Here is a 66,700-nt window from a genome sequence, read left to right as displayed (position 1 = left end):
ACTTTTAACCTTTCTAACATTCTAACAAAATAAAGTGACATTTGAAAAATGATGCAGATGTAAAGTAGACATATGGGAAATTTTATTTATTAATTATTTTTTACGGCAGAACTAACTGGTTTAAGGATATAAAAATTGAAAGTTTGAAAACTTTCCCCAAACTTCTGATATCTTCACAAATAAATGCAAAAATATATGGACCCAAATTTACCATTAACATAAAGTAAAATGTGTCACGGAAAGCCGTCTCAGAATCACTGGGATCCGTTGAAGCGTTCCAGAGTTATCACATAAAGTGACACTGGTCAGATTTAAAAAATTTGACCTGGTTAGGAAGGTGAAATTTGGCTCGGTCACTAAGGGGATAAATGCTTTTACATTTATGTGAATATTCACAAGTTTTCTGTATGGTGCGAAATATATTCCACTAACTTGTTTAACAGTAAGATTAATATCAAGAAAATTAAGAGTTTTTTTAATGAGAAAAATGAGTGAACCTTGAATTGAAAGGCTTGTTATTAATGTAGTGACCCAAGTTCTCTATTTCCTCTCGTGTACCCTAGCAGAATATCAAAATGTCGTCAATAAAACAGACGTACCATATGATACTTGATTGAAAATTACAGTCTCCATATAAAAATTATAAAAATTGTTCATCCCATTTGGACATGACTATATTAGCCAGGGAAGGTGAAAATTTGACTCCGATGCCAACTGCTTGTGTCTGTAAAAAATCCCTAATGTTCATGGATAGATGACTGGGGTCATTGTCATCCCAGTCATCTATATATACTATTTTTGGGTATATATTTCTTGTGTTTTTAATTTTAGGTACCAGCTGACAATTAACCTCCAATTGGCCCATGACATGGGTCACATCCAGAGAGTGCATAGACATATCATATATATAGGGAGCTAGAAGTATCATGTTCAGACCATGAATAAGGCTTATTGCTGAAAAGTGAAGGTCCGTCCCAATACCTATTTTATCTTTCTGACCAGCCAGTTACTGCTTCTGGATGTTTTTAATGATGAAATACAAGTAAAGCTTTATATACTTACCTGGAATGATGTCTCACTGCTGGATTCCTCCTCTCTTGTACATATGTATCTTCAATATGTTTTGGTAAACAGATAAAATGCCAAAACTTGTGTCACTGTCCAAATATTTAGCAGACCTAACTATCTAAAAGTGCTATTGACATGACATTCTCAGCAGATGATGATAACAACCAATGCAATTAAAACAGGCAAAGAAATCAAACCATAGATGTCCGTAAATTAAGTTATGAGAAATGACACAGGGAAAAGGTATTGAACTCGCTGTCTGCAATTTTTTTAATACTACATACAAAAGCCTTTGTTGGTGATGACAGCTTCAATACACCTTCTGTATGGAGAAACTAGTCGCATGCATTGCTCAGATGTGATTTTGGCCCATTCTTCCACACAAACACTATTCAAATCCTGAAGGTCCCGTGGGCTATTTCTATGAACTCTGAGTTTTAGTTCCTTCCATATATTTTCTATTGGATTCAGGTCAGGTGATTGGCTGGGTCATTCTAGCAGCTTTATTTTTATCTGAAACCAATTGAAAGTTTCCTTGGCTGTGTGTTTGGAATCATTGTATTGCTGAAATGTAAACCCTTAGGCTATGTTCACACACGTTGTGTTTTTTTCTGCTGTTATCTTTTCTTTGGCAGGAAAACAGCTGTTTAAAAAACGCAGGTTTTGTTGCGTTTTTGCTGCATTTTTTTGACCACCCATTACTTCCTATGGGTGAAAAAACGCAGCAAAAACGCTGGTGCGTTTTCTGCTGCAAAAACACTGAATGAGGTGACATGCTCTATTTTCCAAAAAACACAACCAAGTCACAAAATACACAGCAAAAAAAATAAAAATGTGTGAGCAGAGAATTCTGGTTTCTCATAGAATTTGCTGGTATTGCAAACCGCAGCTGAAAATTTGCATAAAAATCAGTAGCAAAATACGTTGCAAAAGCCAGCGTGTGTGAATATAGCCTTATTTCAGCTTCATCATCCTGGTAGATGGCAGCAGACTTTTATTAAGAATGTCTCAGTACATTTGTCCATTCATCCTTTTGTGACGACACAGCTTTTTTTCTTAATTATGCCAGACATACTTTCTGATGGCCAAGAGCAATATACCTTTATTTTTATGCTGACTTTTTTTAAACTGTGTTCTTCTTTGGTTGCTCAACACAGACTATTGTTCAACAAGTAACAATACGGAGAAAAACAAGAGAACACTCACCGGTCTAAAAAATCCTCCTTTATTTCATCCATTAAAAATCCATAGCAGGGGAGTCGGTGGTACACGTTGTACTTTAATGTATACTGTATATACAGTACAGACCAAAAGTTTGGACACGCCTTCTCATTTAAAGATTTTTCTGTATTTTCATGACTTTGAAAATTGTACATTCACACTGAAGGCATCAAAACTATGAATTAACACATGTGGAATTATATACTTAACAAAAGAGTGTGAAACAACTGAAAATATGTCTTATATTCTAGGTTCTTCAAAGTAGCCACCTTTTGCTTTGATGACTGCTTTGCACACTCCTGGCATTCTCTTGATGAGCTTCAAGAGGTAGTATGAGACCTGTCAGTGAGTCATGTCTGACTCACTGACTGTACCTGTGAGAGCCAGCTTATTGCTGGATCCCATAGGCCACCGTACCATGGGATCATCACATGATCTCAAGGTACCATGGTAACCATCGGGACCCACGATTCTCATCGCGGGGGTCCGATGGTTATTAAGGGGGGTATTTTATCATAAAGGGCCCTCAAAGTCACTTCAAATGTGAGGTGGTCATTAAATAAATGGTTTTCTAAATCTTGTTGGAAAAAGGGGAAATCGCTGGTCAACTTTAAACCCTTATAACTTCCTAACAAAAAAAATTTGGGTTCCAAAATTGTGCTAATGTAAATTAGACATGTGGGAAATGTTATTTATTAACTATTGATTTAAGGGCATGAAAATTCAAAGTTTGAAAATTGCAAAATTTTCAACATTTTTGCCAAATTTCCGATTTTTTTCACAAATATACGCAAGTCATATCGAAGAAATTTTACAATTATCATGAAGTACAATATGTCATGAAAAAAACAATCTCAGAATCAGTGGGATCGTTGAAGCGTTCCAGAGTAATTACCTCATGAAGTGACAGTGGTCAGAATTGTAAAAATTGGCCCGGTCATTAATGTGCAAACTATCTTCGGGGGTAAAGGAGTTAAGGGAAAGTTGAGTGCAAGGAAAAAGTGTGGTAGGAAAAGGTGCACAAGCAACCGGGATAACCGCAGCCTTGAAAGGATTGTTAAGAAAAGGCCATTCAAAAATTTGGGGGAGATTCACAAGGAGTGGACTGCTGCTGGAGTAATTGCTTCAAGAACCACCACACACAGACGTATCCAGGATATGGGCTACAAGTGTCGCATTCCTTGTGTCAAGCCACTCATGACCAATAGACAATGCCAGAAGCGTCTTACCTGGGCCAAGTAGAAAAAGACCCAGACTGTTACTCAGTGGTCCAAGGTGTTGTTTTCAGATGAAAGTAAATTTTGCATTTAATTTGGAAATCAAGTTCCCAGAGTCTGGAGGAAGAGTGGAGAGGCCACAATCCAAGCTGCTGGAGGTCTAGTGTGAAGTTTCCACAATCAGTGATGGTTTGAGGAGCCATGCCATCTGCTGGTGTAGGTCCACTGTGTTTTATCAAGACTAGTGATGAGCGAGTATGTTCTGTTAATCATTTCGCCGAGCATGCTCAGGCAAACACCGAGTATCTTCAGAGTGCTCTGTGTTATGTTTGAATCACTACTGTGTGCATGTTTTGCAACTGTTTGACAGCTTTAATAAATGTGAGGAATGTATGTTTCTTAGGCATTCCTCACATGTATTAAAGCTGTCAAACAGTTGCAAATAAGGCACACGAGAGTGATTCAAACATAACACAGAGCACTCTGAAAATACTCTGTGTTCGCCTGAGCATGCTTGTAAATCTCGAATAACGAGCATGCTCGCTCATCAATAATCAAGACCAAAGTCAGCACAGCCGTCTATCAGGAAATTTTAGAGCACTTCATGATTCCCTCTGCCGACAAGCTTTTTGGAGATGGAATTTTCATTCTCCGGGAGGACTTGGCACCTGTCCACACTGCCAAAAGTACCAATACCTGGTTTAACACAACAGTATCACTGTGCTTGCTTGGCCAGCAAACTCGCCTGATCTTAACCCCATAGAAAATCAATGGGGTATTGTCAAGAAGAAGATGAGAGACACCAGACCCAACAATGCAGACGAGCTGAAGGCTGCTATCAAAGCCACCTGGGCTTCCATAACACCTCAGCAGTGCCACAGGCTGATCGCCTCCATGCCACGCCGCATTGATGCAGTAATTGATGCAAAAGGAGCCCGACCAAGTATTGAGTGCATTTACTGAACATACATTTCAGTAGGACAACATTTCGGATTTTAAAATCATTTTTTCAAGCTGTTGTTATAACGTATTTTAATTCAGTGAGATAATGACTTTAGTGTTTTCATTGGCTGTAAGCCATAATCATCAACATTAATAGAAATAAACACTTGAAATAGATCACTCTGTGTGTAATGACTCTATACAATATATGTTTCACTTTTTGTATTGAATAACTGAAATAAATTAACTTTTTGATGAGATTCTAATTTTGTGAGAAGCACCTGTATATATACAGGAAAGTCCAAGGTCACTGGAGGACACTTCTGCTGTAATTTACACCACTTTTGTGTTGTCAATGCTGATGATTTTGTTTTCTGCTCCATCATTGTCACGACCCTCCTGGCAAATTTATACCCAAACTCTTAATTTGGAGTTGATTTTTCAGGACCTCACTCTAGCAACTCCATTTTAGTCTCCTCACTAGTGAGCAGTCTACAGTGGAGGCTAAAATGATAAAAAGTCCTCACGTATCTGAAGCTGAACCCATGCAAGTTAACCGCCTATTAAAACGTGAAAGTGCTTAGAGAAAAGAACGGAGACTTTGGGAAAATCTGTGTTTTTATTGTGGCAACACTGACCACTTTCTCGTCAATTGTCCTTCTCGACTACATAAAGCAGTGGCAGTGGATCTCAACTTTTCCGAAGAAGAATCAGTCTTGTCTGAACCAGCGCCTCCAGTGAATGTGGTCATCCATTCAATTTCTTCTATTGCACCCAACAGTAAAAAAGAAAACAAGGACTCTCATTGCTTTATTTTTATCAAGTTTCAAGTTGATTCTCAAATGATTTCCACATCTGCCATGGATGATTCAGGAGCAAAAGGCAATTTTATGGACATCTTTCGCAAATGAACATGGGGTAAAAATTCAAAACAGACTTTCATCTATTATCATGGAAACTGTTGACAGATCTACACAAAATTCGGAACCAGTGAATCAAGAGACTGAACCCTTAGAGATGTTATGGAACCTAATCACCATGAGGTTTTATCCTTCCTACTAATCTCATCTCCACATTTTCCAATAATCCTGGGGTTTCCATGGCTACAGACTCAAAATCCCACTATCAATTTGGAAACCAAAGAAATGTCTTTTCCATCTACTGTACCCTTCCCACAGGCTTCACCAAATGAAGAGTTTGTAGAGGATTCTTGTGCCGATACAGTGTAATACTTTAATTAGCCAGATGATTAGATGTGGTAATCCAAAAGAAATACATTATTGGGTTTTATTAGAGATTGCTGGCTGTTTTATTAATGTTCTGCTTGCTCTTCAGTTTATGTACACTAATTTAGCTTGTAAAGTGTTCAGCATTCCACTAATTTCATTACTATCTAAGCAGCCTCTAACCATTTTTCAAAAGTCGTCTAGGCCTATTGTGTAAGTGTTGAAAGAAGATCCGGCAGAGCCTTCACCACAGGGAATCTCACATGTAGACCCAGGTGATGCGGTCGACCTGAGAAAGATACCTCCACTAATGCACACTTAGCTTTGGAGGGGGTGGGTGAAAGGAGTTCTGCCCATTCAAGAGACTTGAGCCCAGAGAAGCAGAAGGGAGCATGTGTTTCTGTAGCTGTGGGACTTGGGACAGAGAATCAAGGAACATCAGAAAGATGAAAGGAGAATGAGAGACATCCTTCAGGACAGCAGATGGATTGCACGGCATCCAAAGAGACACCGATTTGTATTTCACATGATTCTAGTCAGATATGGATTTGCTCCATTTAACCATCAGAGATACCATAGATACTTTTGGGGAGACCAGGAGAGTACAAAGAAGTCACCTGGTCCCATGGATGTTGTTTGGGCGTTGCTAGGGTGAACCCACCAGTCACCTAGAACCCATGGAGACATTTAGAGTTGCCAGGAGGGACCCACCGGTCGCCTGGCCCCATGGAAACACTCGGAGAGGCCAGGTTGGGACCCTCAGGTCTCCTGGCCTTGTACCTTGATGGACTGCTAGCTTCCTAAGCTTACTGCTACCTCCTCTCTGTGGGGGCCCACCAGAAGCGGGGGGCCACTGGTTGAGGTAGTCGGCCCTGGAAGTCTCCAAAGGTGCAGTTGTTCTATCCTAGGCAGTCGAAGAAGGAAGGGTGAGACTGTGTAATGTTCCATCTTGGGTATATGATGGGATTGTTCTGTGTGTTTGTCAGTTTGTGGGTCAATAAAGTATTGCCACGCTGTTTTACCCTCACCCTGTGCTGTCTGAGTAGCGTTACGCCCACGGAAGACCCCGGGTCTTCACAATCCTGTTTAATCTTCTAAACTACCATCTGTGTATAAAGAATTTGATGATGTATGTGACAAGTAGTATTGTGTCTAGGTGTTAGCTTAGTTTCCAGTCTCCAAGCTCCTGAACATTCTTTCCTAGATTGTTCTCACCCATCTACGGATTGTTCCTACAACTCCTTTTGCTAACTACAAGAACTTCTGCTACTGCTTGCTCTTCTGCTCGTGCTCCTTTGGCCACTGGTTTCCAGCAGTACTGTGCCGATATCGTAACACACCGTCCAATCAACCTTACTGCATTTGGTGGTATCTGAGCAGAAAATATCGGCCATTGGAAACCAAGCATGCCTGAAACTTCACACAGCCTCCACCATGTGTTACAGAAGATGTGCTGTGTTTGGATCATGAGCCGTTTCAAGCCTTCTCCAAACTTTATTCTTCCCATCTTTTTTATACAGGTTGATATTAGTTTCATCTCTCCAAAGAATGCTTTGCACCTTGTGGTGAACCCTCTGTATTTGCTCTTATGAAGTCTGCTCTTTTATGGTGGGCCTAAACACTGAAACACCTTTTTCCTGGAAAGTTTTCTTCACGTAGGTTCATATTGTGAAGGGGCTTTTCTTCACCATTTAAAGGATTCTGCAATCATCCTCCACGGTTGCCTTCAGTGGGCGTGCACACCTTTTTGAGTCCCCAAGCTCAGAAGTGAACTTTTTTTTTGCAAAATATGCCATGCTGTTGATTTAGCAACTCCTAATATTTCTGATCATTTGTAGATTTGATCTTTTCTCTTCCATTGAGAGCTCATTTCTGTGTTATGAGTTCACAGCAACAGCTTCCAAATACGAAGCCACACCTGGAATCAGCACAAGACCTTTTACCTTTAATTGATGATGGATTAATGGGGGAAGAGCCCATACAGCCAGTGAAAGAGCTTTTGAAATAATTGTCTAATTACCTTTGGTCCCTTGAAAAAGATGCAGCCCCATATTAAAGAGCTGTAATTCCTAAACCCTATATCCAATTATGATGTGAACACCCTCAAATTAAAGCGGAGATTTGGAACTTTAAGGCCAGACTGATTATATAATTGTATCCTAAATATGTTTTGGAAAACAACTAAAATGCCCAAACTTGTATCACTGTCCAAATATTTTCTGGACCCAACTATTTAAAGAAATCAAACCAAAGATGGCCAAAAATTAAGCTATTTGTAATAATGAGAAATGACACAGGGAATAAGTATTTAACTCACTTACTTAAGTTTATTTAATACTTCACACAAAAGCCTTTGTTGGCGATGACAGCTTCAAGATACCTCCTGTATGGAGAAACTAGTCACATGCATTGCCCAGGTGTGATTTTGGCCCATTATTCCACACTAACACTCTTAAAATTCTGAAGGTCCCTTGGGGAATCTTCATCATCCTGGTAGTTGGCCCTAAATGCCCCAAAGTTTCTGAGGTTCTAATCCCCAGTGAGCCAATGGGATTGTATATGCTGTTAACTGTTGTTGATCCAATAAAGTCTTATCTGAGTGTGGTCCCCTACCCTGCATGGTCTGAGAAGTGTTATACCAACGGGAAAGGAGTACGGCAATCAATAGGATGAACTCTGGCCCATGTGGTCTTTGTAACACTGCTGCATGGACAGTGCATGCACACTCAGCTCAGCTACATACGCACATTTACATACACACAGCTCTGCTACATATGCATATTTATATACACAGAGCTCTGATTCACATTTACATACACACAATAAGTACATACAATATGTTAAAAACATATATAGTTTCTAACCGTCTGAGTTATTTTTGATGGTCAACAAAATACGATTTTCCAGAAATTCATTTCTCACACTCTAGGTATGATAATGTCTTCTCTCTGTATCGGATTTTTGATCTTTAAATGGGGCTGTCCACTACTTAGACAACCCCTTCTCATTTCTCATGTTTGGTCCTGTTAATATAAAAACAATTATACAAACCTCCCATGCCTGTGGCGTTCTAGCGGTGTCAGCACTTGCGTTTCCAGGGATTATATGACGTTGTTACGTCATGTAAGCCCTGTGCCCAATCAGCCATGGCATGACTGTCTCCACCTTTTAACACATCGAACAATAAGAGAAACTCAGAAAGAAGCTGTAGCCCTGGCTTCCTGTTGATGTTCAATCTGTCCGAAGGCGGGGACAGTGAAGCTGGCGCTGACTGGGCGCAGGGCTCGTGTGATGTAACAACCTCACAATAGCCCCGGGTACACAAGTGCAGACACGGCTGGAACAGCGACAACATAGAGGGTGAGTATGAGTGTTTTTATTTTAATGAGGCCAAACATGAGGAATGACAAGTGGTTGCCCTAGTATTGGACAACCTTATTAGGAAGATACAATTTTCAGTTAAAACTTTTCAAACATTCTGAACATGAAAACCGCTTATCCCCTGTATGAATTCTCTGGGGCTTATTCAAATCTGATTTCTGGTTAAAACATTTCCCACATTCTCAACAGGAAAAAGGCCTCACTTCTGTGTGGGTTCTCTGGTGCTTAATCAAAGCTGATTTCTGGTTAAAACATTTCCCACATTCTGAACATGAAAAAGGCTTCTCCCCTGTGTGGGTTCTCTGGTGGTAATCAAGATTGTGTTTCCGGTTAAAACATTTCCCACATTCTGAACATGAAAAAGGCTTCTCCCCTGTGTGGGTTCTCTGGTGGTTATCAAGATTCTGTTTCCGGATAAAACATTTCCCACATTCTGAACATGAAAAAGGCTTCTCCCCTGTGTGGGTTCTCTGGTGGTTATCAAGATTCTGTTTCCGGATAAAACATTTCCCACATTCTGAACATGAAAAAGGCTTCTCCCCTGTGTGGGTTTTCTGGTGGCTACGAAGATGTGATTTCCAGCTAAAACATTTCCCACATTCTGAACATGAAAAAGGCTTCTCCCCTGTGTGGGTTCTTTGGTGTATAACAACATCTGATTTCCATTTAAAACATTTCCCACATTCTGAACATGAAAAAGGCTTCTCCCCTGTGTGGGTTCTCTGGTGGTTATCAAGATTCTGTTTCCGGTTAAAACATTTCCCACATTCTGAACATGAAAAAGGCTTCTCCCCTGTGTGAGTTCTCTGGTGGTTATCAAGATGCTGTTTCCAGCTGAAACATTTCCCACATTCTGAACATGAAAAAGGCTTCTCCCCTGTGTGGGTTCTCTGATGGCTATCAAGATACGCTTTTAGGTTAAAACATTTCCCACATTCTGAACATGAAAAAGACTTCTTCCCTGTGTGCGTTACTTGGTGCAAAACAAGACTACATTTATGTCTAAAATATTTCCCACATTCTGAACAGGAAAAAGACTTCTCCCCTGTGTGTGTTCTCTGGTGACTAAGAAGAGATGATTTCTTCATAAAACATTTCCCACATTCTGAACATGAAAATGGCTTCTCCCCTGTGTGAGTTCTCTGGTGACGAACAAGCTTCGATTTCTGGTTAAAACATTTCCCACACTTGGAACAATAAAATATATTCTCTGCTGTGTGAATGTCTTGATTCTTAAGAAAAAACTTTTGGAGAGGAAAACTATTCCCATAATCTGAACGTGAAAATGGATTATTTGCTTTAGGAGCAGTTTGATTTTTAATGCTTATTTTGTGACTTTGATTTTCCTTAGTATTCGGTAATGAATCAGAAGACAGGATCTGTTTCAAAGGATCAGATGACAGATCTTTGCTGTGAAGGGTTGATGGTATATCTGGAGTAATGGCATTCACTTCAATTGTATCCTGTGGGATCTCAAGATCATCGGATTTAAAAATTGAAGATATCAGCTGTCCCTCTGATCTCCTGGTACAGTCATCTGCCAAGAAAAAAACAATTATTATGTTTGAATAAAATATCCCTGAATGTAATATTTTTGAACATTTCTACTTAAACTGTCGGTAACAATGGAAAGTTACGTAGAAAAATTTTATTATTCACCAAGACAATGACAGTTCACAGTCTAATAGAAAACCTCATAGCATGAACCAGTGGAGCGTGGTGTTCAACTGTTTGTTCATTCTGCCTCTCAAATATGGAATAAAAAGCCACCAAACAATGTTATGTAGGCGAAAATAATACCAATAAAAACTTCTACTCATCCTGCAAAAAAACAAGTCCCCACTCAGGTCCATTATCTGTCAGTGGAAAAACAGAGGTTTCCACATTATTAGTGGCTCAAAGGCTCTTAAAAAGAAACATGGCTTCCATAAACCAATCCAGCAATATCCGCTCTCCCAAAAACAAATGCCCCCCTTGCTTCTGACCCTTGCAGTGCGCCGAAACCACATTTAGCATCCATGAATTTGGCATTACTATAGTGAGAAGAACCCAGTAAATTTATGGTGTGTGCCTCTTGGAGCACAATATGGGCACTATGTGTTGGGTAATAAAATGGCCAATGTGCAATTTTCACTCTCCAAAATTCAGTGCGTGCTAATTTCCGGAAAGTGTCTGTGGAGTCACTAGTCCTATATATTAATTCATTGAGGGTTATAATTTCCAAAATGGAGTCACTTTATGGGGATTTCTAATGTTCTGGTTTTCTGCCATTTTGTCATATTAGGGCTTCTGCAAATGGTGTATCCCGTCTCCTCTGGGATCTTCTCCTGCGATGTCTGCTTCTGTCACCAGGAACTGCCTCATTCATTCTGCGGGTTGCGCTGGTGATGGAGATGTCGGAACCAGAAGCTCTGGGCGGTGCAGGCTCTGTCCAGCCATTAAGATTAGGGTGCCCGGGAACTGTAGTACCATCCAGTCTGGCAGTATGAGTGTGTGCAATCTAGCTGAAGTCACACTACTAAAGCTTGGAGCATATTGCCAGAAGCTGCCTGATACAGCCTTGTTCTCCTCTGGTTCAGTCCTCTGTACTCAGCGCCTGGCTTGTGTGTTTGTTTCCGGATGTGGCCTTGGCCCATTTACTGACTATTAGTGATGAGCGAGCATGCTTGTCACTACTCGTTACTTACCTGAGCATCACAATGCTCGAAATGCTCAGTACTCAGCGAGTATTTTTTTTTCTTAAATTTTCGGGAGCGAGCTCGAGTCCCGGCCTCACATGTTTGGCACTTTTTAGGCAGCCAATTAACATGTAGGGATTGCCTGCCAGTCACTGTAATGCCGTAGCCATGTTGGTAGTGACATTATAGTGAATGGCTGGCCACATAGCATCATCAGGTCTATATAAGACCAGGGACCCTGCCCTCATCACAGTCTACCCCGGAAAAAGGCAGAGTAGGGAGAGCTGCGGCTGAGCGATGCAGAGAATTCTAGCTTTTAGACAGGAATTCCACACCAGTTGTATTTATTTCATCTGAACCAACAGCCCTTGTAATGGCTCATTCTGATGTATATTAATACTGCTGTTAGCAGGTTAGGCAGAGTTTGTGGAAAGATAGTGCACTACAGGTTAGGCTTCATTGCATGTTCTTTCTGGTGCTGTAACTCATATCAATAGCCCTAGTTCTCAGGGATAATAATATTCCTTTTTGCTCTTAATCCTGCTAATTTTTGTGAAAAGCAATATACTACACTATTTTTACTGCTCCATTTGTTTGTTAACAGTATACAGCCACACTTAGTTGATTTGACTAGCATTGCTATGTAGTGCAAGCATAGAAAAAGTCCATCTGTGGTGGTCAGATTTTACTGCGTAATGATTCTGAAATTTTTTGGAATCTGCAAAATATTATACTCCATTTAAAATGTGCCAGTTGTGTGTTGAAAACATACATCCTGACTTGGCCGCTAACCAATAGCATATTGCTATTGCAGTAAAACTTGCTCATCTGAAGTGGTCAGATTTTTACTGCGTTAATAATCGTGAAATTTTGTTGAAGTTGCCAAATATTATACTGCATTTAAAATGAGCAAGGCGCGTAGTAAGGGACGGGGAAGTGGATGTGATGCGGATGGTGCACGCAGAGGCTAAGGCTGTGGGCAAGGTGAAACTGTGCCTGCTGCAGTAGCACAACAAACATCCACATCATGTCGACCTAGCGTCCTGTCCTACTTTGTAGGGGGTTGCAGAACAACACTCTTGAAGCCAGACCAGTGTGAAAAGGTTGTTGAGTTGATAGCAGACAATGCTTCCAGTCAGTTTCCAGCACCACCCTGTCTTCCACACGGTCCAGTCTCAGTAGTCTTGAGTCTGGACCACATAATCCCGCACCCGGCAACCCCGCCAATCAGCTGCTATTGGTGCCAGTGGCTTCCGTCGGCCGGAAGCGCTTACTTGCGGAGCTTGGCCGTCTAGCTTTAGTGGCCGCCGCAGGGTACTCAAACAATAGTAAGGGCCGCCTGATGGCGCTTTATAAATAGTGAGGCCTGAAAAAAAAATGGGACTTACAGAGTCTCTCTTTCATAAATGAAACAGATGTATCTGATCATGTCTTACACACCACATGGCCAGATAAGGTAGTAAAATGTTAAAATTACATTTACCGGTGAATGCATTTTCCACCGTTGAAGGCAATGTGAACGTGCAAAAACACTAAGTGTGAACATAGCCCAAGGTGTGGAGGAATATTTTTTCTGTTATTTATTTTGCATTATATAGAAGTCATTATCCTGGAAAGAATGTTTCTTAAAAATTGTTGTTTCCAGGAAAATCCATTTTATCTTCGCTTTTGTATTTTTTATTGTCAGCCCGTAAAAGTGGCATACTACTCTGGTAACATTGTTCACAGCAGCGACCTGGGATTCAGAGATGATTCCAGGGGTCTTCCCCATGCTGTTTCCATGCCATTTCAGCACTTTTTTCATAGATCTGAACGATTTTTAGACTCCCTCCAGCCCTACGGAGGATATGGGGGGGGGGGGTTGGGGAGGGAACCGCCTGAAAATTGCTCGAGTAACAAATAACCGAGCATCACTACTGACTACTCTTTTGTCTTCTGATTTTGTATTTTCTCTGCCCTCCTTGTTCTGACCCGGCTACCTGACTATTCTTCATATCTCACTCCACAGAACAACAGGTCACACCAAGGCCCAAGCCTAGGTGTCTCTGTGTAAGTCCAGATTCATGTAGATGGGTTAAAGAAGTTAAAGGTTGATGGGGAAAACTGTGACTATAGACAATAACACATCACATTTTCTACTGAAAAGATTATGCTGAACAGTCTTAGGCTCTGTGCCCACGATGCGTTTTTTCTGCAGTGGCAAAAACGCTGCAGAAACGCTTAAAAAACGCATGGTAGAAGACCTGCCATGTTGCCCAATGATAATCTGCATGTGCTGTGCACAAGCTGCGGAAATTTCCGCTGCGGGTTATCATTGCGGAAAAAAAAGCAGCACTACCAATTATTTTGCGGAAGCGCTTCGTTTTCGCCGCCATTGACTTGCATTGGAAAACATGGAATCCGCATCACTGCATCTGTACATGCGGAATCCAAGCGTTTCAATGTGCGGATGGTACCCGGGTGTGGAGGAGAGGAGACTCTCCTCCACACCCGGGTACCATAGAACCTGTGAAAAAAAGAATAGAATAAAAAATAAATATTATACTTACCTTCTGACGGCCCCCGGTCTCCTTGTCTTCGCTTGCTGGCAGGTCCTTCAGTGTAGTGTACCGCAAGCTGCCGGCATGCCAGGACAGAATGAAGCAAGACTCCAGGGGCCATCAGATGGTAAGTATAGATTTATTTTTCTATTTTTTGACATTCTTTGGGGTCGTTTGCATGGATTTATATAGTGTGACCAAGTTGTCAAGCACTTTCCAAGTGATGCTAAAATCGCTTGGAAAATGCTTGTCAACCCGCATGCGGAAATGCATGTGAAGAACACTTCACATCCGCTTGTCACTGGCAGGAAAAACGCATGTACAATCCGCATGCATTTTTTCTGCCAGGGAGATGCAGAAATGCTCAGGAAAAAACCCGGAGCATTTCTGCATCGTGGGCACCTAGCCTTAATCAGTAAAAAAAAATGAGAAGAGTAACTAGTGGAGAAACCTCCCTGGAGTAAATAGATTACCAGCAGCCACAAACTCTAAATTATCGTAAAATCCAATATTTTCTGTCAGATGAGCTTCAAGAAGAAATATTAGACATTTAAAGAGAACTTTTTATAATAGTGCAGAGATGAGGTGTCTTAAATTTGAATATCTGGCATTTGGAAAAGGCAATGGAGACCTCTTTTTAAAGAGACCAAGGAGTTACTGAGTAACATAAATGAGGCCGACCGATCCCACCACAAATCATACAAAATGAAAATCTGTAAACCAATAGACATAGAATAAAAAAATGTTACATCCCCAACAACAATATATGTATGAGGGGGGGAGCTCCAACACTAAACTGGAGTTGCACTCATTTATGGTGGACCATTGGAGCTACTGAGTCCTGACAAGGAGAGTAGAGAAAGTATTAGTGCCCCCATTTCAGGAGAGATTGTGCAGTAATCTGAATTCCTTAGGATTGAAAACATAATGGAATTTTTGACGTGGAGTGAATCCATGAAACCAGGGCTGGAGCCATGCCAACACATCTCCTGCAGGCGTGAATAAATGTATATTACAGCCATCAGCCACGCACAGCTTAGAGAGATATCATGGCACAGGTGTAATGTTTTCTGTATAGTTTATCACAATCCTGTTTGAAGTTAGTTGGTTTTAAAAGAAATTGAAAAGTCAGGATAAAGGGAAACTCTGCTGTTATTGTACAGAAATTCACACTTGGTCCTCACTGCACATTTAATGTTGTCGATCATAAAAGTGAAGTTTGGCCAGAAAGACGGGACGTGGTCATGTAGGGACCATATGAGCACATTCAGCAGCACAGAAGGGAGAGAAGGTAGATTCATCCAATAAGTTATCAGGGTTCTAGGAAGCCAACAGCATCATTACCCTCCGCTTTCCCTAAGAGGTCCATTATAATATTTTTCTTCAAGTGATTTTCGAACTTCTCAGCACATTCTACATAATGTGACAAAGTCACTGGTAAAGTACTGGAGGAGAGATGTGTAGCACTGAGATTGTTAGCTCCAGTAATTAAACATAGGAAAAAGGTTCCAGCACACGAGGGGGTAAATCAGCCATCTTTAGTGATAGAATGATTGAACACCTGTAGAGAGGGAGGAGGTCATAGGATAAAATTCGCAGCCTTTAGAGTATTTGTGGGGTGGGCCTGGAGGTAACAGCCGTACTTTAAATAGAAACTGTTCCTGTGTCTGCCTCTTTAAGAAGCTGAGTGAGTCGATCACAATACGCTGACATTTGGCTTTGTAGTTTACAGATCTGGGCAGGCAAGGGTCAACGTCTCCTAATCACAGTGGGTACGTGGATCCTCCAGGTTGTAAGTTCTATAGAAAAGGGCTTTTAATGCCCAAAGTCATTTGGACAGTTTTGGGTGTTAAAATATGTTGTGGTCTAGAGGGAAATGGTGATCACACGATTGTGATACGGCCGGTCTACATCACCCATAAAGCAGCCACAGCCGGTGACTGAGAAGAATCTGTGACTTATCAGCATTTAGTGGTTACTACTCACCTGGATAGTCATATGTAGGAATCTCCTCTTTACACCGCTCATCACCCTTCACATATGTCTCTGTAGTATCAATATGGGTCAGATATTCACCCTGAAACAAATATTGTAAAAGTCACAGACAGATGGAGAGGTCACATCTATGATCAGCTCTAATCCTGCCATCTCCACCGTTCTCATTACACAAGTATAAAACATATAATACTGGTGGATAAAACAAGACTGAGCACAAGACCTTCACATCCATCTACAAATCACAGGGGAGATCTCATGACACCTTCACTCCATCTACCTGATGATCCTGAGGAACATTGGGGTCTTCTTGTTTACAGTCTTGTGGAAGAAGAGGACGGGGACATCTCTCTGGTGTTGTCCTCTTACTGGATAGATCTGGAGGAAACACATACAGGGACTGAATTCATTCTTTACATACAGATAATTATAGGCCGTGTGTATTTAGTCCTGTCTATTACCTGGTGATGTGAGGGGCTGGGGAACCTCCATCATGACGTCCTTGTACAGATCTTTGTGTCCTTCTAAATACTCCCACTCCTCCATGGAGAAATAGACAGCGACATCCTGACACCTTATAGGAACCTGACACATACAATGATATCGTCATCCCCCCCAATCACTTCATAGCGTTACTGTATAATGTCCCAGCATTCCCAGCAGTGTCACCTCTCCAGTCAGCAGCTCAATCATCTTGTAGATGAGTTCTAGGATCTTCTGGTCATCGATGTCCTCATGTATCAGGGGGTGAGGTGGAGGCCTTGTGATTGGGCACAGAGGTCTTCCCCATCCCTCAGACACAGGGTCCTGACGGCACTCACTAGAGGTCTTCTTCACTACTGTGTAATCCTGGTTATGGAGAGACACATTAATAAATCTCCCTCCAGACATTTCCAGAGTCCTCACCTCTCCAGTCCTGTCCATCTGTTATTCCCATAGATAAGAATGATGTAATGTGACGTCATCAGAATCTCTCACCTCTCCAGTAAGCCGGAAGAGGATCTCTAGGGTGAGGTGTAATAACCTCTCAGCCATCTTGTCTCTGTCCATATCTATCTTTGATGGGTAATTCTGAAAAATTCTCTTATATAGAAGATCTTCACCGACAGCATCTGATATTGTAGAGACCCGAATGAGAAGAAGATGAGCCGATGTAACATCATAAAAATCCTGTGTAATAATACAATTACTGGAGACAATAAGGGGAAATATATCAGGAGATAGAAGGTGTAGGTGTTGTATTCTCTAGTCTTGTATGGACTGGAACACAGGTTGAATTGCTGACTCAGACATCTCCTCCATGCTCCCAATCACTAGCTGTTTTACTCACTGCGTCAGCAGCCGATTGGTTGCAATAATCACAAGTTCGTTGGGGCTGACCAGGAAATACAGAGATTGGCAGGGACCCTAACAGCAATGGTATTTTTATTATTTTACAACATTCAGTTATTTTCATTGACTTCTACTAATAAAACCTATATATTTTAGGCCACAGACAACAAGCAGTTTCTTCCTCTGAGTCTGCAGCTGAATACGTTTCTCATAGACTCATTTTCCATAAAGCTAATTCTCGTCTCATTTACCAACACTGGAATTATATTATACTGTGTGTGGGGGGGATGGCGGTACTGTGGGAACATTACACTGTGTGGGGGCATCATATATACTGCATAAGGGCAAACAAAAAACCGAAGAAAGATGATCTAGAGGCCGTATTGTAAAACTACAATAATCTTTATTAGTATCAATAATCAATTTTTTTTTTGGAAGTGCATTGAGGTGAAGGGTGCATTGCTGGAAAAGGAAAAAAAAACAACAAAAAAAACTCTCTAAATCTTATAGTTTGCGAGTGTGAACGAGCTGCGTGTGTCCGGAGCGTAAGTGCGAACGAAAGTAAGTGTGTGACTTGTTTTTCAGTGACTTTGGATTCAGGGAGTTTGGAAGGGAGGACTTAGGACTGAATTGCTGACTGTATTTCATTCTTTCTTTACTTTACTTTTTACTTAATTAATCCACCTGACCTACTTAGCTGATTCCCCCGTCCATACTTGATACTTAATTGATCCCCCGTCCATACTTAACTGATCCCCCGCCGATATCTAATTGATACACTTGCACATCCCTAATTGATCCCCGTCCATACACCTATATATAAATAATTGTGTTTTGTACTTGTATATATATACTGACTGTATCCCCATATTTAGAATGACGTCCATGTTGGCCGGAGCCGTGCAGTGTACATCTTGCGCAATGTATGCATTCCGTGAGCAACCGCTCGAGGATCCATACTGCTGCGAGAGATGTGAGCATATCGTGCACTTGGAAGCCCAAATTCTGGATCTAAGTGCTCAGATAGCGATACTGAGGAGCATCGACAACATGGAACGGAGTTTGCTGCTCACCGAGCAGACACTCAATGGGTCAATACTGGGGGTGGAGCATAGAGGGGAAGTGCAGGCTGAACAGGCAGGGAGCTGGATAACAGTTAGGAGGGATAGAGGGAAGAAGTATAGGAAGGCTGGTTCAGAACCGGCATTATTGGAGCACGACAGATCCTCTGACCGCCGGGGGAGTGTATGCTCCAGTAATGAGGGGGAGGGGGGAAGTGTAGGGCAGGCAAGACAGGTTCTGGTAGTGGGTGACTCTATTATTAGGGGGACAGACAGGGCAATCTGTCACAAAGACCGGGATCGCCGAACGGTGTGCTGCCTCCCTGGCGCTCGAGTCCGGCACATCGCGGATCGGGTTGACAGGTTACTGGGTGGGGCTGGAGAAGAAGTGAGTGGTAGATGGAGGGTCCTTAAAAATGATTTCAGTGACCTAGGTAGGAAGCTTAGGGCAAGGACCTCCAAGGTAGTTTTCTCAGAAATACTACCAATCCCGCGAGCCACACAGGAGCGCCAACGGGAAGTTAGGGAGGTGAATAAGTGGCTAAAGAGTTGGTGTAAGGCAGAAGGGTTTGGGTTCATGGAGAACTGGGTTGACTTCGCGGTCGGCTACAGGCTCTACCATAGGGACGGGCTGCACCTCAATGGGGAGGGTGCAGCAGTGCTGGGGAAGAAGATGGCTAATAGGTTGGAGGAGTTTTTAAACTAGAGACGGGGGGGGGGGAACCAAGGAAATAGGTGGGATGTGAGGCAAGCAAGGGGGAAGGGGAGAAGTGAATATAATGAGGGTGGAGAGGGGGGTGGGGATAGTAAAGTTAGATCGTTAGAGAAGAATAGGATGCTAAATAACCCCAAAGTTTTATCTTGCATGCTGACCAACGCAAGAAGCCTGACCAATAAGGCGGATGAGCTGCGGGCGCTTATATCGGAGGAGAGGTATGACATCGTAGGCATAACAGAGACTTGGCTAGACGATAGCTACGACTGGGCGGTAAATTTATTAGATTATAGTTTATTTAGAAGGGACCGGAAACAGGGGAAAGGCGGAGGAGTCTGCTTATATGTAAAGTCATGTCTAAAACCCAGACTAAGGGAAGATATAGGAGAGGGAGAAGAGGGGGTCGAGTCCATGTGGGTAGAGATAGAGGGGGCAAAAAATAATAATAAAATATTACTGGGGGTCTGCTATAAGCCACCAAATATAACAGAGGAGAATGAGAATCTGCTATTAGGACAAATAGACAAAGTAGCAAAACATAATGAAGTGATTGTAATGGGGGATTTCAACTACCCGGATATTGACTGGGAAACAGAAACCTGTAGATCTCAGAAAGGAAAAAGGTTCTTGACAAATATTAAGGATAATTATCTCTCCCAACTAGTGCAGGAACCAACGAGAGGGAAGGCCGTGTTGGACTTAATATTGACTAATAGGCCTGATAGAATAACTGAGGTACAGATAGGGGGGCACCTAGGTAATAGCGATCATAATATTATCGACTTCAAAATGCCCTTCAGTAGGGTTATCAATAAGGGAACAACAAAAACATTAAACTTTAGGAGGGCGAAGTTTGATCAGCTGATAGAAAACATTCAACTTATTGACTGGGACAAAGTACTTAATCAAAGGAATACGAATAGTAAATGGGAAACCTTCAAAAGAATTCTGAATACTCAGTGCGAGAGGTATATACCGTATGGGAATAAAAGGGCCAGAAATAAGAGGAAACCAATATGGTTGAACAAGAACGCAAAAGGGGCGTTAAATAGCAAAAAAGAGGCATTCAAGAGATTAAAACAGGAAAACAGTAAGGAGGCACTAATGTGTTACAAGGAAAAAACGAGAACCTGTAAAAAACAAATAAAAATAGCGAAGGAGGAAACAGAGAAACGTATTGCTAGGGAAAGTAGATCAAATCCCAAACTGTTCTTTACGTATATAAATAGTAAAAGGATTAAATCGGATAATATTGGACCGATAAAAAGTGAAGAAGGCAAAATCATAGAGAAAGATGAGGATAAAGCTAATCTATTAAATAATTTTTTTTCGACAACTTTCACAAAGGAAATAGAACAGGAGAAATGAGAAGTGACAAGCTTAATCCTCCACTAAGTATGACTAATCTAACCCAAGTTGAGGTACAGAAACTCCTCAGTAACATTAAAATAAACAAATCACCAGGACCTGATGGCATACACCCACGGGTACTAAGGGAACTAAGTAATGTGATAGACAGACCGTTATATCTTATATTTAAGGACTCTGTTGAGACTGGGTCTGTACCACTTGATTGGCGACAGGCGAATGTAGTGCCAATATTCAAAAAGGGAGCGAAAAGTGACGCCGGAAACTATCGCCCTGTGAGTCTGACGTCCGTTGTGGGCAAAATTTTTGAAAGCTTCATTAAAGAGGCAATTACGGAGCATCTTGATGCTAATAATCTTTTAATCCCGAACCAACATGGATTCATGAGGAATCGCTCCTGCCAAACAAACCTGATTGACTTCTACGAGGAGGTTAGCTCTCGATTAGATCAGGGGGAACCAGTGGATGTCGTGTATCTCGACTTCTCAAAAGCATTCGATAGCGTGCCACATAATAGGTTGGTATACAAAATGAGAATGATGGGGCTGGGGGAAAATGTCTGCAAGTGGGTAGCTAACTGGCTAAAGGATAGAAGGCAGAGGGTGGTTATAAATGGAATAAACTCAGATTGGGTAAGCGTCACTAGTGGGGTACCACAGGGGTCTGTACTAGGCCCAATGTTATTTAATATCTTTATTAACGACATAGTCAACGGGATAAATAGTAAAAATATCAATATTTGCAGATGACACAAAGTTATGTAAAACAATTAATACAAAAGAGGACAGTGCAGACCTACAGAGGGATTTGGATAAGCTGGGTAGGTGGAGCATTAAATGGCAAATGAGGTTTAACGAGGAGAAATGTAAGGTCATACATATGGGAAGGAAAAATGGAAGTCACCAGTACTCACTGAATGGGAAATCATTGGGGAATTCAGAGATGGAGAAGGACTTGGGCATCTTGATTGATAGCAAACTAAATTGGAGTGCCCAAAGTCAGGCCGCTGCTGTAAGGGCAAACAGGGTAATGGGGTGTATCAGAAGAGGTATAGCTGCAAAGGATGAGAACATTGTTCTTCCACTGTACAAAGCACTGGTCAGACCACACTTGGAATACTGTGCTCAGTTATGGGCCCCAATATATAGAAAGGATATAAATGAGCTTGAAAAGGTACAAAGGAGGGCAACAAAATTAATAAAGGGAATGGAGGGACTGCAATACCCAGAGAGGTTGGCAAAACTAGGACTATTCAGCCTGGAAAAGAGAAGGTTGAGGGGGGACATAATAAATGTGTACAAATATGTTAGGGGACAGTATAGAGATCTTGCCCAGGATTTGTTCAAAAGGAGGGATATTACGGTAACAAGAGGGCATTCACTAAGACTGGAAGAGAAAAGGTTTCAGCACCAGCATAGGAAGGGGTTCTGTAGCGCCGGCGTCCCTGCCCTCTGCTAGGCAGGGACGCTGTTCCCCTCACCCCTCTGCTCCGAGCCCGGCGTCCTCCTCCCGCTCTGCTGGCAGCGCGCGCTCCTTCCCGGCCACTGTGCTTAGGGCGCACGCGCGCGCGCTCCCTCCCTCTTAAAGGGGCCGCGCGCGCCGTCCTAAGGAGTCCCCGGCCAATGGCCGGAGGACTTCACCAAATATAAGGCACCTCCTCCAAAATGGAGGTGCCCGAGCAATGTTGTTGCACTGTTCACTACTCTGCTTCAGCCCTCAGGTCCCGTTGCCAGTTACCTGCCAGTTACCTGCCAGTTTGCTGTCTGTTTCCTGCCTGACATTCCTCCTACCTGCTTGCTAGCCTGAGGTCCGACGGTCTGCCTTCCTACTCCTGTCAGTCTGTCTATGGACCAGCTTGCCCGCTCACCTGGGAGCGCACATCTGCTACCTGCCTGCTAGCCTACCTGGAGGCTCCGCCGTCACGTGCTGTGACCACCTGCCATTCCAGAGACTCCTGCCCGCTCACCTGGGAGCGCACATCTGCTACCTGCCTGCTAGCCTACCTGGAGGCTCCGCCGTTACGTGCTGTGACCACCTGCCATTCCAGAGACTCCTGCCCGCTCACCTGGGAGCGCTCATCTGCTGCCTGTCTGTTGGCCTACCTGGAGGCTCCGCCGTCACGTGCTGTGACCACCTGCCATTCCAGAGACTCCTGAGCGCTCATCTGCTGCCTGTCTGTTGGCCTACCTGGAGGCTCCGCCGTCACATGCTGTGACCACCCGTTTATCCAGAGACTCTCGCTTGCTCACCTGGGAGCACACATCTACCATCTGCCTGCTAGCCTACCTGGAGGCTCAGCCATCACAGGTCGTACCTACCCTTTACCCAGAGACTGCCCCGGTCACTTGCCGTGACCTCCTGCCTGTTCATCCAGAGACTGCCCCGGTCACTTGCCGTGACCTCCTGCCCGTTCATCCAGAGACTACCCCGGTCACTTGTCGTGACCTCCAGCCCGTTCACCCAGAGACTGTCCCGGTCACCTGCTGTGACTGCCTGCCCGTCTTCCCTGGTCGCCACCCGCTCCCTTATAAGGACCGCCCCCTTGTATAGTAGCTCAGAGGTTCCGCCTCCCAGACCCGTTACAGGTTCTTTACGGTAAGAGCAGTGAGAATATGGAATTCACCGAGTGAGGAGACGGTAATGTCAGATTCACTACATCAGTTCAAGCGGGGACTGGATGCATTTCTAGATACCAGGCAGATTTCAGCGTATACTTAAAAATAAAATAAAATAGTAGGTTGATACAGGGATTTATTCTGACTGCTGGTTTCAGAGTCGGGAGGGAATTTTTCCTCAGGTGAAGATTGGCTAAATCACTTGAGGTTTTTGCCCTCCTCTGGATCAACTTTAGCAATTACAGAACTAACAGGTCGAACTTGATGGGCGCAAGTCTTTATTCGGCTTTACAAACTATGTTACTATGTTACTATGGAAGTGAACAGAGCACAGTGCAAATGGCTATGCACAAAGACGCCAGCAGGGAAGATAGAGAAAGAAGATTCATTGCTAGTCGGACTGAGAGCTGGGTGGTATCACCGGCTGCGGTCGTAATATCCATCATCCGAAGGAGCATATGCTGTGACTGCCGATATACCTGCGGGAGATACAAAAAGCTGTGGGCCAACCAAAAGTTGGGGGACAGTGGGTATCACCTGGTACGGGGCAGTGGAACTACTGATCCCAGGTTGGAAACTCGAGGACTAAGAGAATTGCCTGTTGGACATTTATCTGGAATTGCTGTTCACCGTGGCCGGAAGGAATAAAGCTAATTGCATCGATAACCTGCCTAGGTGATTATTAAAATCTACAACCGCACATCTTTACAGATACTAATAAAGAATATTGTAGTTTTACAATACGGCCTCTACATCGTCTTTCTTCGGTTTTTGTTTATGTTTATGGCGATTGGCCGTGATATTTAGTCCTAATAAATGGTAGGAGTTTATTATTGTGATTGATATATGATATATATTGCTCTCCCTGCTATTGTTCCTATGAATTTCATCTACTATACTGCATAAGGGGCATAATGGGGGCATTACACCGCGTGGGGACATCATACATACTGCATAAGGGGCATTACACTGTGTGGGGGCATCATACATCCTGCATAAGGGGCATAATGGGGGCATTACACTGTGTGGGGTCATCATACATCCTGCAAAAGGGGCATAATGGGGGCATTACACTGTGTGGGGGCATCATACATCCTGCATAAGGGGCATAATGGGGGCATTACACTGTGTAGGGGCATCACACATCCTGCATAAGGGGCATAATGGGGACATTACACTGTGTGGGGGATCATACATCCTGCATAAGGGGCATAATGGGGGCATTACACTGTGTGGGGGATCATACATCCTGCATAAGGGGCATAATGGAGGCATTACACTGTGTGGGGGCATCATACATACTGCATAAGGGGCATAATGGGGGCATTACACTGTGTGGGGGCATCATACATACTGCATAAGGGGCATAATGGGGGCATTACACTGTGTGGGGGCATCATACATCCTGCATAAGGGGCATAATGGGGGCATTACACTGTGTGGGGGCATCATACATCCTGCATAAGGGGCATAATGGGGGCATTACACTGTGTGGGGGATCATACATCCTGCATAAGGGGCATAATGGGGGCATTACATTGTGTGGGGGCATCATACATACTGCATAAGGGGCATAATGGGGGCATTACACTGTGTGGGGTCATCATACATCCTGCATAAGGGTCATAATGGGGGCATTACACTGTGTGGGGGATCATACATCCTGCATAAGGGGCATAATGGAGGCATTACACTGTGTGGGGGCATCATACATACTGCATAAGGGGCATAATGGGGGCATTACACTGTGTGGGGGCATCATACATCCTGCATAAGGGGCATAATGGGGGCATTACACTGTGGGGGGGCATCATACATACTGCATAAGGGGCATAATGGGGGCATTACACTGTGTGGGGGCATCATACATCCTGCATAAGGGGCATAATGGGGGCATTACACTGTGTGGGGGCATCATACATCCTGCATAAGGGGCATAATGGGGGCATTACACTGTGTGGGGGCATCATACATCCTGCATAAGGGGCATAATGGGGGCATTACACTGTGGGGGGCATCATACATCCTGTATAAGGGGTATAATGGGGGCATTACACTGTGGGGGGCATCATACATCCTGTATAAGGGGCATAATGGGGGCATTACACTGTGTGGGGGATCATACATCCTGCATAAGGGGCATAATGGGGGCATTACATTGTGTGGGGGCATCATACATACTGCATAAGGGGCATAATGGGGGCATTACACTGTGTGGGGTCATCATACATCCTGCATAAGGGTCATAATGGGGGCATTACACTGTGTGGGGGATCATACATCCTGCATAAGGGGCATAATGGAGGCATTACACTGTGTGGGGGCATCATACATACTGCATAAGGGGCATAATGGGGGCATTACACTGTGTGGGGGCATCATACATCCTGCATAAGGGGCATAATGGGGGCATTACACTGTGGGGGGGCATCATACATACTGCATAAGGGGCATAATGGGGGCATTACACTGTGTGGGGGCATCATACATCCTGCATAAGGGGCATAATGGGGGCATTACACTGTGTGGGGGCATCATACATCCTGCATAAGGGGCATAATGGGGGCATTACACTGTGTGGGGGCATCATACATCCTGCATAAGGGGCATAATGGGGGCATTACACTGTGGGGGGCATCATACATCCTGTATAAGGGGTATAATGGGGGCATTACACTGTGGGGGTCCTGTACTATGAGAACAATACGTTTCCTCCCTTCCTGTCTCCATAGTTGGGTCGTATGTATCTATTACAGGAAACAGAACAAAAACCTTATGATTCTTATAAAGGGGCAACACAAGACCCCAAAAGAGTCTCGGTGCTGAAGGGGTTAATGCCCCCTGCCCCAGTATTGGGGTCTCCACATACCTCCACCTGCAGAGCCGCCACCACATATATGACTGCTCTGTGCGCACAGGAGCTGTGATGAGGTCACAGGAGGGGAGGAGTCAGGGGTCACATGATCAGGGGCCTCAGTGGATGCAGGACTCTGCTGTGCTGGTTGTCATGGTGCTGGATGAGCTGAAGTTTATGTGTGGGGTCAGGAGGGGTTTACAGTGTGTATGTAGCAGAGCCGCGTGTACGAGGCGTACGGAGCGGAGGCGCGCGTGTACGAGGCGTACGGAGCGGAGGCGCGCGTGTACGAGGCGTACGGAGCGGAGGCGCGCGTGTACGAGGCGTACGGAGCGGAGGCGCGCGTGTTCGAGGCGTACGTAGCGGAGGCGCGCGTGTTCGAGGCGTACGGAGCGGAGGCGCGCGTGTACGAGGCGTACGGAGCGGAGGCGCGCGTGTACGAGGCGTACGGAGCGGAGGCGCGCGTGTACGAAGCGTACGGAGCGGAGGCGCGCGTGTACTAGGCGTACGGTGCGGAGGCGCGCGTGTACTAGGCGTACGGTGTGGAGGCGCGCGTGTACGATGCGTACGTAGCGGAGCCGCCACTGTACGAGGCGTACGTAGCGGAGCCGCGCGTGTACGAGGCGTACCTAGCGGAGCCGCGCGTGTACGAGGCGTACCGAGCGGAGCCGCGCGTGTACGAGGCGTACGGAGCGGAGCCGGGCGTGTACGAGGCGAGCGGAGCCGCGCGTGTACGAGGCGTACGGAGCGGAGCCGCGCGTGTACGAGGCGTACGGAGCGGAGCCGCGCGTGTACGAGGCGTACGGAGCGGAGCCATGCATGTACGAGGTGTACTGAGCAGAGCCGTGTGTCTACGGAGCCGTGTGTACGCTGTATACTCCCAGGTTCGGTCAGAGACACCGCGGCTCTTTATCAGACTGTAGAAGAACTGACACTGGACACTCGGTAAAACTGCGCTCGGACGTCTCTCGTTTCTCGCACAGATATTGATAACATAAGATGGAGTCAGACGAACCCTCCTACAAAACCTGATAACAAAGTCATTACTACAGGACTGGATGAGAAAGGGATTTATTCTACAAGAAACGCTGGGGCCACAAATGAGAGAATCCGGGCCCCGTGGCTGGATACTCCGGGCCCCCAGCGTGTTAGGACCAGACGGGGTCTTTGTCCCTGGAGCTTCTCTGCTCGGTATAATGAGACTCTGAGACTCTGATCTTGTTCTTATAAAGAGGGTTGGAGTAAAATAGAAGCTGCCTGAATATGAGGACCTTGTCTGATCTCTATGTCCTTGTGTACAGAGCTGTGGAGATAGCGCTATTCTCTGTATAATAGATGTGATGTCGCTGGAGCCCTAATACTCCTGTACAGGGGTCTCTGTAGAGATAATCTTACCCCAGCATTATAGATTGGGAGAAGGAAAAAATGGATTGGGGACATTTTACTGAAATTTCCCTTTAAAAAATGTAATAAAAAATGTTTGTAGGAGGTAAAGAGCCGAGGCTGAAGATGCTTTATCTCCAGAAGTCTACAAAAGAAGAAGGATTGGCAACGCCAAATGTCCTTGTCTATTTTCGGATTGGGAGTTAGGAAAAGGGGCAGGAGAACATTTTGGGATTTGTTTTGGGGGGTGGGGGCAAGAAATGCAATATTTGTCCATTAGTGTAAATATATGAATACAGGTAGATCCAGAAATATTTGGACAGTAAATCTTCGTGATTTCAGCTCTAAAGGCCACTAATCTGGATTTAAAATGAAACAGTGATGAGCGAGCACTAAAATGCTTGTTGCTCGGGTCGAGCAAATTGGAATGCTTTGGTGCTGGACCCGAGCAACGAGCCCAATGTAAGTCTATGGGAAACTTGAGCATTTTTCAGGCGGCTCCCCCCGGCGGTCTGCAGGTGGCCTAAAAATTGCCCAAATCGATGGAAACAGTGCTCAAATGACATGGGGAAGACCCCTGGAAGCATTTCTGACTCCCAGGTCACTGGTGTCAACAACGTTGTCAGAGTATTACGCCACTTTTACGGATTCACAATTAAACATACAAAAACAAAATGGAAATATATTAAGGAACATCCTTTCCAGGGTAATGACTTGTATATAAGGCAAAATAAATAACCAAAAACAAAAATACTTCTCCACATCTTGGGCTATGTTCACACATAGCGTTTTTGATGCGTTTTTGCACTTTTGCATTGCTTTCAACTGTGAAAAATACATTCACCGGTAAATGACATTTTAACATTTTACAACCTTATCTGGCCATGTGGTGTGTGAGACATGATCAGACACATCCATGCAGTGCTGAAAAGACATGGGAACAGCATGGGGAAGACCCCTCGAAGCATCTCTGAGTCCCAGGTCATTGCCTAATGATCCTATATTACTGTGGTAATAATACAGACATTTTTGGCAACATGACAAATATTAAACTCCATTTAAAATGGGCAAGGCGCGTAGCAAGGGAGGGGGAAGTGGACATGCACGCCGAGGCCGTGGGCAACATGAAACTGTGCCTGCTGAGGGAGCACAACAGGCACCCACATCATGTCAAACTACCTTCCTGTCCCAATTGCTATGGGTCGCGTAATACCACTCTTGAAGCCAGAGCAGTGTGAAAAGGTTGTTGGTTGGTGTTAGAAAAACTAACACTTCCTTACTTTAGGTAAGGGTACGGTGAGAATAGAGAGGAAAACAATCTTGAATTGTGTGGATAAAACAAAAGCTTATTTAATGTTCATTCAAAAGTTATTACAAAAATGAAGAAAAATATTTCATAGCACAAAAAAAGAAGTATTAGGTTAGAAGAGGGAAAGGAAACAATTATAGGTTCTTACGTATCCAGAATAGAAGCATGATCCGTGTTGGAGATACTCGAGGAATGAGTGATCTCCCCCATTCATGTCTGGCTCTGCTTAAATACCATCTCGCCTCATAGACATACATTGGAGAATATTTTTACAGTTTCATAACCCAATATGGCGACTTGCTGGTATATTAGTAGCTTCTACCATATTAGAACAAAACTAGTAACTTGTGACATATGCATTTTAGCTACGTGCACATCACCTCTTGTTGGTATATTTTAAACATATGGTTAATGACCTTTAAGGATCATTAGTTATCCCCAAATAACCCATATAGACAAGAGTCCTATAGGTTTGACGTACAGAACAGGTTTCTACCAAGGTCCCAGAATAACTGCACATTCTTTCTCTGTATTTGAATCTAAGCATGGTTAGAGCCTAAGCATGTTAAAGCTTATGTATATATATTTTTCTATCATAAGAAATTAATATTTTACAGTCCCCCCGATTATGATTTAAAAATTATCATAATCAATCCTAAACTCATTCTCTCACCATTCGTATCACATTCATTCTTTATTCTGAAAACCTTGTATCAACATCTGTATTGAATGTCATCTGAGTTCCCAAAAGCTTCTAAATTAAAAATTAAAATCAAAAAGTTATATTTTTTTATTTTAACATTTTCTCTTAAAATATCATTAATTTCTGTCTTTATCTTTTTTTGTATATTTTCTTAATTTTACACATAATAAAAATCTGATAAAAAATACACAGCAAGACCAAAATAAATATGATTATGATTGGGTTTGTTAATACATTTTCTGCTGCCATTTTTTCTGAAGACTGTGACCAACTAGTTACCGATCTTCCTAGATTTCTCCACCAAGATGAGCCTGACATACTTGTCCACTCATGTTCAACATAATTTAAGTTACCTTGTTCATGTCTGAATACAATTTCAGCTTCTTTTAGTTGTTTTGTTAACAAACCTTTGTCTTTCTTTATCTCATTTGTCCACATATCCCAAGGGAAATTATATATTTGAGACAAATTGAACTGTATTGGAAGGATTTTCAGATTTCTTGTCCCTATTGATGTAATATTAATACTTCCTTCCTTCTTGTAGATAGTTTTCACATTTCCCCCCATACAGTATAAACCTATTGTCAGATTTTCAGCATGTACACAAGATGAGAAGAATGCAGAAACAACTTATTTTTCGGACATAACTTGGAAACAAATTTTGTTCGAGCTTATTGGAGTCACCAAGTCATGTATCGTGTGCACATTCTCAACTCTGGCATGACATGAGGTATGATTATGGAAACACGAGTTATAAATGACTTTATCCTGTCCAGGTAGACACATTACCTTAGAAACAAAATGTAAGCATGAAGAAATGTCTAATTGTTCAGTGTTTGTACCATCAAATGCAAAATCTGTGTCCTGTAATAGATAATACAGCAATTATGTATTACTAACAGGAATTCCCAGTAATAGGAACCATGGGTTCTTCTCTTCCCGATATTGGGATTAGTGTTACTATACAAATGTTCTGTTCACATCCTAACCACTTATTTACCCACAAATCTGTGTGATTTATTGCAAAATTATATTCTGTATGAAAAATTCTCATTATTCCTAAAGGTGTAATTCTACTTTGCAATGCCTGTGCAATCATTTTCAGATTGGTGGAATATTCAATCTGAATTTCTAGACATGCTCCGGCCACTTGGGATTCCTGTTCACTTTCTATTAGAGCTAAAGTAGCATCTTGTAGATGTGACACTGAAGATCCCAGCACAGCAGCAGTGTTCAAAACCATCTTTTCAAGGAGTTGATTCAAACTTTTCTGAATTTTTACCCCTTTACCTCCGATATACCCAATATTTTCCAAATCTGATTTAAGTGTATGAATGTCCATAGTGTTAATTTAACTTCCCACTGTTCCTAATTCCCCCAAAATACCTTCTAATATCCCCCTCTTACTTCTAACCTGTGTTGAAGTTCTTCTCCCAAAACATAGTTGTATTCCCATTTCCATGTTGATGAGATGTGATTGACACTGGGGATATCTGGATGATATTTTCCAACTAGACATGCTAAAAGTCCAGACCATAGTCATCAACACTCCATCCCTTAATAGAGGTTTAGATTGGAATTGATTGATTTGGAAAGGAGTTGATGGTTGAAACCTTGTCTGTGTACATACATTATCTACTGCTGACCAAACATTTACATCTTTACATTGTTTGTAATTATTTTTAGTTAAAACACAAATTGATAAAGTTCAGAATCTTTAAGAGATGGATTATCTAGAGAAAAAAAAAAATTCTTATCCAACCATCTCACATTCCCGTATTGACTTCTGTTTATAACATTTGTTGGACCATTTGAAAAACTTCCCAAAAATAATTGGTTTCTGGTCCATGTTAACAAACACTCGGGACGTAACTCTAACCTTGTGTTGCATTTCAATTCAAGAGGAGACATATTTTCTTGACTATGTACTGCTTGTGGTGCAACCCTTACTTCTGGAGCGATAGTACTTGTTACTGTAAAAACTACAGATACCTGTACTTGTACTGGTTCTCTGGAAGTTCCATGTTTTTACCCAATCTTCATCTCCTTCTGTAATAGAAAGTAATGAAGGATCAAAAATTTTCCCAAAACGTTGTGTCTTTAACACAATCTCGGTTTCATATGTTCTAACTGTCCCTTTTGCGAGCATATCATTAGTAATATCACTCGACCACACAGCTTTCTCTTCACCTCTTATCTCTATATTCCAGTATAACACATCTGTAGGATTACATTCCCATGTGCCTGTCTTATTATTATGTATATAATCTCCTTGTAACTGTGTAAACTTACTCTTAGGTCCTATGGCAGCATGTAATATTATGGCAGTGTTGTGTATGAAGTGTAGCTCAATGCAGCATTTTACACCATAACCCATGCAAATGTTTCCAGTAATATCTACTAAATCATCTGGTATGTCTTCCTCTATTAGATTTTGTATACTTGATCCTTTTGGTTTCCTTGAGTGTAAAGTTCCTTTGATATGTCCATCCACTTCACTAGTATTTGTTCCATGATATAAAATGTCTTCTGCGTAGACCACAATTAAAATAGTACAAAGTAGCAGAAATGTGGTTCCCATCAGATAGTAGCTTTCCTGAGAAACTTTCTTTTCTTGAAGGATTGGTGTTGAATCCCTTCCATCAAGGACATGGTATTCTGCATTCCAGCTCTTTTTGGAATCCATTTCTTCCTAAAAGAAATGCAGTATCGTTATTTTGCAATATAAAATTTGCATTGATCAACATGTACCCACAATTTTTGTTGTCTGCGGGTAGTTTTAACCACGTTGGATGCTGGTTGCACTAGGATCTTAACTCGTCCCATGGTATCGATTATTTTAAAGGGACCTTCCCAGTTACTTTCCCAAGGTCTACTCTTCCTGAAAGTTTTAATCATGACTAGAGCCCCTTTTTTGAATTTGGATTCATATGGTGGCTTCATCCTCTGCATTCTTGATGCAGGATGTAGAAGAATGGTTTTCAAGTTTTCCTGCAACAATTGCCACCATTTGGACCTTGGAACAGCATCTTTTTGAGGTGTGGACAAAAATGGTTCATGTGGGAAAAACAATGGCATTTTTCTTCCTGTCATTAGTTCAAAAGGAGTAAACTGAGTTGTGGAGAAAGTTGTTCCTCCTACACTCAACAGTACAAAAGGTACTACATCCACCCAAGTATTACCTTTGTCCAATAACATTTTGGCAATTCTGGATTTTATTATCCTATTCATCCTTTCCACAATACCAGCAGACTGTGGATGGTAAGGTACATGAAACTATTGTACCCCTAGAATAGTACAAACTGCTCGCATGATTCTTCCTGTGAAGTGACTTCCTCGATCAGAGATAATTATTCTGGGGATCCCCCAAGTACAAAAGACGTGATTAACTAATGCTCTAGCTGTAGACAAAGCATCATCTTTCCTGACAGGTAAAAATTCAACCCATTTAGAAAAAACATCTACTACAATCAATGCATACCTGAGACCATTTTTACCTGATGGTAATGGACCAATGTAGTCTATTTGTAACGTAGACCAAGGACCATCTGCAGGTGCGGTTCTCAGTAGTGGCGGTTTCTGTCATTTTGGTCTTGGATTAATTTGGGCACAAATGAAGCATGATTGAACAATATTGCGTACAGTCTCTTCCATCTTTTCCCAGTAAAATCTCTCTTTGAGAATGCCTAACAATCTCTGTTAGCCCAAATGACCCAAGCTGTCATGATTATATCTCGTGAACTCATCCTGTAGATGTTTTGGTACAACAGGACGCAAGTCCCCATTTAAGTCATGACACAAAACCCGGGAAGCAACAAGAGTTGTATCTTTTTCTTGTTCTTCCGCAAAAGAAGGGATATGCGTGTCTGTTCTTTGAACTGCTGAAACCTCAAGAGGTTTAGGCTCAAACACTTCTCCTGTCAGGGCTGCCTTTTTTGGCTAACGTATCTGCGGTTGCATTTCCAACAGATAATTCATCATCAGAATTTTTATGGGCAGGAACTTTGACAATTGCAAAACTATTAGGGGTTTTTGAAGCTATCTCAAAAATTGTTTTCAGTGTGTCACTATGTACAAGAGTCTTGTAAGGCTGTGTGCCCACAATGCATTTTTTAAGAGTTTCTGCAGCGGCAATTCCGCTGCAGAAACGCTTAAAAAACGCTTGGTAGAAGGCCTGCCATGCTCCCCAATGCTGTGCACATGCTGCGGAAATTTCCGCTGCGGATTATCATTGCAGAAAAAAATGCAGCACTACCAATTATTTTGCGGAAGCGCTGCATTTTCGCCACCATTGACTTGCATTGGAACGCATGGAATATGCATCACTGGATCTGTAGATGCGCATTCCATGCGTTTCAATGTGCGGATGGTACCCGGGTCTGGAGAGGAGGAGACTATCCTCCGGACCTGGGTACCATAGAAACTGTGAAAAAAAGAATAAAATAAAAAATAAATATTATATTTACCTTCTTATGGCCTCCGGTGTGCTTGTCTTGGCTTGCCGGCAGATCGCGGTAGACTCAAGGACCTGCGCTGACGTCATTTAGTCATGTGATGGGTCACGCAACGCTGACGTCGGCAGGTCCTTCAGTGTACCACGAGCTGCCGGCAAGCCGAGACGCATTGAATAAAGACTCCAGGGGCCATCGGAAGGTAAGTATGATATTTATTTTTTACCATTCTTTCAGTCACACTATATAAATCCATGCCATTTGCATGGATTTATATAGTGTGACCAAGTTGTCAAGTACTTTCCAAGTGATGCTAAAATCGCTTGGAAAGTGCTTGACAACCCACATGTGGAAATGCATGTGAAGAACGCTTCACATCCGCATGTCCCTGGCAGGAAAAACGCATGTACAATGTGCATGTACAATCCGCATGCGTTTTTTTGCCAGGGAGATGCAGAAACGCTCAGGAAAAAATCCGGAGCATTTCCGCATCGTGGGCACATAGCCTTAGAAGAATCTACAGCATCTCTTTTTCAAAACTGACAGGTAATCTGTCAGTGATCTCACAACATAGGAGCTATCACTGTAGATTACAATGGGACACTGATCATCAGCCTCATTCAGCTGTAGCACCATTCTTACCACTTCTAGCTCTGCCCTCTGAGCTGAAAAATGACTCGGTAACTTGTGCTTTACCACTGGTCCTCTTTTGGGATAAAAAATGTCATATCCTGTATAAGAGTGCCCATGTGAATAGAATCTGGAACCATCTACAAAGACTGCTTCATCTGTTACCTCTGCCTACCGTCTGAAAAATGATGGAATCAGATCCTGAAAAGACTGGAGACAATCATGAGTTTGCCCTTCATATTGCATCAACTGAGGAAGAACATATTTGACCTTATAATCTACCTCAATTTGATTGGGAGACAATGACAGTAACCAATGAGCAAATCTCTGATGTGGGATATCTGGGATATTTTTCTCAAAGAGAAGTTTTAGTGTAGAATGAGGAGTTTGTAGAATGATTTTTTTAAAACCAACGCGTTCAGTTGCTTTCACTGCAAAGAAGACACCTACCAAATAGCCCAAAATTCTCCACTCTTCTGCCTGCAATTGTAACAGAACAGCAGACACCGATGTCTCTGATGGGTGAACTTGCAAAACAAATGGAGCTGAAGGATCTACTGTGGACAAAGCAGGTGCATTCTGTAAATTAATTTTCAATTGTTCAAATGAGGTTTGTTGTTCAACATCCCAAGGACCAAAATAATCATTATTTTCACCTTTCAAAAGATCGTACAAAGGCCTGGCCTTTTCAGCAAAATTGTCAATGAGATTCCTGGAATAGTTTACAAGACCCAAAAAATGTCGCAATGCCTTGTGTGTGGTTGGGATTGGGAGAGAAGCGATCGCCTCTATTCTTTCCTGCAATGGCTGTCTTTTTCCTGGACTCAACAACACTCCCAGAAACCTGACCTCGGTCTGCATCAATTTGACCTTTTTAGTGTTAAATTTCAACCCTGCATCATACAACAGTTCAAACAATTCTGTCAAAAGAGAAACATGTGACTCCTTATCCTCAGTAGACAACAGAATATCATCCACATATTACAGTATGAAATCAGGCCTAGAAAATCTGGATAATACCTTTACCAACACCTGATGAAAAACACTAGGTGACAAATGTGCTCCTAGAGGTAACCTGCAAAACAGATATTGTTCATCCAAGAAAGTAAATGAAAACTTGTACTGACAGCTCTTTTTCAAGAGGTATACTGAAAAAAACATTACTGATGTCTAGTACAGAGAAATATTTTGCCTTTGCATTTAGCCTTGCCATCATGTCATGAGTATCGGCAACAATGGGAGCAACATTGGGAGTATGTTTATTAAACATCCGCAAATCCAATATCATTCGATATGTACCATCAGATTTCTATACACACCATAAAGGATTGTTACTTACAGAGTTAGCCTTAGGTATGACACCTTGAGCTAGCGATTCCTGTATGATCTTAGACATAGAACCAATTTAATCTGGAGGCAATTTATACTGACGCTGTGGAGGATCACATCCTTCTACATTCACAATTACATCCTTCATTGTACCCAACCTCATAACTGAACTGAGCCCAAAGAGAAGGGAAGCATTGTACAATTTCAGTCAGTACTTCATCACCACCAGTTTCAGGCCATAAATGGTCTGATGACACAACATCATTCAAGCAAATGCTTCCAACATGGCTATATTCACTAGGGTCAATGACTACAGGTTCCAGATCACTTGATTCCCTAGATCAATTACCCATTCGAATTTCTGCATAAAATCTGTGCCAAGTATATTCTCAGAATCACAACAATACCAAATGTCAATTCCTGTTTTGAAAGAACCTGGTATTTCCAACATAACATTGAGAACGAGCTTTGCGTTTGTTTTTCCTTTTCCGCTGAATCCGATAATATTACAACTTGGAGATTCTGGTTTTACCATCAAATCAAGGTTAGTAACACTTAATTGTGCCCCCGTATCAATAAGAAACACAGCACTCTGTTCTGCCAAAATCACATTGAGAAATGGTCTTCCACAGTCATCCAATGTAACTCGAGTCACAAATTCCAATGGATGGGGTGTGGGAGCATTCTTTGCTAGTCAGAGAGATGGAGGAGATGGGTGCAGACCAGTGTCCCTGCAATTTGACTTTCACGGTCATTTCTCTGATCTGTCTGATTAATGGAGCATATGGTGACTGTGTTTGTGTACTGTCAGTGTGAGAGTATGTGAGAGAATTGAATGGAGGGGCGGAAGGTTTGTTGGATGATTTTGGAATAAGTCAGTTTTCCCTTGCAAGCTTACCTGTTCCCGGTGTACCTGCCTCTGATTTTGCTCTCAAAAATTTCCTGCCTTGCCACTTTAAGTGTCCAAGTATACCACAAAAATAACAATTAATATTGCTCCTCTGTGTGATATTTTTACCTCTATGTTCAGTGTAATCTCTGTTCCTAGATGTTAATGTGGGTTTAGGTTTTGGTTGAGTTTTCTCTGATGTCAGTTGTCTATCTTTTTCCTCATGAACTACAGCTATTTTTGCCTTGACCTGGTTCTGCTTCATGGATCTCCTAATTTTGTCAATAAAAGATGTTGCCTCCTGCAATGATGTCTGAACACTAGCCAATTGCACTGATACAGGATCTAGGTACTTTAATTTTGTTACATACAATTTGATCATGGATGTTGGTTCCTCATTAGGCCCAACAGGCATCATCATTCTATAGGCCTGTTCAAATTTGACCAAAAAAGCAAATGGGTCATCATGGATACTCGCACTCAAATGACGCAAAATGTCAACTGAGGGCGAGTCTCCTGTGGTAAATAATAGCAATTGTCTAAGCCTGTCTTCTTTTGTACTATGTGTCAGTTCATTATCCTCATTTAGTCTGGGCGTGATCTGTAATCTTTTTGCCATATATGAGGGTAACCATACTCTGAATGTCTTGTTTTTTTGTTCATCATTAAGATTGAATTTATCTTTATTAGATTCAAAAATATCTGCATTATAAAAAGCATCCATCTTCTCATTGTACTTTGGAAAGTCTGTTACAATTTTCATTAATTGATCATGTATTTTAAGATTGATTTGTGCTGCTTTGTCATGTAATTTTTTCCTTTGTAATTCATTTCCCTGTAAACTTTCTACTGAAATATCTGGATTTTGTGTGTCTGGTACAAATGATGTAGAGGTATTATCTTCACTTTTACTATTGGATCTTGTACTTACAGAAACCTTTTTTATGTCTTGGTGTAATTTGGACAATAACTCTGTCCAAGGATCAATTTGATCCAATTATTCAATATGTTCTGCCAAAATCAAACAATTAGGATAATCAAAGTAATCCCCGTCAGCGTCTTGTGTCTCAGTATGACTGGTCTCCTGTGTGTCCACCTGTTTGTCAGAATGACTGATGTCCTGTGTGATAATCCAGGCTTTCTGTGTGTCAGTTTCTTCAAAGACTAAATTATTGTACACACGGACCATATGCATCACATTTTGAAGCCTTCTCTGTAACTATTTTACAGAGAGAAACCTTTTATCAGTACTAAGATTCTCTGCTTCACATTGGCTATACAAACTAGACCATAAATGTGCATCTGTATGACTATGAACAAACTTAAACTGTATGTTAGTTTTCTTAGAATAGTCATGAATAAAATCCATTTCTCACCTATGGAATGGCTTTTCCTCTCCTGGATTGATCCAACCGTTGATGGATGGTCCTTTGTGGCTTTTCTGTGTTCCGCAGACCTCCATGTGGTTGTATGCTTTGGAGACCAACTCCTCACCGTCCTGTAGATTCCATTTGATCCCTGTGAATATGTGGAATTCCTGAGACTTGGACAACAGGTTTGTTTTTTTTTTGCCTGATCCTGTTCTGTCCACTTCTATGGAAGCAGTGGTGTAATGTCTGACCCTGCTCTGTTCACTTCTATGGGAGCAGTGGTGTAATGTCTGACCCCGCTCTGTTCACTTCTATGGAAGCAGTGGTGTAATGTCTGACCCCGCTCCATCCACTTCTATGGGAGGAGTGGTGTCATGTGTGACCCCGCTCAGTCCACTTCTATGGTTGCAGTGGTGTCATGCGTGACTGTGCTCAGTCCACTTCTATAGGAGCAGTGGTGTAATGTGTGACTCCACTTCGTCCACTTCTATGGGAGCAGTGGTGTAAGGTGTGACCCCTCTCGTCCACTTCTATGGGAGCAGTGGTGTAAGATGTGACCCCTCTCGTCCACTTCTATGGGAGCAGTGGTGTAAGGTGTGGCCCTGCTCCATACATTAGAAACTGTGTATGTAATTCCATCCTGTATGATACACTCTGCTGAGCTCAATATCTAATCCCATAATGTGATACACTACACTTAGTCCTGTATCTAATCGCGCATGTGATACAGTCCACATATCCAACCCCAGTTTATGATACAGCGAGCAGCACCATCAGGATCAGCTCTGCCGGTCGTCCTCAGTGACACTGTACTTGTCAGTATCACTGGCGGTCACTAACAAAATGTGCGATACTCTCCAGACCAGTGTATCTAATCCCGTCATCGTGTGCATTACGCCCTGGACTGGACTGATGTATCTAATCCCGTCATCGTGTGCGATACACCCTGGACTGATGTATCTAATCCCGTCATCGTGTGCGATACGCCCCGGACTGGTGTATCTAATCCCATCATGTGATACACTACACTGAGCCCTGTATCTAGATATGTGTAGTGTATCATGTGCTGTGAAGAATCCCAGTGTGTGTAACACTCCGCGTATTGTTATGGTAAATATTTATACTTTGTTTTGATTATTATTTTAGACAATTAAATCTACCTATATATTTTTGATAATTTAATATTAGCCTTATAAGTGTTACTCATAAAAGCGATAACACGGCATTGTATGAAATATAGAGCTGTCTTCGTGTTAAGCTTTCCTTGTTTTTAAAAGTATAGTAAATTAGACAGAACTGCTTTCAAGCACGACTGTTATTTCCAATTAAAATACTTTCTTTCTTAGGTAATGTTAGCCACCCCTTTCTTCTTGGGGTGTAATAAAGTACCTGTTGCTTGGGTTCTGAGGGCAGACAAGAATTATACACTCAGACACTGGCTGTATGTTATTTTCTTTCTCAATCTCAATTATCTCAATCCAGATTCTTGGAAGGGCTACCATGACAGTATCTAACCCCAGCGTATGATACAGAGAGCAGCACTAACAGAAGTGGCGCTGCCGGCCGTCCTCGGTGACACTGTACTTGTCAGTATCACTGACAGTCACCAACAAAATGGCTCCACACTGTGATCCTAAACTTCATCCTCTCTTATCCTGTTACAAACACCCAGAAGGGGAGGAGAGGAGCGACATCACACACAGGAGAGCAGACCCAGCCCACATTTACTGCAGTCGTAATGTGAGCTAGTTGTACACAAGGTTTTCATGGAAAATTTCAGCAGCTGCTCCCCCTAGTGTTTAAAAGTGGAAATACCAAACCTTGTTAAATTATTTTTCATATTTTACTTCATTAAAAACAAATAATATTATTTAAAAAAAGAAAATCAAAACATTAATACTTTACATTTTTTTAATTGTTTACATTTTTTTATGGCACCTTCCCTTTAATCATCTAATTGCTGTAGTTACTATTGACAGCAGAATCTAAGGAGTTAAACGGTCATGGTCGGTTCCAACACTGATTGTGGCCAATGCAGCAAGTTGTCAGCTATAGTGTACAGCTGGATTGTCACCTGTCGGAGGACGCTAGTCTCTTATACCTCAGGTCAGTAAAGACATATTGGTGGTCATTAAGCGGTTAATTATGTTATATGTTTTTGTACAATTTGTCAATCACATATATATTTTCTCCCCATCTGAGTCATTTTTGATGGTCAACAAAATTGATTTTCCAGTAATTAATTTTTCATTTTTCACACTCTTGGTATGAGAATGACTTCTCCCGCTGTGGGATTTTTGATGTTTAAAGGGGTTGTCCAAGTAGTGGACAAACATTCCACATGTTTGACCCTAAAATAAAAATAATTATTGACAGAAATATTTCACTTTCTACCAAGTGAGATAGGAGATCATCCTGAAGTCCGCAGTAAAAATCTGTTTATTTTGTTTAACAAGGAGACAAGTGAGATGCTCAGCGGGCCGTCTGACGCTAATTCATTCCGATCAAGCTTATTATAGGCAATGCAAAATATACACAATCAGATATGACAGGCAGTTAAAACTAATACTTGCTGCCGACTATAGATAATATTCTAAGCATACTGTGTTTCAAAAGATACGGCTTCTACACATACAGTGATGTGAAAATGTTTGCCCCTTCCTGATTTTTTATTCTTTTGCATGTTTGTCAAACTTTAATGTTTCAGATCACCAAACAAATTTAAATATTACACAAAGATAACGCAAGTAACCACAAAATGCAGTTTTTAAATGAAGGTCTTTATTATTTAGGGAAAAAAAAATCCAAACTTACAAGGCCCTGTGTGTAAAAGTGATTGCCCCCTAAACCTAATAACTGGTTGGGCCACCCTTTGCAGCAACAACTGCAATCAAGCGTTTGCAGTTTGGGAATGAGTCTTTTACAACACTCTGGGGTAATTTTGGCCACTCATCTTTGCTAAATTTTTGTAATTCAGCCACATTGGAGGGTTTCCGAGCATGAACCGCCTATTTAAGGTCATGCCACAGCATCTAAATCAGATTAAAGTCAGGACTTTGACTAGGCCACTCCAAAGTCTTAATTTTGCTTTTCTTAAGCCATTCAGAGGTAGGTGGATTAGCTGGTGTGTTTTGGATCATTGTCCTGATGCATAACCCAAATGCGCTTCAGCTTGAGGTCACAAACAGATGGCCGGACATTCTCTTTCAGGATTTTTTGGTAGACAGCAGAATTAATAGTTCCATTTACCACAGAAAGTCTTCCAGGTCCTGAAGCAGCAAAACAGCCCCAGACCATCACACTACCACCACATTTTACTGTGGGTATGATGTTCCTTTTCTGAAATGCGGTGTTGCTTCTACGCCAGATGTAATGGGAAATTGACCTTTCAAAAAGTTCAACTTTTGTCTCGTCAGTCCACAGTGTATTCTCCCAAAAGTCTTTGGAGATCATCAAGATGTTTTCAGACAAAACTGAGAAGAGCATTTATGTTCTTATTGCTTAGCAATGGTTTTAGTCTTGGAACTCTGCCATGCAAGCCATTTTTGCCAAGTCTCTTTTTTATGGTGGAGTCTTGAACATGGACCTTAACTGAGGCAAGTGAGGCCTGCAGTTCTTTGGATGTTGTTGTGGGGTCTTTTGTGATCTCTTGGATGAGTGGCCGCTGCGCTCTTAGGGTAATTTTCGTCGGCCGGCCACTCCTGGGAAGGTTGACCACTGTTCTATGCTTTTGCCATTTGTGGATAATGGCTTTCACTGTGGTTCGCTGAAGTCCTAAAGCTTTAGAAATGGCTTTATTACTTTTTCCAGATTGATCGATCTCAATTACTTTTTTCTCATTTGTTCTTGAATTTATTTGGATCACGGCATGATGTCTAGCTTTTGAGGATCTTTTGGTCTACCTCACTTTGTCAAGCAATTCCTATTAAAGTATTTTCTTGATTGAGAACAGGTGTGGCAGCAATCAGGCCTGAGTGTGGCTAGGGAAATTTAACTCAGATTCCCAAAGATGTTATAAACCACAGTTAATTTAACTTTTAAGTGTGTGTGTGTGTGTGTATATATGTGTGTGTGCGCGTGTGTGTATATATGTGTGTGTGTATATATGTGTGTGTGTGCGCGTGTGTGTGTGTGTGTGTGTGTGTGTAGTGTAGTGTGAGTGTATTAATATAGTCATCTACCTCCTTCTCTGGCGCTGGATCCTGAAGAATGTGGCAGTAGATCAGTATAGTAACACACACCACACTACATACACATATAAGCAGCTTTAGTATAAAGAATCCTCATGGGAGGGCTTCTTTAAGTGAGATGGAGGTATGGCATGAGACCACTTGTCTCTGCCGAATGTCTGCGCAGGGCCTGTGCGGCTAGCAGTTTTACTGGCCCATTGTGATTGGCCCCTTAGCAGGTTTATTGCATGTATCCGGCAGTTTGTCATACTAGTAAGTCTTTAAAACCTTTCAGAAATTACAGTACATAGTTGGGGTTTGTGCACACTGAGTTTTTGAGGAGTCTTTGGAGCAGAAACGGAGTGGAAACTCACCTCAAAAATGTAAAACTTCTCAAAAACTTGGAGGTTCAGTTTCTGCTTTGAAGGCGTCAAAAAGACTCCTTGTACTCACAGCCTTAGTATGATTGAGAAAAAGACATGTCCATCAAGTTCTATGGAGTGATTGGTAAGGGGTGTAGATCCATCCAGAATGTCTGATCCAATGCTTTACTAGAGCCTAAAGCTGGAAAATCTGGGTTATGTTAATAAAAAATAAACCTTAAAAAAAAAGTTTTCTGCCCTTTTCTTTCTAGTGTCCTGCATGTGGTTTTCTTCTGTAGAATACACTAGATGTACGAGTATACAAGTATTCCATGTCACCTCTGTGAAGTTACTGAGCATTCACATCACTTTGTAGAAAGCACCATGTCCATGTACCTGAACATCGCTGGTTGTATGGGGATCAGAGCCAAAAAAGGGGAAAAAAGGGCCCGATTTGTAATGTGTTTTTAAGTCACTTTTCTTTTGATGTCTTTTAGTATTCCTACATATTTTTGCGCCTGATTCTTATAAATTGTGCGTGTGGTTTCATGAATTTGGGTCGATTTAGCACAAGTCTCATATGTTCAACTGCAATGTCGCAAAAAAACGGAGTAAAAATGACAGCCGTCTATAGAATAATTTGGGGTGGGGGCCTAGTACATTTCTGCAGAAGGGTCTAGGCTATTTTTGCTGTCACTTGAGAGCTTGAGGAAGGTGAGTGTTTTTGCTCCTTTCATGTGGTGTTGGTGCAGTGTGTCGGCCATTGTTGCTGTGGTTTTGTGCTTGTGGGGCGGCGCGGCCTGGAGTCATGGGGACTCGGTCTGGCAGCATGGCTGCTGTGAGGCACCGGGCCGCCCGCCCTGCTGGTGCATTGTCGCTGCGGCGGTGGGTGGCGCACGGCTCCGCTCCCGTTCAGGCAGGAAATGTTAGGACCCTCTATGAGGTTTGCCGTGACGTGGCAGTGGGCTTCATACAGTCTGATCATTACATCAAATGGATGAGTTTTTGGGGGTGCGCTCCATGATCCTTTTTTTTACATTTCTGTAAAGACTTTGTAACATTTTAAATAAACCCAGGCGAAGACATAAAATAGACTTTAAAAAAGGGGCAAATTAAAACCGTATAAGGCCGAAATGAGAAACAGCCAAAAACACAGAAAACCACACAAAAATGTGCAAATGGAAAAATGGATTGGGCCAAAGTTTATTATTATAGAGCGATTGATACCTTTAGTTATAAAAAGGGACTTAAAATGGGAGTCGCATCACAGCTCAATACAACCTACTTTATATTTCAGCAAATACATTAATGTAATTATAGCGGAGCATGGTATGGAAGGTGTATATAAACATGCAGACAAGATGGCGGTATATTATCGTACCTATAGCGGTGCATGGTATGGTATGGAAGGTGTATATGAACATGCAGACAAGATGGCGGTATATTATCGTACCTATAGCGGTGCATGGTATGGTATGGATGGTGTATATAAACATGCAGACAAGATGGCGGTATATTATCGTACCTATAGCGGTGCATGGTATGGATGGTGTATATAAACATGCAGACAAGATGGCGGTATATTATCATACCTATAGCGGTGCATGGTATGGATGGTGTATATAAACATGCAGACAAGATGGCGGTATATTATCGTACCTATAGCGGTGCATGGTATGGTATGGATGGTGTATATAAACATGCAGACAAGATGGCGGTATATTATCGTACCTATAGCGGTGCATGGTATGGATGGTGTATATAAACATGCAGACAAGATGGCGGTATATTATCATACCTATAGCGGAGCATAGTATGGATGGTGTATATAAACATGCAGACAAGATGGCGGTATATTATCGTACCTATAGTGGTGCATGGTATGGATGGTGTATATAAACATGCAGACAAGATGGCGGTATATTATCGTACCTATAGCGGTGCATGGTATGGATGGTGTATATAAACATGCAGACAAGATGGCGGTATATTATCGTACCTATAGCAGTGCATAGTATGGATGGTGTATATGAACATGCAGACAAGATGGCGGTATATTATCGTACCTATAGCGGTGCATGGCATGGATGGTGTATATAAACATGCAGACAACATGGTGGTATATTATCGTGCCTATAGCGGTGCATAGTATGGATGGTGTATATGAACATGCAGACAACATGGCGGTATATTATCGTACCTATAGTGGTGCATAGTATGGATGGTGTATATGAACATGCAGACAAGATGGCGGTATATTATCGTACCTATAGCGGTGCATGGTATGGATGGTGTATATAAACATGCAGACAAGATGGCGGTATATTATCGTACCTATAGCGGTGCATAGTATGGATGGTGTATATGAACATGCAGACAAGATGGCGGTATATTATCGTACCTATAGCGGTGCATGGCATGGATGGTGTATATAAACATGCAGAAAACATGGTGGTATATTATCGTGCCTATAGCGGTGCATGATATGGATGGTGTATATAAACATGCAGACAACATGGCGGTATATTATCGTACCTATAGCGGTGCATAGTATGGTATGGATGGTGTATATAAACATGCAGACAACATGGCGGTATATTATTATACCTATAGTGGTGCATAGTATGGATGTTGTATATGAACATGCAGACAACATGGCGGTATATTATCGTACCTATAGCGGTGCATAGTATGGATGGTGTATATAAACATGCAGACAACATGGTGATATATTATCGTACCTATAGCGGTGCATAGTATGGATGGTGTATATAAACATGCAGACAACATGGCGGTATATTATCGTACATATAGCAGTGCATAATATGGATGGTGTATATAAACATGCAGACAACATGGCGGTATATTATCGTACCTATAGCGGTGCATAGTATGGATGGTGTATATGAACATGCAGACAACATGGTGGTATATTATCGTACCTATAGCGGTGCATAGTATGGATGGTGTATATAAACATGCAGACAACATGGCGGTATATTATCGTACCTATAGTGGTGCATAGTATGGATGGTGTATATAAACATGCAGACAACATGGCGGTATATTATCGTACATATAGCGGTGCATAGTATGGATGGTGTATATAAACATGCAGACAACTTGGCGGTATATTATCGTACCTATAGTGGTGCATAGTATGGATGGTGTATATAAACATGCAGACAACATGGCGGTATATTATCGTACATATAGCGGTGCATAGTATGGATGGTGTATATAAGCATGCAGACAACATGGCAGTATATTATCGTACCTATAGCGGTGCATAGTATGGATGGTGTATATAAACATGCAGACAAGATGGCGGTATATTATCGTACCTATAGCGGTGCATGGTATGGATGGTGTATATAAACATGCAGACAAGATGGCGGTATATTATCGTACCTATAGCGGTGCATAGTATGGTATGGATGGTGTATATAAACATGCAGACAAGATGGCGGTATATTATCGTACCTATAGCGGTGCATAGTATGGATTGTGTATATAAACATGCAGACAAGATGGCGGTATATTATCATACCTATAGCGGTGCATAGTATGGATGGTGTATATAAACATGCAGACAAGATGGCGGTATATTATCGTACCTATAGCGGTGCATGGTATGGTATGGTATGGATGGTGTATATAAACATGCAGACAAGATGGCGGTATATTATTATACCTATAGCGGTGCATAGTATGGATGGTGTATATAAACATGCAGACAAGATGGCGGTATATTATCGTACCTATAGCGGTGCATGATATGGATGGTGTATGTAAACATGCAGACAACATGGCGGTATATTATCGTACCTATAGCGGTGCATAGTATGGTATGGATGGTGTATATAAACATGCAGACAACATGGCGGTATATTATTATACCTATAGTGGTGCATAGTATGGATGTTGTATATGAACATGCAGACAACATGGCGGTATATTATCGTACCTATAGCGGTGCATAGTATGGATGGTGTATATAAACATGCAGACAACATGGCGGTATATTATCGTACCTATAGCGGTGCATGGTATGGATGGTGTATATGAACATGCAGATAACATGGCGGTATATTATCGTACCTATAGCGGTGCATGGTATGGATGGTGTATATGAACATGCAGACAACATGGTGGTATATTATCGTACCTATAGCGGTGCATAGTATGGATGGTGTATATAAACATGCAGAGAACATGGCGGTATATTATCGTACCTATAGCGGTGCATGGTATGGATGGTGTATATAAACATGCAGACAACATGGCGGTATATTATCGTACCTATAGCGGTGCATAGTATGGATGGTGTATATGAACATGCAGACAACATGGCGGTATATTATCATACCTATAGCGGTGCATGGTATGGATGGTGTATATAAACATGCAGACAACATGGCGGTATATTATCGTACCTATAGCGGTGCATGGTATGGATGGTGTATATAAACATGCAGACAAGATGGCGGTATATTATCATACCTATAGCGGTGCATGGTATGGATGGTGTATATAAACATGCAGACAACATGGCGGTATATTATCGTACCTATAGCGGTGCATGGTATGGATGGTGTATATAAACATGCAGACAACATGGCGGTATATTATCGTACCTATAGCGGTGCATGGTATGGATGGTGTATATAAACATGCAGACAAGATGGCGGTTTATTATCGTACCTATAGCGGTGCATGGTATGGATGGTGTATATAAACATGCAGACAACATGGCGGTATATTATCGTACCTATAGCGGTGCATGGTATGGATGGTGTATATAAACATGCAGACAAGATGGCGGTATATTATCGTACCTATAGCGGTGCATGGTATGGTATGGATGGTGTATAGGAACATGCAGAGAACATGGCGGTATATTATCGTACCTATAGCGGTGCATAGTATGGATGGTGTATATGAACATGCAGACAACATGGCGGTATATTATCGTACCTATAGCGGTGCATAGTATGGATGGTGTATATGAACATGCAGACAACATGGCGGTATATTATTATACCTATAGCGGTGCATAGTATGGATGGTGTATATAAACATGCAGACAAGATGGCGGTATATTATCGTTCCTATAGTGGTGCATAGTATGGATGGTGTATATGAACATGAAGACAACATGGCGGTATATTATCGTACCTATAGCGGTGCATAGTATGGATGGTGTATATGAACATGCAGACAACATGGCGGTATATTATCGCACCTATAGCGGTGCATGGTCCTGGCTGTGCAGGGATATGGACTGTTGCAGCTTCTCTACTGTGGCAGCACTGAGAGATAGGAGACAAATCGTCAGTGATGTGAATGGCTTCTAGAGACATAAGTGAAACATGACAGGACTCGGCTCTGCACAGATGCACAATATGATCTAGAGAGCAATTACAATGCCACCTTGGGCCATGTAGCCAGTGTCAGTCACTGTCTTTGTCTTTCCTCCACTTCTTCGTGCAGTCGTTGTATAGGTGCACTATAGGTGCATCAGTGACTGCCAGTCATACTGAGATAACACAGGAGGACATACAATACAAGAGGGCTGTATCCAGCACCAGATCGGAAGAAAATCATTTTAAAAACAACCATTTATTGAAAAGTTTTTAAAACTGACGCACTTCAGACTCTGCGCTCTTAATCCTAGTATGGCGTAGTTCTCCAGCGCTAGGTCGTGGTTACATAATGAAGGTATAGGATATGATGTAGACAGATCATTAGTTCTCTGAACTGAATATATAGACATTTGTTTCTCCAATCAATTCTTTATTTAGTTAATATCCATTAAATCAGTTCCAGCATGCATGCCATCGGGTTCTCTGATCTTTAATGTGAGGAGCCATGAAGCCTCTATGTTTTCTACTACGTGATCCATCGCCTCCTCTCTTGGGTGGAGGAACTTTCTCAGCCGCATTAACCCCGAGGCTTCTGACATCACCATTGTGCTGATGTGGAGAGGCTCCGGATACCCTATACCTTCATTATTTCCCCCCACCTAGCGCTGGAGAGCTAGAACATACTAGGAGAACACATGGTGTGAAGCGCGGCAGTCGTGCATGCCTCGGAGAAATGCTTTTTTTATTAGATGAATTCTTTGTAACATTTTTTTCAATAAATGGTTTTTACAATGATTTTCTTCGGCCCTGGTGCTGGGTGCACCCCTCTTGTAGCCATTTTGCCTGCTGGGGGGAGTATGCACAATCAGCAGGGGAGCTGGATTAACCTCTTCTTTCCTCTCTAGGAGGACATACAATGTGGAGGCCATGGCTTCCCGCTCATCGGTACAAGCCGTGTCCGCTGCTCCACCAGATCCAGACCGCAGATAACATTCGCTCTATGGATCCAAGGCTGACCAGCCCAGATACTGAAGCATTAATGGCAGCAATTCCCTGTATACAGACATATCTTAGGGAACTGCTATTCATGCAATTCCCCAGTATAAGCTGCACCACTATTAAACCAATACCACAGCACTTACTCTTCTCTTTTCCATGAACAGAGTTAAAAAATCATCTATTTCTGTTTTTCCCTCAAGGAAATTTTGGGCAAAATTGTCAGAGTCCTCTTCAGCTTGGTGGGCAGCGACCTTTAACCTGGCCTGTAGTGCGCTGAAACTGCAGCTCTGCGAGGAGGGAAGGAGCAGGACGTTACACCTCATCCCATATGGCACAGGGACTCACCTATTTTACTAGCGGCAGTAGGTTTCCCCAGCAAATGGGGCTCATTTACAGATCATCCATTGCAGCCAATCATAATGCAGCTTTCATTCCTCAAACTGTTCCTAAAAAATGAAAGCCAAGCTGTGGTTGGCTGCTGTGAAAGCATCTGGTCATGTACCATTCACATGCTATAACCTCACAGTACTAATCATCAGGATTAAATACAAGTCTGGACAATTGGACCTATCGTCTGTCTAGTAGAAAAGATCAGCTGATATAAAAATGTGTATTATATGGAAAACTGGGCGAGATGATGCTGAAAACATTGTATAGGACTATAGTGGCAATCTGGGAACATGTAGCGACTAGTGATGAGCGAGCGTGCTCGTTTAACCCTTTAAACGAGCACACTCAGGTACTCGCTGAGTAGTTTTGTCGTGTTCAGTATTTTCGTTGCAGCCGGGGCGGCTGCATGTATCGCGGCTGTTACACAGCTGTGACACATGCAGGGATTGCCTGTTTGTTAGCCAGTCTCTGCATGTGTCACAGCTGTGTAACAGCCGCGACACATGCAGCTGCTGCGGCTGCAACCGATATGCACAGCACGCCGAAACTACTTGGCGAGTACCCGAGCGTGCTCGTTTAAAGGGTTAAATGAGCACGCTCGCTCATCACTAGTAGCGACATCATACATATAGTAATATTTCAATATTCAGCCAATTCTTGCATGGCCCCCTTACAGTGCACGCCGTCCATATCCCCCCGCACTGTAAACCTTTCAGAACGTTCCCTTTGTTCTACTGAACAATAATGTAATTTGTGGCTTCAGCGGCTTTCTGCAGATTAGACGTCCAGTTTCCACAGGACACATAAAGGGCTTTTATTACCCTGTAACTTATCAAAGAGATCTACTGACAGCACAGTTCTGCAATTAAAGGGAATGTGTCATCAGAAAATGACCAGGACTTTATGTTAAAGGTAACCTGTCAGCTCCCCCGAGATCACAAACCGTCACCATGTATTTATTTCTCACTTTATACCCGTCCTAACAAACCCCTTTTAGTGGCTTTCTGATTTCTGCATTTGGCGAAAATCTATTTTATAATTGTGGTGGCAATTTGCTAATTAGAGGGTGACTAGTGGTGGGGCGCGTTGCAATACCCCACAAATATTCACCTACTTATTATCACGGCCGCAGTTATAAAAATGTTAGAAATCAGTAAGCCACTATTAATGGGCTCTTTACACAGGGTACAAAAAGATGAATAAATCCATGGTGGCGCTTCGGGAGGCATGAGAAAGCTGACAGCTTCTCTTTACATGTTATTTTTAACTACTGAGTTTTTTTTTCGATTTTCCATAACACAATCTAGATAAAAAAAAATGCAAACTGGCCATTAATCCTAATACTAGACTCAAACTTCTTATTCTGTTCACAAGGCTTTGCATCAGTCTCACGATCATCACAGACAGGATAATAATGAAAGGTAACAATCAATATACAATAGAATCCACCATTCACAAGAGGTGATATCACTGTCCCGCAGGCGCCATCTTCTCTAGCCCCGTATCCGCCACATTACCTCGCTCAGCTCATGCTGTCTTTGCTGGTTTTCATTTGAGGCAGAAGCTCATACTGGAAGAGAAGAAAAACACAAGGAAATGAGGATGAATTCACGCGGGCCGCATTTGCTGCAGCTTTTACGGCCAGATCAGAGCAGGTTTATAAGGTGAGTGGATGAGACTTTACAAATCTCATCCGCAAACTGTAAAGATTGCCCATATAGAAAAATGAGAACGCCAAAGATGTTCCAAATCCCGGCATGTCATTGTGGGGTGAAAATACAGCAGATTATCAATGTGAATTTCACCAACTTCAATATAGCAAGGGTGAGATCGTCAGAATTCCTTAGCACAATCCACAAATGAACCAAACCTACCGTAAAGACTGCGCCTGCCATGTCAGCGCCATCCACAGTGGCTTACCTTATCTAATAATGCTTGTCGCTTTCACTCCAGAATTGGCTCAATTTGAAGATTCTTTTCTGGATTAAAAAAATTAAAATAAATTCTATATTAATATACACATACAGAGGATGAAATAAGTATTGAACATGTCACCAATTGTCTAAGTAAATATATTACTAAAGGTGCTATTGACATGAAATTCTCACCAGATGTCGGTAACAACCCATCCAGTCCACACAGGCAAAGAAATCAAATCATAGATGTCCATGAATTATGTGTAATAATGAGAAATGACACAGGAAAAAGGTACTGAACACATGAAGAGAGAGAGAGGCAAAAAGCCATGGAAAGTCATGACACCAGCTGAAATCTATCAGTAATTAGAAACCCATCCTGCCACTTAGTGAAAAATAATATTAGGTGGTTCAACTGATGGCCTATAAAAAGGTGTCTCGTTAGCAAGATGCCACACAAGAAACATCTCATGATGGGTAAAACCAGTGAGCGGTCTCAAGACCTCCGCAACCTAATTGTTGCAAAACATACTGACGGTATTGGTTACAGAAGAATTTCTAAATTACTGAAGGCTCCAGTGAGCACTGCTGGGGCCATAATCCAGAAATGTAAAGAACATAATTTCATAATAAACCGGCCACGACCAGGTGCTCCCCGCAAGATTTCAAACAGAGGAGTGAAATTAATTATCAAAAGAGTTGTCCATGACCAAGGACCACCTGTGGAGAGTTACAGAAAGACCAGGAATCAGCAATTGTTTCAAAGAAAACTATAAGTGATGCACTCAACCTCCATGGTCTGTATGCACGCTTAGCACGCAAGACTCCATTGCTGAACAAAAAGCATGTTGACGCGTGTTTAACGTTTGCTCATCAATATTTAGACAAGCCTGTGAAATACTGGGAGAATATAGTCTGGTCAGATGAGACCAAAATTGAACTCTTTGGATGTCATAATACACACCATGTTTGGAGGCCAAAAGACACTGCATATCACCCCCAAAACACCATACTAACAGTGAAGTTTGGAGGTGGGAACATCATGGTGTTGGGCTGTTTTTCAGCATACGGCAATCTTCATATTAATGAAGGAAGGAGGAATGGATAAATGTACGAGACATTCTTGATAAAAATCGGCTGTAATCTACCAGGATGATGATGAAACAAGGGTGGACATTTCAGCAAGACAATGATCCCAAACACACAGCCAAGGAAACGCTCAATTGTTTTCAGAGAGAGATAATTAAAGCTGCTAAAATGGCCCACCCAATCACCTGACCTGAATCCAACAGAATATTTATAGAAGGAACTGAAGCTCAGAGTTCATAGAAGGAGCCCAAGGGATCTTCAGGATTTGTAGCGTGTTTGTGTGGAAGAATGGGACAAAATCACACCTGAGCAATGCATGCGACTAGTTTCTCCATACAGGATGAATCTTCAGTAAGCATAGTCAATACTTTTTCCCCGTGTAATTTCTCATTATTACACATAACTTAATTTATGGACATCTATTGTTTGATTTCTTTGCCTATGTGGATTGGATGGTCTGTTACTGATATCTGGGGAGAATTTCATGCCTATAGCACCTTTAGTAACATAGTTACTTAGAAAATTGGTGAAGTGTGAGTATTTCACCCGCTGTGTATATCCAGTGGGGAAAATAAGTACGGTATTTGATACACTGCCGATTTTGCAAGTTTTCCCACCTACAAAGAATGGAGAGGTCTGTATTTTTTTTTTATCGTAGGTATAATTCAACCGCGAGAGACAGAAGAAGAATCCAGAAAATCACATTGTATGATTTTTACATAATTAATTAGCATTTTATTGATTGAAATAAGTATGTGATACAATAGAAATCCTCACATAATCCTCACATATATATACCCAACTGGTCACAGAAAATCTCAATATATGACTACAGACTGCCCACCACAATATAATAAAGAGCAAGGTAGCAGCAAAGTATCTATTCACAAAGGCATTAATATCCAAATAAGCCTATAAAAATAGTGCCCATTATATAACCCACAATGAAACCTGCTGCTGACACAATCGCCCCAAATGTGAAACAATACAATTGGATTGCTAAAAGAGCAAGCTAACGCTGTTAGGTCGGGCAGTAGAAAAAAAATGATGTAAATACACCTGAACCATCAGGCAACCTACAGAAATGTGCATGGAGGATGTTGTTTTTACATAAGAGTTATGTATACAGAAAAGCTATATGTCCTATACAGGAAAAGTGTGGGATGAGGAGCTTACAAGACCACTAAAGTAAGACATTCACAAGCTCCTTCTGTATACTCCCTGGTGCCGGGGGTCCGACCCCACTGATCTTACACTGAGAATGTATGGGACTCCTGTAATGTCACCCTTCTTTTCTACAATGTAATCAAGGCATATTTATATGTCTGAACAAGACTTGTATCGACCCATAAAAGAAAAGAGCCGCAGCTCCACCATACTGAATCCCTGCACAGCGACGCTATCAGCCGTGCAGGGACACAACGCAGCTGCCGTCACTTATATAATGGCCGAATGTGCAGGGAAAAGCCACAACGGACCTCATTGTTCTGAAGGCTGCAGCGTATCCGAGCTATATGTGATACTACTCTGACATAGGGAAAGGGACAAAAACCCTTCAAATAGCAGGGAGTGACGTCTGATTAATATTTAGATTTGTATTGAACATAAAAGCACAATCTTAGGACCATTACATACATTACCAGACTACTTTATAGATGATCAATTGCCAGCACAAGTTATATTACGCCCAAAATATCTCTGCAGCACCACCAAATTGCTGTATGAAAAATATGAGGAGTTATAGAAGTGTGCGCCCACATATTATCTGTACAGGTCCATATATCAGCCGCTATTATGTGAAATATGTCATAAAATACACTATTATACATTATTAATGTTCTGTCCCTTTAAAATTCTGTCACCATGGTAACGACAGTCATACTCAGCCAATAGGATTGCTCGGTTTGAATTTGAAAAAAACAAAAAACCTCCTATGTGGTCAGTTTGTTCCATCTGATCTGAGTGTGAAGACAGACACCTGCGATCAGCGAGAGATTCTAGGTATAAGACGTGATATAATATAATGGACGGAGCCACATCCCATCACACGCACTCAGCGACCACAACTGACAGGAATCAGCCCATTTACCAGAGGAGAAGTCATTATTCCCCAACACATGATACGCTGAGACACCAGTGGGGGGCGCCACACTCATCACATCTCCCATCTGGAAGGATCCAGCCATCACTTCTAATGGGGGTCACTGCCCTTTTTTGGTGATTGCTGGAGTTTCCCGCGGTCGGACCCCACTGATCTATCAGTCGTCACCGAGCCCAGGGATAAGGGGATGACTTGTTCCATCTGATAATTCCCCTTTAATGAAGCTCAGATACAGAACAGTAAATATCCTCCACATTTCCCAATTTGCCCTTTCCCCAGCAGAGCCCCCGAATTATTTATAGCCAATGTTTCTAAGACCAAAGAAATATCAGCCAATCCCCAAACCCTCTGCTGACGCCTCCTGAGGTTTTATAGATTGTGGATACATTTCTACAAGAGAAGATATCAGCGGACACCATGGGGATGGAGTATTCTGCCAGCGTTGGAGCAGGTAGTATCCATCACTCACTCACCGTTCTCTGTACTCTTGTTACATGGGTTTCTGGGGCTTTCATTAAACAGACTCATCTGTGGGGACATTTTCTTTCCTTTAATGCATATACTTGGTGGTAAATATTTTTCTGAGTTTTATTGAAAATTGTGCACAGTTTGCCTCCTGTACCCTCTGTGCTGTACTGTCTATTGCTGGCTGCAGAACTAGTTAACTGAGAATCCATCAGTGAGCTCCTTCTGACAGTCTTAACATACATACGTCCTCTTTGTACGGTGAGGATTGCTCCTAATATCTGGTTGTGTTTTCTGCAGATTACATCAGTCCTGAGGAACAGCTGAGGAGACAGGCATATTGTGTGAAGTTTCTCCCTTCTCCCCTCTACAAGAAGGAGGTCAGTGAGACGACTCAGGGCAACGCTACGGCCTCTTCTATAAGGTAGCTGTGTATTCGGATCTTCCTTGTAGCCTCCTAACTTCATCTCTTCTCTTCCAGCGCCTTATGCCGACCAACCCCATTGCCCAAAGAAGATGCATCGAAGAGTATAAAGCCAGGGAGAAAAGGAAGAGGGAAGAAAGGCGCAAGGAACTAAAAGAACGGCGCAAGTACCTGGATGAAGAGGAAGACGAGGAAGGAGAGAAGGAAGAAGAGGAGAAAGCAGCAAAGAAGATAAAGCTGGACATCATGGATTTAAGACAGAAGACACTAAAAGAACTGTGCGCCTACCTGGATGAAGAGGAAGAAGAGGAAGAAGAGAAAGAAGAGAAAGCAAAGAAGATGAAACTCCACATCAAGATCCCTAGGGGGGAAGCGACGGCCAAAGGCCAGAAAAGAAGACAACCGATCCCAACAACAAGAAGGAAGAAGGAGAACCAGACCAACTTCCGCCAGTACATCAACCGGTATTTGAGAGGAAAGAGGAACATCATGTGGACCATCCTGCTGGAACCTCTCTGCCGATAACATCACATACGGCAATACCGGCTGGTAAGTATAAGACCACCAAATAACAGCAGGATAGTGTAATATAGTGGTAGTGTATCAGTATTAGTGTAATAAGAGTAATAATACTAGTGATAATAGTAAGAAATAAATAAAATAGTAATAAAATAACAGTAGTAATAGTAGTAGGTAGAATAGCAGTGTGATCCAGGGTCCTAGGACTGATCGCCTTTTCTCGGGGTCAAGAAGGAATTTTTCCCCTGTGACACAAATTGGCTGAAGGTGTCCTGGGGTTTTTGCCTTCTTCTGGATCAACACTAAGTATAGGGATTTTAGTAATACCATTATCATAAACACAAGAGTAATAAAAAATTATAAAACTAATTAAAAAAATGAATTATAACAGGTACAATTGATTGCATTAGTACAGTAATAATAAACATTAAAAATGGTGGTCCCAGTTAGTAAGTTAGTGTAGTGTTAGTGTAGGGACCCATCTGAAGAGGTCGCCTTGACGTTGGCAGATGGGCTCGCACAGTTTGCTCAAAGTGTGCGCTAAGAACCTCATATTTCTATGTACAGGAGATCTAGCAGTAATACCATTCAGGAGATAGGTATTTGTGTACACACATTTTGTTATATACTTTTGTGCCGCACACAGGGCAGGTATACAGGTACAGGACGCTCATATGTAGTGAGAGTGTTGCAGTAATATTATAACTGGGCCTTAAGGGTAAAATGTTGATAACTACAGGTCCTGGAAACACATCAGAAACTAGAACCTGTAAGCAACTGGTTCCCAGCTAGTGATTAATATGTAAAGGGCAGTCTGGTACCAGGACCCGCGTTATAGAACACATTATCATCAGGCAAGTGCAGTCAGGGCTCTTACAAGATCTGCGGCAGTCGTGCGGCGGTATAACACAGTCCCGCTCCTGCCTCAGGCGCCAGCAGTGGAGCCAACCCTGATCCTGGCAGCTTAACCCCTTATATGACACAGTCAGTGGCTTTCACAGCATTTAGGCACTTAAGACCGGAGAGGGAGGCGCGATCATGGTGCCGATGAGTTTCTATGGCAGCCGAGATCTAACAATGGACCCCATGACGGCCATCTTACTGCTCTTATTAGACCCCGGCTGAGGAGAGGTCTATGAGGACACCGGTCAGAGTTATGTCGCCTGCTCTGCAGCTATTAGAAATATCTAGGGCTGATTAGTTTGCTATCTGTAAATCGGATCTAGCCCTGCCCCCCCCAGCAGCACTGGGCTACCACTGGTGTGATCAGGGCTATTGGGCTCCAAGATTGGGCAGAGGAGCTCAGTCTTCAGCAGGAGCTGGCTGAGGAGAGTGGAGCGACTTGCATGGGGCTGCTGCACAAGAAGCAGCTCACAAGGTGGAGATTTATCCGGAGACGCGGTACCCGGGCTGTGATCTGCTTTGCAGGCTGCATAGTCGCTGCCTCCTAGGACCCGAACTTCACCCCTAACAGGCACAGCAGAGCTCGGACAGCTGCAAGTGCCGGAGAGTGGCTGATTAGTGACTGCTGTGTCTCCTGCACTCAGATAAGAGCGGTACAGAGCGGGGGCTCAGTAATGGTGAATACGGGAAGTGTCCACCACTCACATGCACTATATGTGGCCCCCAGAGGTAAAGTCTTCCCTGTACCCAGCGCCTCCTCCCGTCTTCACTGCTGGCGTGCGCCATTGCTTAGAGGGGATGTCTGAAGATAACAAGTTACATACATAGTAACATAGTTTTTAAGGTTCAAGGAAGACTAAGTCCATCTAGTTCAACCCATAGCCTAACATGTTGATCCAGAGGAAGGCAAAAAAAAACCCTGTGGCAAACACTAAGCTCCACATTGGGGAAAAAAATTCCTTCCCGACTCCATACGACAATCAGACTAGTTCCCTGGATCAACGCCCTATCATGGAATCTAGTTTTTGCAACCTGTAATATTATACTTTTCAAGAAAGGAATCCATGCCCTTCTTAAATTTTATCAGTGAATCACTCATTACAACATCATGCGGCAGAGAGCTCCATAGTCTCACTGCTCTTACAGTAAAGAATCCCCGTCTGTGATTATGATTAAACCTTCTTTCCTCCAGACGTAGAAGATGCCCCCTTGTCCCCGTCTCTGGCCTCAGAGTAAAAAGATCAGTAGACAGGTCTTTGTACTGTCCCCTCATATACTTGTACATAGTAATAAGATCACCCCTAAGCCTTCTTTTTTCCACAGTAAATAACCCCAAGTGTAATAACCTGTCTTAGTATTGCAGACCCCCCCAGTCCTCTAATAACCTTGGTCGCTCTTCTCTGCACCCGCTCTAGTTCAGCTATGTCTTTCTTATACACCGGAGACCAGAACTGTACACAGTATTCTAAGTGTGGTCGCACTAATGACTTGTATAGAGGTAAAATTATCTTCTCCTGATGAGCATCTATGCCTCTTTTAACGCATCCCATTATTTTATTTTATTTGCCTTTGCAGCAGCTGCCTGACACTGGCCACTAAACATGAGCATGTCGTCCACCAATACACCCAGGTCTTTTTCAGTGACAGATTTATCCATTGTTTTACAATTAAGCATATAATTATACATTTTATTTCCTCTGCCCAAGTGCATTACCTTACATTTATCCCCATTAAAGCTCATTTGCCATTTATCAGCCCAAGCTTCTAGTTTACATAGATCCTCCTGTAATATAAAATTGTCCTCCTCTGTATTGATTACCCTGCAGAGTTTAGTATTATCTGCAAATATTGAAATATTACTCTGTATGCCCCCTACAAGGTCATTAATAAATATGTTAAAAAGAAGGGGGCCCAATACTGAACCCTGTGGTACCCCACTGTTAAATGAGACCCAGTCTGAGTGTTTTCCATTAATAACCACCCTTTGTTTCCTATCACTGAGCCAATTCTTAACCCACATACATATATTTTCCCCTATCCCCATTGTTCTCATTTTATGTATCAACCTTTTGTGTGGAACCGTATCAAAAGCTTTTGAAAAGTCCATATACACAACATCCACTGCATTTCCTTGGTCCAGTCCAGAACTTGCCTCCTCATAAAAGCTGATCAGATTAGTTTGACAGAAACGGTCCCTCGTAAACCCATGTTGATATTGGGTCATGAGGTTATTCTTCTTCAGATACTCTATTATAGCATCTCTTAGGAAACCCTCCAGGATTTTACCCACAGTAGAGGTTAAGCTTACTGGCCTATAATTTCCAAGTTCGGCTTTTGTCCCCTTTTTGAATATTGGCACCACATTTGCTATACGCCAGTCCTGTGGTACAGACTCTGTTATGGAATCTTTAAAGATTAAAACTAATGGTCTATCTATGACGTTACTTAATTCCTGCAGTACTCGCGGGTGTATCCCATCCGGGCCTGGGGATTTGTCAACTTTAGTTATCACTTATCCACAGGCTCAGTGATCACTTACTGATCGTGGGGTCTGACCACTGCGAACCATCGTCTGATCGGGAAGGAACAGAAAGTCAGGGAACAACTGCAGCTCCATTCATTCTCTATGGGGCTCTGGAAAAAGCCGAGCTCAGCGCTTGGATGCCACATAGGGAATGAATGGAGCAGATCCTGGAGTAATAACATGTCCTCCTCAGCTTTCTGTCTGTGTAAGTGGCTCAGCCCTCGTCTCCCCTTCGGTTCCCGACTTCTGTTTTGTTCCCTGTGGACTTTCTCTCAGTCCTCTGCAGCCATTATGCGTGTAGACAACTTCAAAAAGAAAAAGTAGCAGAACATCAGTCATCTAATAATCCACGATATTCAGGGGGGAAAACAAAACGGTGATGTTCTTACACAGTCGCCTCCTCCTGAGCTGATGAAGATGTCGGTGGCAGCACATTGCGGTTTGTGTTCTCTGCCTGAATATCGCGGATTATGTGACGTCCCGCAGCTTCTCATCATCCATGTTGGGCTGTTGGACGACGTGTGGACGCTTGGCTTGTTGGATTCTTGTGTTACTACCAGCACTGACTTTATATTGTGACTCCTGTGCCGATTCCCATTTCTAATTGCAACTTGTTATACCAGCACGTGACGGCTGCCACAATCACATGACGGCTGCCACAATCACATGACGACTGTAGCGTCGGCGTCCCTGCCTCCTGCTGGGCAGGGACGCCGTTCCCCTCACCTCTCCGCTCCGTGCCCGGCGTCTTCCTCCCGATCTGCTGGCAGCGCACGCTGCTTCCTGGTCAATGTGCTTAGGGTGCGCGCGCGCTCCCTCTCTCTTAAAGGGGCCGCGCGCGCAGTCCTAAGGAGTCCCCGGCCAATGGCCGGAGGACCTCACAATATATAAGGCACCTCCTCCAAAATGGAGGTGCCCGAGCTCTGTTGTTGCAAAGCCTTTCAACTCTGCTTCAGCCCTCAGGTCCCGTTGCCTGATACCTGCCTGATATCTGCCTGATTTCTGTCTACCTGCTTACAATCCTGTGGTCCGACAGTCTGCCTACCAGCACCTGCCAGTCTGTCTATGGATCAGTCCACCTGCGGACCAGGAACTACCTGCCAGATACCTGCCTGCCTGTCCAGAGACTCTTACCCGCTCACCTGGGAGCGCTCACCTGGGAGCGCTCACCTGCTACCCGCCTGCTAGCCTACCTGGAGGCTTAGCCGTCACTTGCTGTGACCACCTGCCTGTCCAGAGACTCCTACTCGCTCACCTGGGAGCGCTCACCTGCTACCTGCCTGCTAGCCTACCTGGAGGCTTATCCGTCACTTGCTGTGACCACCTGCCTGTCCAGAGACTCTTACTCGCTCACCTGGGAGCGCTCACCTGCTACCTGCCTGCTAACCTACCTGGAGGCTCTGCCGTCACTTGTCGTGACCCCCTGCCTGCCCAGAGACTCTTACCCTGTTGTCACTTGCCGTGACCACCCGCCTGTCAAGAGACTGTCCCCGTCACTTGCTGTGACCGCCCTGCCCTTCTACCCTGAGACTGTCCTTGTCACTTGCAGTGTCTACCTACCCGCCTTCCCTGGGAGCCACCCGCTTCCTTACAAGGACTGCCCTTTGTATAGTAGCTCAGAGGTTCCACCTCCCACACCCGTTACAGTTTGCTCGGGCCATGGAACCCGGTGGCACCCAAGCTCCCTCGCTCTCGGACCTATGTCATGAACTTTCCCGTCAGAGGTCCCAACAGGAGTCCATCCTGAGTCACCTGCGTAGTGTTAACTCTCGCCTGGACACACTGACTGTCTCATCGGGAGCTGCTTCCACTCGCACACTTACTACCCCGGCACCGCCGCTGCCCATCAATACCATAGCATCCCTTCCCGGTCCCCGTCTCTCCGCCCCGCCTCGTTTTGGCGGAGATCCAGGTCAGGCACTGGGCTTCACTAACCAGTGCACTCTGCACTTCGAACTTTTGGCACACCAGTTTTCCACCGACCGAGCCAAAGTAGCCTTCATCATGTCCCATCTCATGGGGGAGGCGCTGGCTTGGCTAAATCCTGTATGGGAGAAAGGAGATTCCCTGGTGTCCAACCTGCCAGCCTTTCTCACGGCTTTCCGGAAAGTCTTCGACGAACCAGGACGGAAGACCTCATCCGCCTCATCTCTGCTACGCCTCCGTCAAGGAAGTCTCACCGTGGGCCAATATGCCATACGGTTCCGTACCCTTGCTTCGGAGCTTGCCTGGGATAACGATGCCCTGGTGTCCGTCTTCTGGGAGGGTCTGTCCGGCCGTATTAAAGATGAACTCGCCGGTCGGGACATTCCTACCACTCTCTTAATAACACTCGCCACCCGGATTGACATCCGGTTCCAGGAGCGCACCAAAGAGGTCACCCGTGAGAGGAGGTTTCCACGCCTTGCCCCTACCTTTCAGAAACCCGTCACTTCCTCCGTTCCTCCTCAGGCGCACTCACCCGAGCCTATGCAGGTCGACCAGACCAAGATGGTCAAAACCCGTCAAGAATTACGCCGTGCCGAGGGGAGCTGCTTCTACTGTGGCAGTAAGGAGCACCGGATCCGTTCCTGCCCGGAGAGGTCGGGAAACGCCTGTGTCTAGGATCGCTCAGAGAGGTCGTCCTAGACAAGAGTAAACCCTCTCCATCTCTGATGCTGTCGGCCTCTATCATCTGCGGGGAGAACAGTTTCTGTGAACTAGCTCAACTTGACTCTGGAGCTGCCGGAAATCTCATTTCTCTATCCCTGGTAGAGAAATACCACATTCCCACCAAACCCCTGGCTGTACCCTTATCTGTCGCCTCCGTGGATGGGGGTCTCTTACCGCATCCCATTCAACTCATCACTGAATCCATAACTCTGCAGGTGGGAATGCTGCACTCTGAGAGCATCTTCTTCCATGTTCTGCCTGGACTCTCTCACGCCCTCTTGCAAGGCCTACCTTGGCTCCAGAAACATGCACCCGTGCTTGATTGGCAGACCGGAGAAGTCCTTCGCTGGGGACAGGACTGCCATAAGACTTGTTTAGTTCCCGTTCTTCCTGCCTGTCCTTCTCCTATCCCAGCCAATCTACCCGGCCTACAGGTTCCCTATTGGTCTTATGCGGATGTCTTTAATAAAAGAGAAGCAGAGACATTACCCCCTCATAGACCATACGATTGCCCAATCGACCTGATACCCGGCGCTACTCCTCCCCGTGGGCGTATTTACCCTTTGTCCGCTGCTGAGACCCGGTCCATGTCTGAATATATTGAGGAGAATCTGGCCCGGGGATTTATTCGGAAATCTACCTCCCCGGCGGGAGCAGGCTTCTTCTTCGTCAAAAAGAAAGACGGCTCACTCCGTCTAGACATTAGAAACGTATCGTCACATTTAATGTCGGAGGTGTAGATCACTTTAAGAGAACTTCCGTCCCGTCCTGTAATGAGCCATGTGAGCTCCTTGTCTGATCAGGATAACAGAAGGTACACCGGACAGATTAGTTGTTGGCTTCTCGGGTTTGGGCTTTGGACGCTGTAGGCCTCGTCTTTACAATGTACTGCCTCCTCTCTGTTTACAGCCTGGGAAGACACATGATAAGTTCAGGTAATATGATCTGTAGGAAAAAAATGGGTGAAGCCGGACTGCGGGACTAAGTTTAGATCAAGTGCGTCAGTAACCTTTATCTCACCAAACAGGTCACAGTCGTTCACGTTCATTTCAGATCTCACATGTACAAATACACATGAATGAGCACGGTCATGCACTGTGGACTTGTGGACTGAGGCCACGGCCCCACTATCAGTATTCGGTCAGTATTTTTTCTCAGGAGTGGGAGCCAAAACCAGGAGTGGGTGATAAATGCAGAATTGGTGACTTGTTTCTATTAGACCGTTTCTCTGATTGTTCCTCACCTGGTTTTGGCTCCCACTCCTGAGAAAAAATACTGACCGAATACTGATAGATAGTGTGGCCAATCATCAGCGTCAGGCCACAGCCCCACTAACAAGTCCACCGGTGCTCATATAAAGCCTTTTCAAAAGGGCCGATACAAAGTCTACCAAGATGGTTGCTTATTCTCGGCAGCACGTCCTGTTTACATGGGCAGATGAGATGACTATAAACAATCCAATCAGGCGATGGAGGAGTCTTTTTCTAAATAATACATTGTTCCTGGTTAATAATATTTTTTAGGACTTGGACCTCCTAAAATTAGGACTTTAAAAATCCTAAATATTTTCACCGTGATAGTGATGCTCATAGTCAGTCTCCTCTCATATGCCACAGCAATTCCAACAGTAAAGCGTTGTCCCATACACAAGAGTACTTCAGCCGAGTGTCTCTGTGTTCTCTATAAGAGAACCGCAGTCCTACATCTTTGGTGATAAGTTATCTCCAGGGAAACAGAACGATCAATAGTTCAAAATCGGACATGTCGGACACTTTAGAGGTATTCTCATCTCCAAAATCCTATCCCAATATGTAGTAGGTGTAATAATATTAGCAAATACCTACAATTATAAATGTAGGATAGTTCTTCTGATTAGCTATGTCACTTACCCCATGTGCAGGACATTGCAGTAGCTTAGGTATTCATTGTTACGACCACTAAGCGTAACTATGTGTGGTCGTAACCATGGATGCCTAAGCTACTGCAATGCCTTGCACATGGGGTAAGCAACATTGCTAATCAGAAGGACTATACTACATTTCTAATTGGAGGTATTTGCTAATATTATTATTACACCTACTACATATTGGGATAGGATCTTGGAGATAGGAATACCCCTTTAACTTCCCCAACAATCAGTTGTCTGGGCCCCCATACACATTTGAGTTTCAGCTGAATCTGTCAATATCGGTGGGATAGGTCAACATTAGTCTAATATGTATGGTGGGCCTTCAGTTAGATATTTTGGTTCTAATACAGCTAAATATACCAGTAGAGTTTATACAATTGGCTCTGTGCTGCTTTATAATGGTCACCCCAGAGTTTGAAGCCCCCGTAGATCCCAGTATACCACACAATAGAACATTTGCTGCATTTTACAACAGTTTGGCTTTTGTAGATCCTTATTTCCATAAAGAACGGATGCAGCCAAATATCCCAGAATACTAAGAATTATTCAGGAATGGTTCCTTGAATAGTCAGGTATTTTCTTTTTTTCCTCGATGTCCTGGAAAGAGGTGAAGGCTCAGCAGGAGAAGCTCCGAGATGATCATTCCATCATAATGTGTCATTGTCGAGTCTTCAGATGTGGTCCTCTCCCCGCGTGGGGTTTTCCTTTTAGGAGGAAGCTTTAGATTTACCACATCAGTGTTCTGCATTGTTACTTATTTTTATGTTATGTGAATGTTTTATACACGAGAACATTGACCACTGAGCCTTTATTATAGAATTCTCGGTAAAGCTACTGAATATAGCCTAATGATAATATACAATCACATTTGTTGTACTTGCGGAATTTTATTCTAGTGGTTTCCTGCTTCCTGACTAATTGTGATTTAGATTAAATACTATCTGACCGCGGTCACTTGTGAGGTCCGAGTACTATCTACGTCTTATACGAGTGTTGATCATGTTAAGGAATATATCAGCTAGAAATGTCTGTAATTATTAAAACCAGACATTTATATTCTTTTTTATCAATAGGTTTTTAATTTCTGATTGTCAAGATTTTTCTAATTGTATTCTCTCTAAATGATCAGGCGGCAATATTACCTGAGCTGATAAGCCTTACAGTGGATATATGGACCACTTTAGACTGTGGATGTTCACTGGGTTCTAGGCATGCTCTCTGACCTGTGCAGAGGTCATTGTGCAGAGAGGGGGAAGAAGGTCAGCTGAGACCATCACCTTTTGTGAATGGTGGATCCTGTATTATCTATATGACAAGATGTTACCTTTTATTTTAATCCTGTCTGTGATGATAATAAGATGGCTGCTGAGAATCTCTACAGAACAGGCAGGGTAAGCCAATGCTGAGACTTAATATGCATTTACACTGAAAGATTATAAACGAGAGCTGCTGAGAAGTGGAGTGTAAATAGGCTATAGGGTAAAACGAGAAAAAGATGGATTTTGGTAAGACCTTACCTGTAAAATCCTTTTCAGCGAAGGAAGGAAGGGAGACACAGATCCATTACTAGTGGGGGTAGGCGGAGCCCCATAGGATAGTTCACCTCAGATTTAGAAAAAGTGACAACCGGCCCCTCCAGCTTAGGCTCCTCCTACTCCCATGTTCTCCAGTCCGTACACAAGCTAAGGAAGAGCAGACAACACCAGGGGAACAACACAACCCCTTCTGAAAATTCAGAAATGTGAGATAACAGGTTATGTATATAACAGCATGAAAACACACAGTCCCAGGCACTACTTACTGGACCTGACAACTGCGATGAGCTGGCAATGCTGGAACAGAGCCCTAGTGCGCCAACCCCAGACCAGATGACCGCCATCAGGAGGGAGTCGCGCCGCATCTAGAAAAAACATAATACACTTCTGCCATGGGAGGGTGCTGTGTCTCCCTTCCTTCCTTCGCTGAAAAGGATTTTACAGGTAAGGTCTTACCAAAATCCGTCTTTCAGCAGCAGAAGGGAAGGAAGGGAGACACAGATCCATTACTAGTGGGACGTCCCAAAGCAGTCCAAAACTCATGGGTGGGAAACAGTGGCAGAATCGCCAACACCCCAACAACTTAGGCAAGTGCGCAACAAGCGCCGAACAAAAAATAAAGAGATAACCTAAACCACCGCCGCTTGCAGGACCCTGCATCACAAGGCCGCATTGGCGGAAGCACTCACGTCCACTTTATAAAATTTAGTAAAAGTGTGAACGGAGCACCAGGTAGCCGCCCGGCAGAGCTGCGCTGCCGAAGCCCCCTGACGAAAAGCCCACGACGAACCAACAGCTCTCGTGGAATGAGCTTGAACCTTAACCGGACAAGGCTCGCCCTTGAGCCGGTACGCCTCCAGGATAGCCGAACATATCCACCGAGCTATAGTGTCCTTGGAAGCCCGCTGACCACGGCGACGACCAGCAGGAATCACAAACAGAGAATCCGATTTTCGAAACCCTTGCGTGATTGAAATATAGAACTTCAATGCCCGCACCAAATCCAATGAGTGCAAGGCCCGCTCCTTCGGACTCTTTGGTTTCGGACAGAGGGAAGGCAACAGGATGTCCTGATTGAGGTGGAAAACACGACACCACTT

The 66,700-nt window shown here is 43.0% G+C and overlaps 1 protein-coding gene across 1 annotated transcript; it reads right to left on the bottom strand.

Moving 5' to 3' along the window:
• Window positions 1-8,006: 8,006 nt before the first annotated feature.
• Window positions 8,007-37,670, bottom strand: LOC141198681 (uncharacterized). The gene is made up of 11 exons (XM_073663082.1): window positions 37,037-37,670; window positions 36,368-36,615; window positions 34,972-35,169; window positions 31,901-32,300; window positions 31,601-31,657; window positions 31,016-31,101; window positions 16,938-17,117; window positions 16,730-16,853; window positions 16,549-16,646; window positions 16,260-16,350; window positions 8,007-10,592 (listed from the first exon to the last, which is right to left on the bottom strand). Exons 1-11 carry the CDS (start codon window positions 37,668-37,670, stop codon window positions 9,238-9,240), a joined length of 3,471 nt encoding a protein of 1,156 aa, XP_073519183.1. The 3' UTR covers window positions 8,007-9,237.
• Between the last annotated feature and the right edge of the window lie 29,030 nt (window positions 37,671-66,700).

Source organism: Phyllobates terribilis, unplaced genomic scaffold, assembly GCF_046119375.1.
Source record: "Phyllobates terribilis strain yellow unplaced genomic scaffold, ASM4611937v1 Scaffold_99__1_contigs__length_5935540, whole genome shotgun sequence".
Classification (NCBI taxonomy): domain Eukaryota; kingdom Metazoa; phylum Chordata; class Amphibia; order Anura; family Dendrobatidae; genus Phyllobates; species Phyllobates terribilis.
The sequence above is the reverse complement of the archived record's forward strand: the minus strand, read 5'-3'. Positions and strand labels throughout refer to the sequence as shown.

Coding starts and splice junctions, on each gene's coding strand:
- LOC141198681 (XM_073663082.1), bottom strand. CDS start 37,670: ATGAAAATTGTAACAGACTTTCCAAAGTACAATGAGAAGATGGATGCT. Junction 36,616..37,036: donor AGATTACACTGAACATAGAG/GTAAAAATATCA, acceptor TGATTTTGGCAG/AACAGAGTGCTGTGTTTCTT. Junction 10,593..16,259: donor TCCTACATATGACTATCCAG/GTGAGTAGTAAC, acceptor TTTTCTTGGCAG/ATGACTGTACCAGGAGATCA.